The 72,089-nt window shown below is 36.8% G+C and overlaps 2 protein-coding genes and 1 long non-coding RNA gene across 8 annotated transcripts in view; 1 reads left to right on the top strand and 2 right to left on the bottom strand.

Moving 5' to 3' along the window:
* LOC135195492 (phospholipid-transporting ATPase VA-like) overlaps positions 1-13,373 on the top strand; it is a 199,123-nt gene extending 185,750 nt beyond the window's left edge. For 3 of the 4 annotated variants that reach the window (XM_064221707.1, XM_064221709.1, XM_064221708.1), the window contains exon 25: positions 8,676-13,373. In XM_064221707.1, the coding sequence (XP_064077777.1) occupies positions 8,676-8,772 (97 nt within the window). In that variant the 3' untranslated portion in view covers positions 8,773-13,373. Of the gene's footprint in view, positions 1-7,331; positions 7,550-8,675 lie in introns of all 4 variants that reach the window. The other variant, XR_010310155.1, reaches the window with a different exon arrangement.
* Positions 13,374-17,475: 4,102 nt separating this feature from the next.
* LOC135195404 (uncharacterized) lies at positions 17,476-17,933 on the bottom strand. The gene is made up of 3 exons (XR_010310107.1): positions 17,855-17,933; positions 17,637-17,729; positions 17,476-17,510 (listed from the first exon to the last, which is right to left on the bottom strand). It is a non-coding gene; the product is annotated as an uncharacterized LOC135195404 (long non-coding RNA).
* Positions 17,934-32,838: 14,905 nt separating this feature from the next.
* LOC135195490 (STAM-binding protein-like) lies at positions 32,839-59,801 on the bottom strand. 3 transcript variants are annotated; one of them, XM_064221703.1, is made up of 11 exons: positions 59,749-59,801; positions 51,981-52,085; positions 51,470-51,568; positions 49,262-49,346; positions 48,496-48,579; positions 48,093-48,289; positions 47,735-47,923; positions 39,233-39,413; positions 37,976-38,113; positions 37,370-37,585; positions 32,839-36,827 (listed from the first exon to the last, which is right to left on the bottom strand). In XM_064221703.1, exons 1-11 carry the CDS (start codon positions 59,784-59,786, stop codon positions 36,762-36,764), a joined length of 1,398 nt encoding a protein of 465 aa, XP_064077773.1. In that variant the 5' UTR covers positions 59,787-59,801; the 3' UTR covers positions 32,839-36,761. The 3 variants fall into 3 exon arrangements, with proteins under 3 accessions (XP_064077773.1, XP_064077774.1, XP_064077775.1); XM_064221704.1 differs by lacking the exon at positions 59,749-59,801 and adding an exon at positions 54,703-54,884; XM_064221705.1 differs by lacking the exon at positions 47,735-47,923.
* Positions 59,802-72,089: the final 12,288 nt, after the last annotated feature.

Here is a 72,089-nt window from a genome sequence, read left to right as displayed (position 1 = left end):
TGCTTCGATTCTCTTAAGTTTTGTTCATGAAACTTGCCTGTCAGATATGTATGTAGCTGTATTTCCGAATTCAGCTATATATATGTCTGCCAGGTAAGTATGAACAAACTTTATTGTGATATAATTTCATATTTTGCCTTGCGTTATTTTACTTCTGGTTGGTTCAAGTCATATACGCTTGCTGTAGTTACTTCTTCGGATGGCAACCGAGAGGTCTATTGTCTATTTTAAGGACATTTAATCGTTACTCCCTGCAGCCTTCCAGGAGTTTCCGATTTATCTTTTACCGTTGTATGGTAGTGTTCTGACGACACAAACGCATCTATATATTTAGCGTTTTCTGTTTCGCTTAAATATACCAGCTTGAGAGTCTTTCGGCTCAAAAAATAACGGGCCTATTTCTTCGTAGAATAGGGTAGCTGGCAACCCAGACATAAAGTTAAGAGACGACGTTCGTAAGCTGCTGGCTGCTGCTGTCACGCTGTGTCTGTCTGTCTTCCAGTCCAACCGAGCCAGTAACAGATCGGGCGCTGTCATCCGCCGTAGGTTACGTCTCTCTCTCCTGCGGGATTGACTGACTAACCGTATCTCTGTGCTGGCGGTTACGTCTCTCCTGCGGGATTGACTGACTAACTGTAACTCTGCCCTACAATCACGGACTTTAGCCTAAGATTGAGGGGATTTCTTACGTGAATGAATAAACGTTGCATTCGTTTTGCCTTACTATGTTCAACAGAGTTATCTCTTAATCCTTTCGGTGCTCGTTACCGCACGGTATAGAACTACGAGTCTACCGCAACATTGCACTTTTATATGCTCTCCTGCTTAGGCAAAGCGCAGCCTTATTAGGGAAGTAAGCATACTCGGGGAGGGAATGGATGAGCTTGCTGGGGACCATTTCCTTCCTGAAGAAGTTTGTTTCCCCGAATAGACTGCAATTCAGACCACAGTTTTTTCCTACCGGGAAACTGAAATAATTATTCAAGATCTAGGAATGATTCTGAACATCTCTCAGTGCGTTTATCACCTGAGGTGATAGAAAGAAGGTGCCGGACATCTGGATAGGGTTTCAGATGTCCTGGATCTTAATCTGAAAGAAGTAAAAGCGATTCGGTAGTCCCTCCAGTCCTCGTAACGAGTTTTGGGAACCAGTGGTCCAGATCAACTCTGATATTCCACAGCTCTCTCATATCTTAAGAAGTATCTTCTCTCGGTCCCTGTTCGAGTTTACGAGAAAGCCTATTATAACAACAGGCGTAGAATGTAACGATCCTCTAGAGGTTCGTTACCGGATTGCAAAAGTCTGTACGAATCGTCTCGATCGACGGCAGCAACTATTGACTTCCGAGTGGAATCTTTCTTTAGAAGTAAGTTGAGAGTTGTGGAGACTTTAGGGACGCCCTTTCATTCTTCTCTTCGATATGTTGAGGACGAAGAGGCGGCTTCTTCTCTGCTCCCTTATTCTCGTCGATCCGGGACGGTACCATTAAACGCCATCCTATGATATTGAACGGGGATGGATGTTTAGTCTCCTTTTCCCCTTTTTCAATCGCTTAGGAAATGTAATAAGAGGATTTTTTATGACTTCACAGGGAGCGACAATGACGCTGATCGCCCCATGTTGGCCTTCAGAATCCTGGATTCACAGAGGTCACATATTTCCTAGTTCACTTTCCAAGGACCTTTCCGAGAGAGTCGGTCTACTCTAACTCGAAAGGTACCTATAACCTCTCCGCTCTGAGTGACTACGTTCAGACTATCGAGAGGTTGACAGGAATAAGATTATGTACCGTCTTCCTTTTCCGTCTGAAGAATGGGATAAGCTGGCAGTCACAACTATTAAAGAATATGCAAATATGTTGTTGACGGCCTTTGGGCTCAGAGATTTGCGTCTGTCAAACAACAAAGCCCTTCACAATTTTTGAGTTCTTGTGGAATCTCGAAACTCGCTCACATCTACTTTTTGTCTCACCTGTTTTCTCGGAGTCAGACACTCGTGCGAGATCAGGCGACATATAGTAGCCCTGAGTTTCTTGTTGACGAAGTCAGTTGCGTTTATACACCCCCGATGATCGTGTAACATGAGACCAGGTTGGACTGTCAGGCATTTCTTCCTTCGGGACTGAATCGCCTTTTTGCTCCTCGCTCCTTTCTCCTGGCACCAGAAGCTCGAGTCAGGAGTTGATTCGCTGACGACGTTGGGTTGCGTTGATACACCCCCAAGGTTTGCTTAGATTGAATCGCCCAGGCAGTCCAGACACTCATTCTTCAGCGAAGAATAGTGCCTTATGGTCTTCAGGGTACAGCCTTGCTGTCCTTGATTCGTCTGACTGGTCAACTGGTCGGTCACCTGACTTTAGTACAGACGGACTGACTGTGCATGTCCAGATCGAAGCTTTCAATATGGAACTTAGACGTAGTCTGAAGTTCTTGATGTTAAAGCATTCGAACCTCTCCTACCTGTTAACTTTTTGCATGTGATCAGGAAGGCCTTCTTCTAACCACCCTAGATACGACAAAGAGGGTTAGTGAAATTTTAAGCCATCGTCACAAGTTTTGGCTTTAGAGAAGACAAGGCGGTGTGCTCTCTAAGCCTTCCGTTGTGGCCTAAGAATGGAAACCCGTTTTGTCCTTGGGCCAGGAGCTTGGAAGCAAGGATGGCACAAGTTAGTGGGCAGGAGCCAGAGAGAGTCCTGTGCCCTGTCGGGTCTCTCAAGTTTTATCTACATAAAACTCAAGAAAGTCGAAGTCATTCGGGCAATCTGCAGTGTTCCGAAAAAGACCAGACTTGCCCATATCGAAGAACACCCTGGCTTTAGTGTTAAGGAGTTCTTTCAAAAATGCTCCTTCATTGTGTTTGCACAAAGATTTGAAATCTTTTTATCTAAATGCTCACGAGGTGAGGGCGCGGCCTCGGAAGCATTTCAACAGAGCATGGCACTCAGTAACATCCTGAGTACCATGTTTTAGCGAAGCAACTCTGTGTTCACTTCACACTCCCTGCGAGATGTGAAGATGGCATATGAGATCTGCTGCTCGCTAGGGCCATACGTGTCTGCAGACACAATCTTGGGGGCAAGAAGTACCACTCATCCTATCCTGTAGAAAATGGTTAGGAAGAGCTCTTAATTTAGTTGATGAGTCGCCGACAACGGCGACTTCTTAACTCTTAAGTCTTGGTTAAAAAACACCTTAACTTTGGCTAGGTTGGTCAGGTGGTGATATATATATATATATATATTTATTTTACTTCTTAGCCCTCATGGTATGGTCAATATGGTCTAGTCACGTCGTGGTCTCGCCCCTGTTGACAGATCATCTGGAGTGCACCAGCTATATAGGTCTCTACCTCGCTGGCAACTCTAGTAGCACAAGCAGACTTACGTGGCAGTAACCACGAAGCCAGCTATGCTAACAGGTGGAACCAAGATGTAAATCATCTGCATGCATTTGTTTCCTAAAAATCCTTCATTTTGTCCCTTCCCACCCCCAAAAGGTGGATTCAGCTATATATATATCCGACAGGTAAGTTTCATGAACAAAATGATATTGTTATGATACAATAAAGTTTGTTCATACTTACCTGGCAGATATATATAATCAAGTACCCACCCACCTCCCCTCAGGGGACAGTGGAAATAAAAATTATGAATAGAAAATGGGAATGGTTCCTGATACCCGCCTCCCAGCGGCGGGAATGGGTACTAACCACCTGGCCGACCACTGCGTGTGTCGGAAGTTTTTAAAATTCTGTCGGACTTCAGAAAATACAGCTATATATATATCTGCCAGGTAAGTATGAACAAACTTTATTGTATCATAACAATATCATTTAGCTTTGTACTAATTGTAGTATGTAAAACTTAAAGATTTTTGTCTATGGGAATGCTGAAAAAAAAAATAGGAAAGAGTGTGATTAATTCAAATTTTCAGAGTAATATAAGAGTACGGGTATATTTCTCAGGGAACCTTTTTTTTTTTTTTTTTTAAACCAAAAATAGATTGTGCTGTACATACATCACCTAGGCCCACAGGTTAACAGCATCCACATGCCACACTTTTGCCTCAAATTAAACAGTTTTAAAAAACAGCATTGTTGTGATGGTTTAATATAAAGTTGACACTCAAATATGGCCTGAATAACAGTGGGAAGGTCCCCAGTTGTTGACTGTCCTTAGGTGAACTTCAAGTCTAGGAGAGATTAGGGTTTGAGGAAATGGAGTAAGTAGTATTTAAGATTAGAAGAAACCTTATATAAGTAAACCAAAATGTAATCTTTTAAGGATAGGGCATACTTCCCACAGAGATATAATGACCATTAATTTTGGAAAAAAAGTGATCTGGGAAACTGAAGATGAGGAAGTGTGCTGTTACCTACCTGAAGTAGGTAATATTTGTCCTGCTGCTGCCTATGGTCCTGAAAGAAATGTAACTATCTTTTGTAACATCCTTAAAGCAAGAAAGGCCGTCATTAAGTTTTATATCCGAGGCATTCTGGTGAGCTGTGAATAGCATGGTTGAATGAGGTAGGCAGTTGGTGTGAACCTTTAGGTCTGGGTAACACATGTATGGTACTACTGTCTCTTGGGCAGAAGATGGAAGAGGCTAAGGCATTCAAATATGGCAAGTGTGGACTTTATATGAGTGATTGGCCTCTGCAAGTTACACTTTTATAATAATCAAGAGTCTAGGTGTGGTGTATTTTTTATTATAGGTAAACTTGGTGAGCTTTACTTTCCATCTTCATCATCATCATCATCATCACCTTTGCCTTCATTACATGTTCCCATTACCTTCATTTTACATCTTACATCAGGTTTTTCTTTTACAGTGTTATATGTAAAATTATTTCTCTCCATTATATTTAATAGTGTGCATTTAGCTCTGTTTCAGTGTACTAATCTTGATCTTTGTTCATCCCCTTTTTCCTCGACACACTCAGCCTTCCCATGATCTTTGTCCTGTTGCTTCTGTAGCTGCTGCTTAACTGATTAATTGTTCCTCATCTCATCCCTTTACTTAATATGCCAAAGCATGCATTATCTTATTTTCAGCTTCTGACACCCATCTCTGATCAACTTACATAGTACATGATACCTTCTAACCAATGCTTTACCACCAACACTCAGTATTTCATATTTAGTCTTCAAAATCTCTTCAGTTTTTATTTTAGTATGCCTTGTTATTCTCTGAATTGAGAAGTATATGGGACTTGTATATATTACCATAATGGAAGGGAAAGGAGCCAGCCATCATGATTATATTATCCTATCATTTTCATACTTTAGGTCTTGCATACCTTTAGTCTTAGTGATGTAAACTTCATGCTTAGTCATGTCATATCCTCAGATTCACAATCCCTTCATGCAGTAGAATTTCACACTGTCATCATTGTTACAGTATCACTTTTTATTCAGTTTCCAATTTTCATATCCTATGCACATTTTACATTTTTTCTATATTTGCTCATCCAAACTTATTCTTAAACTCACTGCTATGTTGAGATTCAAATTCATTCTTCCTAAATCTTGTCCTTTTTCACTTTCTGTTGGTCCCTTTTTTTCTTCTTCTTCTTCTTCTTCTTCTTCTTCTTCTTCTTCTTCTTCTTCTTCTTCTTCTTCTTCCTGTCTTTTGGTAGTGCTTGAAGGCTTTTTGTCTTTTCTTCAGTTGCCATTGGTTCCATTATACGTTTGACTCGCTGAAACGGCATCACTATTTTAAAAATTTCATTTGGTGTTATTTTGCTCTCTCAGCCAGTTTCAACGCAGTTTTATGCTAGGGGACCTTTTTGTGCCTTCATGGAATATCAGATCCTTCATATTATCATGCCTTAGGAACAGCTGGAATTCATTCTACAATGACTCAAAAAGTTCAGACATTTAGTTTTAAATGGATTTATGGTAGTAGTGTATCTCCCCAAGTTTTTTCAACTTGCAAACTAAAAGGAGGAAGGGTGAGATGTGTTGAAAAGACTGATGAAAAAAGCTGTTCTGTTTTAGTTTTCCTGAAGCTTGTCTCGTACATTCAGTAGATAAATGGATAAGCAGACATGGGTGGGAAGACCTCAGCTCAACATGTTTTTGGAATTGGCCAAGTGAGGTTTGGGACCTCTGAGGATGGTTCCCGTCTAGGAGCAAGAGAGTAGTTGTAACAAAATTACCTGACCAATAGCTAGGTGCTGTGTATGTGAATGTAGTATAAGAAGATTTAAGAATATGAATGAAAAGAGGAATGAATCCTAATATAAAAAATAAAAATGGAGGAAGGTATGGGTGGATTGCTACAGATAAAACATTCTCATCAAGATAAGCATAAATTCTTTATTCATTCAGTCAATCCTTTCGTGAAGTGATGTTATATCTTATTTATTCAAGAGATAAAAATCATTATTGCTGTAGCAAGGCAGTGGAATGTAGTGTACACAACAGACACTCATGCTTGTACTTAAATAATGCTAAATCATGAATGGGATTTTTTAAAGTCAGGAAGGCATGGAGTTGATTTTAGGTTATACTTTGTATTGACTTTTAATGTTGTTAGCCACTTAATGCATGTTTTTGTATAGCATTTTTTTTATATCCATATATTGTATAGCATTTTAAGTCTTCCAAAGGTATGCAGTTCAGTAACTATATTAGGGGGTTTACTTTACACAGTAATGTAGTTTTGATGGCATACTGTTTATGAATGTTTTGTACCCTATTATGAGTAGTTTTGACCTTCGCAAATAGACAACTTGAGTCTGTGTTCTAAGTATAAATTTGGAATTATAAGTGTAGGATGTTTTTATGCAGATTTAAAATCTACTGAAGTAAATCTGTTAAAAATGTATTGTAATGTTAAGTATGTATATTTATTCACATTATATATAGTCTAATATAATAGATACAAATATCTTGAGAAATTTTGCATAAATTTAAATATTTTAGATTTTGTTAGCTTTATGGGAAAGGATAATGTCAAATTTTTCACTGTCAACTGAAATTGCCCTCTTGTATAATCCACTAAGTGTGAATTTTATTTGCTTTTAATTTAGTTCTGTTAAAGGTTTTCAAAAAAACTTTTCTGAATTTTTTTTCTCCAAAGAATTCTCATTGTGTGCTGTCACTTCTGTTTCCATTTTTCAGCTTGATATTTGCCTCAAAGTCATTTACTTCTAGCTTATTTTGATCTGATAACTTTTCATTTTCTGATAGTTTCACTAGAATAGTTTTGTTAATATTTTATTTAGCAAGACTTTTATTTTTTCTCTTTGCATGTACTATTAAAATGCTTCATTCATGATACCTTCTTTGCTGACAACTTGAAAAAAAAAAATCATCTTGCTGCAGGCGCCGAGAACCTGGCCCCTAACTGTTCTGTAAACTGCTTAGACACTGTAATTTTCCTCTTTTCCATAATTTTTTTAAGATATAATTTTTAATTTTCATCAGTTGTCAAATCAGTGCTTTTAAAATAAAAAGTGTAATTTTTGCGATAGTAATAACAGAATTACAGTGTCTTAAGCATACTCGCTGAGCTTTCTCCTGGCACGGATCTAAGAAAACAGGTTTGTCATTGCATGTTTTTATTTTGGGTACAGGACTTCAGCACCATATTATGTTACTGTAATTTAAGAGTAGTGTTTAGAGGACTTACAATAAAGATTTTACCAATTCTAAGATTTCATTTTTCTTTAGCATGCTGTTGTTTAGAGCTCTCATTCATTTATTGTAACATTTAAGTTATTGTTTTTTATACATATTGAAGGAAAGGTTTTTGTTAGTTGTGAAGCTTCACTGACTCTGAAAAAAATAATTAGGGATAAATGATTTTCTTTACTATAATGATTTTGTATTCTGATTTTTTAGCAGTACAGTATACCATTGTCTACCATAAGTAGATAATAATAGATATTAGCATTTGGTGCTGAAGAGACTGTTCTCAAGTACTTTAATACTGTTGATATCCATTTCTTTTTCATTGTGCATATGGTTTCTGATGAGTAATTTGTAGGATTTTAGTAATCTATTTTTTTCTCCAATTTACTTATTCCTCTCTAAAAATTACTTTGAGAATGCTGATTAGAAATTACATATTCCATATTTTTTTCTATTCTGATTATTATTATTTTAAGTGCATGTCAGAAAGTTGGGAGTCCTTTTTAATGAGAACATTTCAAACTTTTAAATTTTATTGAGCTACAGTATTTTAAGGTTTTAATGTTTGAAAAGTTGCTCATTACAGTAATTTAAATTTTGCACATATTAGATAAACCACACAGAAAATCGCGCACTTGCACATTCATTAAGTAATTCCAGTTTAGTTATACTAAACTGAGTCATCTTTCTCTGTTTTGATATGAGTTAATTTCATACCAATCCTTTGTACTATTGCTTTGTAATGTTACGCAGAATATTATTTCAGGAATAATAGATTGGAGAAGTGCGTTCTAATACTTCGAGTTATGCTCAGAGACTGTGACATGGATGTTGAATTTATATATAAATATATTTAATTTTTAATGGGTAATTGAAATTCATACTTGAATAGCAAGTAACTTTAGTATGTAGTTAGTAGTTTGGATATTAATTCTGAAATTGTAGCGTATAGTAATCTGTTTGAAATATATATAAGCATCAAATTCAAACTTTCAGTTACCCTTGAGGCAATACTAATAAAACCTTTATTTTCAGAAATAATTATGAAGCTGGTGATGAAGCTTCTGAACCATTGAGCTCTATGGTAACAACAACTACTGTTGTCACAACTACAGATGAAGCTGAAGTGTGAGTGGTTGTGCATTGTGAAAAAGGACACAAAATGGAAAAAGTGAAAGCATCTGCTCTTTGCAGTTGCTGTATTTGACAGACTTTCCCTGGTTGCTGTTAAATTCCAAATTTTCCTTGAATATTCAGCATGTTTGCAAGGGCTTACCTCAGGTATAATACTAGTATGTTTTGCCTGACAATGGAAAGAAAATTGCTGTTGTCCATTGTTAAAAATGATTGAAGCACCTCGTTAATGACAATCATCCATTCATTTTTCTTATGTACCCTAAAATATTTGGTGATATTGAGAGTTTAAGAATTTGTAACCCCAACTGTATTAACTTGGTGAAGCACCTCAGGAATTTAGCAATACTGCAGTTATTTTTCTGTTAGGTAGGTTCTAATGTATGTATGTCATTTATTGGCTAACTGCTCAGTGCTTACCATAGGTCATTCACCTATAGCATGTAAATTTGTTGAGATAGCGAATTTGCGCTCAAATAGCAAATGAACACATCGTACCGTCTTCAGTTCTTGTGCTTTCTTATTAGAATTAAGATTAACTGCTGTGAGATCTTTCATGACATTAGGATTTGGGGAAAGGAAAATTTTCACAATGTATGTGATATGCGGTAGAGTATATATTCCATTGTTTGGGTTAGCAGTGATGAAAGTTTTTCTCACTCATAATCCTGTTAGGAAACCAAAATGTTTGCCACTAATTTATATGGTAGCTGCTTATTTTGTAGCTCTGATATTGGAAGTGAATTACTGTAGAGGGCAAAGAGGATACTTCCAGAAGTCCAAAGCCAAAAATAAACTTATTAACTGTTATGAAATGCAAACCTGCATGTTTTATGTTGATTATTATAGAGATAGGCTAATATAAATGTGCCTTGACTGTTTTGTGCTTCCAGACATGTAATTAAATTGGAAAGTTGAGTAAATAAGTTATGTTTGGGCACATTTTTCTTCAGTGAAATTTAGTCTGTTTCAGTTACTGAGGTTGGTTTAATTTCATTACCATTTTAAGAATATACTTTTAATTTTTTAGAACCCTATATTTTTTATTATAAATTCTGATGGGTCTTGTTTTTAAATTGTTTCACTTGAGAAAGTTTTTAGTTTATGGAATTTGCAAATATATTTAAAATTAGGTTGATTTGCCAATTCCATTATCACACTTTTCCTTTTAACAAACAAAGAGGCAGTATTTAGTACGTTGCTGATGAGTTGACTGACAGTAGAAAAAGTTGGAAGTTATTAAAGTTTCTGTCTAAACTTGTAGATTTTTTAAAGCTGAACTGTGCTAATTAGGTTTTCAAGTAAATTGGCAATGTACTTAGGTGTCATTTTGTCACTCATGAGAAGCAGCAAGGCATTTCTAAGAGCATTGAGTGTTCTATCAAAGATATTGATATTCATGATAAACAGCCCATTAAACAGCCTTTTTATTCAGGAATTTTACAGCAGTATTTTTTTAAAATTAATTTTGAATATCTTCATTGTGGAAACCTTTGGTACATGAGCTGAGCCAGTAAAATCTTCTCTGTTGAGTGATAGGTCTTAATTTTTGTTTACTTAGCAAGAACATTACATTAATTTTTCCCCTTGTACTTCATACTCTCATTTTTTAAATAATCTTGCATGGTTTTTTTGAATATATGTACTGTACATGCAATTTTTTTAAGAGTTCTGCAATCTAACTTGTGAAGTCTTAAAGAAACATAACTTTTGATGCATCATAGAATGTTAATTGTATATCTTGAATTTATGAATTTAAACGGAAAACTAGTCCCTCAACCTTTTAATGTATTTTGCTATTCTTGTATTCCAAGTAGGCAGAATTTGTGCCATTAAATATCATGTGATTAGTACTTTAACTACATCTTCCATAAATGGCAAATGTTTGTGAAGGAAGAAAGTTTCAGTGGCCATATACTACATCTACAAGAAAAATTGTCTAAATATGCTCATATGCAGGTGCTTCATTTGCTCTTGCAATCTGTCAGGATTCACACTGCCAACAGTTGATGTTCTTGAGGGTTTCTACTGCTGGAAGATGCCCCCACCTAAATACAACAGGTTTATCAAGTACATACGTGTAAACAGTTAAATAAGGGACCAACTTCAATGAGGGAGAAAGCAGAACACTATCAAGTTGTAAGAGAAAATAATAGCAGTTTGAAAATATTTTTATGAACTGAACATACAAATAACCAAAGTTACCCTTCAACTGTTTCTTAGTTTTTACTACAGTTAAGTGCTATTAGTATTGCTAATCCTATTTTTGACGTAGCTGAAATGAGTTATTGAATAACCTCATGCATGTATTAAGTTTTATGCCATGGGGCTTGTATGATAATTGCTCCTTCCACTCCAAGAGAAAGCAGTGACATGACACCTGTTTATTACTTTTCAAGCATCTGCATACTTGAAACCCCTCTCAAAATTTTCAAAAAGCTCATAATTATCTTCTCTAGGGCATTAGAAAATTTCATTGTGCCAAAGTAGTTGGTAATACAGTATTGATAATAAGTTGATTTATATTTCTATCATATGAGATTATAGTTCTTCTGCTTTATTTGATCAGTCTTACAATCTTGTGAAGAACCTGAGTACAGAACTGGTCTAGTGGGTGAAAGTATTTTATACTGTGTGTATATTTTTGCCAAGATTTCTAGAATTCTTCAGTTTATTGAAAAACCTTATCCTTAACATTTTTTCAAACAAAATTAATTTGAAATTTGTTGCTCTTAGCGTTGTAAGGTTGTAAAACCAGATCACTGGCTAATCTACTAATATTCTCAGTGAAACAATTTTATTTCTGATGTTTTTATGGCCCATTTGCTTTAAGCCTTTAAGAACTTTTATCCTGCCATTTGGTTGTAATTATTTTTAATGTAATTTGTTGTGATCAGACACAAGGGAGTTTTAGAAGACCTATAAATTGTACATAGTATTTTCTGTAAAAAGCAAAGTATTGTTTTAATGTTTTTAATTGTTTATCATGCCATTTTTGTGTAACTTGCTGGTATTTTTATCATCTTGTGATTTTTCACTGTAAACATTTTACTTATATTAATACTACTATGCTTTTAAAATTGTACATACATTATATATAAAACATTCCTATACAAATTCACGTAATTAATTAATTAAAGTGCTTTTACCACAAGTAAATAGAGAAAACATGCCATTCAAAAGTAATGTCAGGTTCCTTGAAGCAGTGTGGTTACAGTTTCTTCATTTCCACTTCAAAACACATTCCATATTGGAGGATTGCTGACAACAGCTAGTAGTTGAGGTATCAGTACCATTTTGAAATGTTCAGATCCTGAAAGTTCATGCTATGGGTGACAATGCCTAGGGTGCTTTGTGCTGTTCATTTAAAAATAGAAGAGTTTTACAGTTCTTTGGCTGCACCTATGTTGCCATGTCTTCAACTTTGTCTTTTCCCTTAACTCACTTTGTACTTGCTTACATGTCCAGCTTTCACGGCTCATTGAAAAGTGAGTTAGTATAATTTGACTTGTCAGGTTACGCTTAACAAACTAATGATTTTGCTGGACAGTGATGTTTTTCCAAATATTACAGTTTTGTAAGTAAGTTATTGGATGAAGCTGCTACCTTGCATGTCAGGGGATAGAGCAATTTATTCTGCTGTCATAGCTTGTAACTTATCTTTCCTTGTAAATATTCCATCTTTTCAGTTTTTATTATTGAGAGCAGGTATAGGACAAGGATAACTTAGAAACATTACAAACAATGTGCACACATTTAACACAATTTTTCATGTATAATCAATGTGCACACATTTAACAATTTTTCATGTCTTAAGAGTTTGTTATACTTTGTTTGAAAGTGAATAGCACTGGTACCCCAGTGGGAATTTGACATTTTTACAATGGTGTATTTTCTCTTAACTTTTGCAAGGTAAAAGCTCTTGTAAAACTATTTAGAAATTGAAACTAAATTCTTAGATTTCGTTCTATAACTGAAGTAAACCATTCTGTAGTGCCTTTGCATTAACAAAGTTTTTTATTCTAGTCAGTTTTCAGTTGTTCTTAAGTTATCGGCAAGATATTTATTGTGATTTATAGAAATACTGGATTGCAGAACACTAGGTGTGCATACTAGTTATGCAGTGGAAAGAGTCTTGATTCCATTCTCTCGCATGATTTCTGTATGTCTTAAACTAAATCTTTTTATAACCTTCACATTCCTTTAAACAAATAACTTACAGGCTACTGGAGATTGGGGCAGTGTTAAATGATTAATGTAAAATATTCATATATATATATATATATACATATATTTTTGTGAGAATTGTATGTATTGTACTTATAATTTATTGTCATATAATTTTCCTATTTTGTTAAGTGTTGACAGTGTACAGCTTTTACCAATTAAATTACTAGGATAGTTACCTTTGTTGCTGAACTTTCTTTGGTAACATTTTCTGTAAAAAATACTATGTAATCAGTGAATGCTGTTAATAGTGTCTGGTATTCATATGAGAAAAGGGTACATATTTTGTCATAAAGTCCAAGTGGAAAACAGCTGCACAAGTTTGGGAATTATGTTTTGTTTAAACAAGCCAAAATAAATATTTTTATTGTACAGCGTGTATCATTTTTGCTTTTGATGAATATTTTTCGTGAATGCATCATACATTTTACCTGTATAAGAGTGAAGAGAGTGGATAACTTATATCAGTGAACTGTAAATAGAAAAATGACAAATTTTTTCAAGTACAGTAATTTGTATTTTTCCTAACATACAAACCTGAGGTTTTGTTTACATATGGGATTTGTTTTCAGCACAAGCTGGATTTGCCCTTTCAATTAAAAACAAGGTGGTTATTTGTAGTTGGCTACTGACTGTAGGGGAGGAAGCCCTGCCATCCACTCGGTACACATTTGCCTTTCCTCTTGACCCAGGTTGCAAAATGAGGGGTGGCTAGAGGTGGGCCATTTATTTAAAACCTCAGGTTTGTATGTTAGGAAAAATACAAATTACTTCTAAAATTTGTCATTTGTTCCTACACATTCAAACCTTTGGTCTTTACGTATGGGAGACCAACTGACTTGATTGGAGGATTCTGAGCAAATCTCTGAACTTACTGGTAGTTGGCTTCACCTGGGGCTTCTCTTCTTGGTCATGTAAGAACAAAGGGAGAAGACACATGCCTCTGAGCTGTTGAACATGTGTGATGTTCAACTGCCACACTTCTGGACCTTTAAAATTAATGGGATGTAGCATCATTGAATTGAAGAATGGCTGGGATAAACCCAAATGTTTGGAGACAAAGCTGAAGATAACCAATGCATTTGTAAACCGACAGTCCCTCGTTCCCATTGCTAGAGAGGTTATGACTTGCACCTACGTATTAATCCAAATTGAGCTACATTATAGATATGATACTTGGTCATCTTGAACACCTGCATGCATACCTGTCCAGCAGGTGACAATGCTAACTGTCCCTCTGCCCACTGGGTATAACAGGAGGCCAGTGTGTCACACACACCCTCTCTTTTGCAGCCATACTCAAGATGCCACCTGTCCCTCAAGAGGAGCTGGGTAAACTAAATGACTGCTGTGCAGCCACCACAGAACCCAAGGAAAAGAGTTCTAGGATCTATGGGCAATGTCCTGATGGTATATATATATAAAAAAAAAAAGTGAAAGTGGTCTGTCATGACCACATTCCTGTCTTCAGTACCTGTTTGACGGGTTCTTCCTAAATGCGAGGGGCAGACCAATGCACCTGACCTTGCGAATTATCGCCCAGAACAATTGTTGTGGACATGGACCAGATGGTTGATGAGGAGTGGTAGGAACTCGAAGGGCAGTTATTCCACTGAAGGGCATCTACTACTCAGGTTTCAGCCACCATGAGATGATGATGTTAAAGGCTACGTGCACTCCCCCACCAGTTGGCTGTGCATGGGGGAGGGTGGTAAGGCGTCTTGGCATTCTTATACTTACCTCTAAACCTTACTTCCTATTCCAGAAAGGGGTTTGAAGAGGAAACCTTTAATTGCTTCTGTGGTCCCAAAGGTACCGAAGAACTTCATTGACATCTCTCAAATCTCTTGAAAAACTTGGTTTTTCGCATGGCCAGCAGCTAAGACCAATTAAGACCAATCCCACGTACTGAGGGTGACATGAAAGAGACCAGGATTGGTTCCTGGCTTTGACATTTCTAACTGGAACACTTGGTTCCCTGTTTACACCCCCATAAATGGATCAGTACTGATGATTCTCGAACACTCGACACAATAATTTCCAGCAACTCCAGCTGATGTTACAACTAAGTCAATGAGGATAACAGAGAGGGGAGGCATAGTACAGGCAGTCCCCGGGTTACGACGGGGGTTCCGTTCTTGAGGCGCGTCGTAAGCCGAAAATCGTCGTAAGCCGGAACGACACTTGGAAATATGCCTTAAACTAAGAAAAAGTTAGAGACCTTACCTGTGTGACATGCAAGGTAGATTGCATGATGTGTAGTGTGGTTATTCCAATGGCAAAGGATGGTTCTTGAAGGTATAATTCTTTATTAAACTCTTGTGACACTAAAAAGCACAATGTACACTACACTTAATCCTTAGGGTATACACTAAACACTGTCACTATACGTATACACATGCATTGCACACTTTGTTAGATCCTGGAGTACACTAAAATCCGCCCAGTCTGGTAGCTCTGGAAGGTAAAAGTATAACACAATTAGTACAAATACTACACAAAGTCCTGAATACAATATGTAAATTATAGATATCAAGAGTAAAAGAGTTAATGTATGTTAATTAATTCCTTTTAGTTTATAATTCCTTACTTTGAGTTATATCAAGAGTAAAAAAGTTAATGTATGTGAATTAATTCCTTACCTTTAGTTTATATTTGACATTCATCGTAACCTGGATGGACAAAGTCTTATGTGGCCCCATAGCCTACATCATTCAGGGGTTCTGGAATGTACAAAAAATAATTAGTATGTCAGTAAGTACTCTATGCATAGTAAGTTTACATACAGTAATATGCACCATACAGTGGGGTTTTATTTATCACTATATAACATGTATAAAACTTAGTTAATGTATGTTAATTAATTCCTTACCTTTAGTTTATATTTGACATTCATCGTAACCCTGGATGGACAAAGTCTTATGTGGCCCCATAGCCTACATCATTCAGGGGGTTTCTGAATGTACAAAAGATAATTTTGTCAGTAAGTACTCTATGCATAGTAAGTTACAAACAGTAATGATGCACCATACAGTGGTTTAATATTGTAAATGATTGGTCTACACCCCTGTTCAGCAGGGAGTGTACAGTATGTATGTAATTCATGAGGGACCTTGATCACTTATCCCATGTGAGAGATCTTGGTCACTTAATGTATGTTTACTATATGTACTATGTATAATTCCTTACCTTTAGTACAGTAGTACATAGTTTACAGTTGTCGTGCTATATGTAGTAACCCTGGACAAAGTTTTATGTGGCCCATAGCCTGCATCATGGAGGGGGTCCTGGTTTTCTGGATGTCCAAAAAAGTATCAAAGTTAAGTCATGTTATGTATGTTTATGTAAGTTACATACAGTAACCATACGTACAGTGGTTTATAACATGTACTACATATGTACATAATCAAACTTGGTTGGAAATTCCTGTAAAAAAAAGTTATGTACGTATGTAATATGTACTACTGTATGTAAAAACCTTACTGTTCATACTTTGTTACACTACATGTTACATGTGATACGTATACTTTCCTGAAGGGTTTTTTTCCATCCAAAATGGTGCTTCTACTTGTAGTAGTTATCCCTTGATGACACTTGTAGTAACAACCTGGAGTTGTGTGAAAAATGTTGGTTCTGGAAGGAAAAACAAAGTAACAAAATTAGTGTACAAAATATACACTACAGAAAGTTGTGAATGCAATATGTTAATTACTGTAGATATATCAAGAGTGTACTACTAAAAGAGTTAATGTATGTTAATTAATTCCTTACCTTTAGTTTATATTTGACATTCATCGTAACCCTGGATGGACAAAGTCTTATGTGGCCCCATAGCCTACATCATTCGGGTGTTCTGGATGTACAAAAAATAATTAGTATGTTAGTAGTACTCTATGCATAGTAAGTTACATACAGTAATATGCACCATACAGTGGTTTTAATATCACATATAACATGTAGTATAAAACTTAATTTAGAAATTCCTTACATAACTTACCAACTTTTAGTGAGTCTCAAAGCTGTTTACCTAGGTTGTGGGAGATGGAGGTGGAGGTGTAGAGCATTCATGATAAGGATGCATTCCAAACCTAACTTCAGTGTGCTTTATCACAGATAACAGGCTAGGATGATGGGCAGTCTGGAATGAAGAATTAATATTAAAGACAGTATGTAACCACTTAGGTGTACAAATTTATTGTACGTATGCAAACATTAAACACAACTGAGAATTCCTTACCTCCAGCAAAATGAAGATGTTAGGCTATGTATAGGTCTGGTTTATGTAAGTCCACAGGTGCATGCCAGTCTGGAATGATAATGTAATAGTACATATGATTATAGTATGGTATGTTACATACATAACATGGTTATTACATATGTAATATTAAAACATTAATAAAAAAACTGTCCTTACCAAATTCTAGTGGTTGGCTTGCTTACTGGGATGGTCATATGGTACATGAGAGTGGGTGGCTGGCTATGGAGTGGGATGGGCAGGTGCTTGGGAGTCTGGAATGATAAAAAATATATAAAATGATAGTTACTACTACTGTAACTACTGCACATGTTATTACTGTTTGACATATGTAGTGTGTAATACGTATGTTCAATATAAAAAATGAAGAATTCTTTTACCTGAAGGAATGGGAGAGGTGATACTACTCGTATCAACTGATTTGGGCTCTGGGGAGGTGATACTTGTATCAACTGATGAGGGAACATCTACATCTGGAAAGAATGATAGGTACATATTATAAGGTGGATGTAATTGTAGCTATGTTTACACTTTTTAATAAAATTTCTATTAGCAATTTATAAAACATTTTATACAAATTTTGTTAAGGATTCCTTACCTGATGTATAGGGCGAGGCATCAAAACCATGGAAAGGCTCAGGGTCATCTGGGTCACTGTCACTATCAAAGGGGTCTGAAATGGAAAAAAAAAATAATAATAAGGTTATGCAACATCAACACATTGTACCACTATGTAAGTTAGTGTACGTATGTATGTAGGGTGTAAACAATTTCCAACATGAAAATGAGAAAATGAATTGCTTACCTGATTGTACACGTGGCAGGTGGGCGGGCTGATACAGAGGGTCCAGGTACAGGGGATCTGGAAACTGTCACAGGTAGTACAGGGAGATCTGGAACTGTCACAGGTAGTACAGGGAGATCTGGAACTGTCACAGGTAGTACAGGGGGATCTGGAACTGTCACCACTTCTGCAATAAAATTACAAATGAAATGAAAATTAATGAGTTACAATTTACTCTTACATTTAGTAGTTGTTACATTAAAAAATTAAACTTTTACATTTTAATATGTACACTATGTAAACACATAAATTATAAACAGTTCAGAATTCCTTACAGGACTAGGAGTGGGAGGTGGTGGTACTGGAGACTTGTGAAAGAAAGTGTCAAGCCTGGACTGCACACTTCTCTTCGTCTGCTTCTCCTTCAGGGTCTCCTTGTAGAAAGTCACCAAATCCATGATTCCTCTCTTGATTTTTGTCAAACCTAGAAACGTTAGGGTCTTCTGCCTCAAAAGAAGCCAAGGCTCTCTCCAGATGAGTAAAACCCTCTGACAAGCCTTTCACAGTTTAATGACCTGGGTTTTGGCTCTGGTGCCGCCTCCTCTTCCTCAATCATTTGTTGTTCAAGTTCTAGTAAGTTCCTCTGCAGACAATTCCTCTCCATGGGAAGCCAGCAGCTCTGTTACATCATCAGGTTCAAGATCTAGTTGCAGCCTCTTGCTTAGCCCTACGATCTTCCTCGTCACAGTCTCGACGTCTTCTGCCTGGTCAAAGCCTTCAAAACTGTGCACAAACTGTGGACACAGTTTCCTCCAGGCCCCATTTAAAGTGGTCGTCTTCACCTCGTCCCAAGCACTTGCAATGTTCTTCACTGCATCTGCAATGTTGTAGCCCTTCCAGAATTGCTTCAGTGTCAACTCCTTGTTAGCTTCTATGGCCCTCAAAGCAACACGTATGGTCCTTCTAAGGTAGTAAGCCTTGAAATTTGCTATTACTCCCTGGTCCATTGGCTGTATCAGCGATGTGGTATTGGGTGGGAGTACACCACCTTCACATTAGGATGCATGTCGCTCAAATTTGAAGGTGACCAGTGGGCATTGTCCAGGACTAAGAGTGGGCTTAAAAGGCAGACCCTTCGAAGTCAAATACCGCTCCACTGCTGGCACGAAATGGTCATTGAAACCATCTTCGAAGACCATTAAGGTAACCACGCCTTCTTGTTAGATTTCCAAATCACAGGGAGTTGACTCTTGAAAAATGCCCTTGAAAGCCCTGGGATTCTCGCCAAATACACCAGCAAGGGCTTCAGTTTCAATCACCACTTGCATGGGGGCCCCCAAAACAGCAAAGTCAGTCGCTCCTTTCCAGCTTTATGGCCAGGTGCTGACTTCTCCTCCTTGGAAAGGTACGTTCGATTTGCATTCTTTTCCAAAATAATCCAGTCTCCATCCACCTTAAAGACTTGGTCAGCCGTGTAAAACCACCCCCATCCTTAATTATCTCAGCCAAACCACCTGGAAAACTTTCTGCTGCTTCGCTATCAGCACTAGCAGCTTCACCTTGCAGCTTCACATTATGCAAATTTGCACGAGCCTTAAAACGGTTAAACCAACCTCTACTCGCGGAAAATTCACCCACCAGCACTGCCTTCGCCAAACTTTTTCACTACTGCCTCATGCAGCGCTCTAGCCTTCTCCTGGATCACACTTAAGCTCACCGGAACACGTCCGCTGGTTCTGGTCCTCCAGCCAGATCATGAGCAATTTCTCCATTTCAACAATGCTCTGGCTACGTTGCTTCTCGTTTATCACCGTTGACTTCATCGGTGCAGCATCCACTTACGTGCTTCAGAATACGTTCCCCCCTTATCCTTCACAATGGTTACCACCGTGGTCCTGCTCAAGCCTAAAGAACGGCCTATTTCGGTGTTAGTTTCTCCCTTCTCCGAACGCTTTATCACGTCATATTTGACCTCCATCGTGATGACCTTCCTCTTCTTGGATGAACTATCATCGGAGGAAGTACTTTGGCGTTTAGGAGCCATTGTAAATTAGCGAAAATGGCAAGGAATTTCAGCAACGTCTCAGCACACAACCTAGTGGAATGCAGGCAGGCACGCGATTGAAGTGGCGTCCTTCTTTCGTATTGTTACGCTTGGCGTCCTCCGACCGTCCGAGGTCGTTGTTCGGAATCAATTTACCATACAGTTTAATAGCGTAAATTAATTTATGCACCTCCGCTCAAAAACTAGTTCTGCATATGAGGTCTACGTTAAAAAGCATAACAAAACGTCGTAACCTTGGAATTTGTGTTGTAATCTAACCAGAAACTTAGTTTTTTTAATTATGTACTGGAAACAAGCAATGATTTCATTATATTTGCGCTTTTGACTGTTTTAAACTGCGCATATCCCAAGTTATAGTGTAGTTCAGTCGTTTCCCGCAAACTAGTTCCGCATATGCGGCGTCAGTAAAAAAATTCAAAAAATACGAAAAAAAAAAGTGTCAAAAATCATCATAACCTCAAATTTTTGTTGTAATGTAACCAAAACATATTTTTATTATGTACTGTGCTAAACTATAAAGGATTGTTATCATAGCATGCGTTTTTTAAAAGCGTCGTTAACTCGGAGCGTCGGAAGCGTCAGCGTCGTAACCTCGGAACAAGCGTCGTAACCCAGGACAGAATTTCCATTGAATATTTGAAGAAAAAGCGTCGTAACCTCGGAACGTCGTAAGCCGGAACGTCGTAGCGGGGACCGCACTGTATATATTTTCAAGACGACCCAAAGACTTTTCAGATGAAGACCACAGACAATCTGTGGAAATAAAGACTACATCCGTGCACGTCCTGGTGACTGGTTGTATTCACACTGCTGTGTAAAGTGCTGCTTCAAGGGAAGCGGTCCTCTTATACGAAGGGAACAGTCCCAATCACACGAGAGGCCACAAGTCTATCATCATCACAGAAGTGGTGGCTTCGATCTTCATACTATGAAGAGCACCTGCAGAAGACCTTGTGACAGCACACACTCAGGGAAAGAGGTCCAATTGTGGAAGTTGGTTATCAAGAAAACACCAAAAAAGACACAGCCGTGGGGCCTGTCTGAGGCATGGCCATCCATTAGGTCTCCAGAAATGCTGTCTTCATCTGCATAAGCTCTAGCTTATGGCACAAAGTAAAGGAACATCAAGTTGGGCCTTGACTTGCATGGCTTGTCAGTTTCAGTATATCCAGTCTCCACCTGCAAGCTATACTATTATCAAATACAAGAAATCCAAAGGTACTACAATATGTGTGCGCGCAAAGTGTTAAAAGAAATACAAATAACTAGATTTCTCGTAATTTGACTGACAGTGATCACAGTACATAATGCAATGGTAGTGCACCTCATGTTCACTAAACTGTATTTTATATTTATCATAGGTATGGTTGTCCATTTACAGTACAGCACATACAGTTTAGTAATACCATTAGCCAATCATATGTGCTGTACACTGTGTACAACTTGCCCTGTAATATTGAATGAAAAGCTACTACAGTACAAAAACCATTCATGTATGCAAAAGTACTCTACAATGTTCACACCTACCCCTCTCAAAACTTTCAGTACAACACCCGAAGAAAGAAAAGTGACCATTCTGGTGTGCATATTTGAAGACAGAATCCCATGTGACTGCGTAGTAGTACTCGGGAGGCATTACACCTCCAGTGCCTGCAAGTGACTTCAGTTGCTGCCCAAAGATGCTGGAAGAGTTGCAGGAATTATGCCATTAAGGTATCAGACTCCAGAATGAGAGAATTGGGTTATGGGTCCCCATTGAACAAACAATGTCGTTTATGCAGATGTCTTGATAGACTTAGATGTGGTAGGGTTAAGGTGTAAAGGTAGCACTGAAAAAATCCTTAAACTGCTAATGATGTCTGATGATGCTGATCCATGTATTATGACTAGACCCAATCAAGTTATCAACTAACCATTCTGTCACAACTATGATGGTTAGCCAATTTGATGCGGGATATAAGCTGTGTCTTGCAATGTGTTGAACTTCAGCTTGACAGTTGATGATGTCCTGAGTGGGCCCTCTGACTTTCCTTGTCCATTATTAGAATCGGTAACTTAGAACCCTAGATAACTGACAACCTCCTCTCTAGAGTATGTACAGTATTATTATTATTATTAATAGGTGTTAGTTTTCCAGACCTCTGAGTCTCGAGTAGACTCTTCTCGGGCTGGTTCTCAGGGATCAATCCTGAAAAAAAAAAAAAAAAAAAAAAAATTTAGACTTTATTTGAGAAACCCGTCTATTTAAAAAATTTATGATTTTATTAATTGAAAAATCCCTGCTTTCCGCAAGAATATTTTTCATTTCTGAACTCCGCAGATAAATAGATCTTTGCTGGGTCCAATTGGGGCACTCAACAAGCAAATGCTGTACTGTCATGGGTGTTTGACATCTGTTACATTTCACTGGGTCAGCATGTGGTGTTGACATCAAGTGACCATGTGAGAACCTCTTGTGGGTGTCCTATACGTAGCCTTGCGGATCACCCCTCTTTTGCTCTTTCCTCCTGTGAGGATGTCCTCCATGCATAGACTTCAGTTTTTATATTTTTAAGTTTGTTTGTTGTTGGCACCGAGGCCCATTCTTCTTTCCAATCCTGGTAATTAATGTTTTAACTGATTTTACCCAGTCTGACACTGGGGCATATGAAATTGTTGGAGGGATAGTGCAGGCTAATTTGGCAGCAGAGTCTGCATATTCATTTCCTTTTATTCCCACGTGTGCTGGGATCCAACATATTTCCATTGATAATTCCTGATTGGAGGAGTTGATGAATTTTATTTGAATTTCCTGTACTATTTGGTTTCCTGATTTATACTGTCCTATTGCATCTATAGCGCTACGTGAGTCACTGAAAATTACAGAGACACTTGCTTTTGCCTCATATCATATCTAGAGCCATCTGTAATGCTGTGACTTCAGCAGTAAATACTGATGATATTTGAAGGTAGGCTTTTTTTACTTAACTATTTTTCTATTTTTCGAATATGCAGATGCTCCTACTCCACAACATTATTTTTGGAGCCGTCTGTATATATCATAAATTTGTCGCCTTTTCTTCTAATGTGCTCCAAAGCATGTTGGCGGTACATTCCGTACTTGTCATTTGTTTTTTGAGTAGGTAAGACAGGGAGGTACATATCTTTACTCTATTTAAAATCCATGGTGGTGGCAATTCCATTGGTGGTGAAAAATTGGATTCATATTATGTATGTTCATTATGTATCTAGCTCTTTTTTGGGAAAGAGCTAGTACTATTAACTGCTGTTACTTGATTACAGTTTTGGAAGCAGTAAGTTGCAGGAGACGATCCCGCTTGCATTGAAAGACCTCTTTGTATTGTTATTAAATTACGGTGATGTTTTAAGGGCAAAATACCTGCCTCCACCAAAAGTGAGTTTGTTGGGGACGATCGGAAAGCTCCTGTGCACAATCGCACGCCTTCATGGTGCACTGCATCGAGAGATTTTAATGCAGATTCTGAGGCGGATGAATATATTGGACAGCAGTAATCTATTATGGATAAGACTGTTGCCTTATATATCATTAATAAAATGTCTCGCTTTGCTCCCCAATTAGTGTGTGATAACTTTTTTAATATGGCAAGGCTTTGATGCCCTTGGCTTTAATGTATTTGATGTTGCTCTTTCCAATTAAAATGTTTGATCAGGGTATTACTCCTAGATACTTGATTTTTTGTACAAAATTGTATTTCAGTGCTATAAAGATGCAGTTTGATTGTTTGGTTCTTCATCCACCTTTTGTCTTTGTAGAAGACGATTGCTTTTGTTTTATCAGTTGAAAATTTAAATCCCAACGAATTTGCCCAACTACATATATTTGAAATGGCAGTACTGAGAACTCTCTGAGCATGTCTCAGATTACTACTCGTATAGTAAATGACAAAGTCATCAACATATAAAAACTGTTTTTTTACACCACTTGGTAAATTTATAGTAATGTCATTGATTGCTAAAGCAAACAATGTACAGCTCAAGACACTACCTTGAGGGATTCCTTCTTCCAGTTTATAGGTTACTGAGTAGGAATTTTCTACTCTTACTTGAAAGTCTGTTTGTTTAAGAAGTTCTTAAATAAAATATTGGTAAGTGGCCTCTTAGTCCCTTGGAGTGGAGTTGTTTTTGCATGATGTTATGTTTCCATGTTGTATCGTATGCTTTTTCTATATCAAAAAAATATAGCTACTGTTAATTTCTTTTGTTCAAAGCCTTTTTTGATATGATCTTCTAAATGTGTTAAGGGATCTAGGGTTGATCTGCCAGCTATTGAACCAGATTGTGTTGGTGTTAAAATGGATTCTTTGTTATTACATACGTTAATCGTGCATTAACCATTTTTTCTAAGATTTTGCATAGGCAACTTGTTAGAGATATCGGTCTATAATTGGATGGATTACTTGCATCCTTTCCTGGTTTGTTTATTGGAATAATTATGGCATGTTTCCATTTATCAGGAAAGACACGTTTTAGCCAGATACTATTGTAAAAAATTTAATAAATATGATTTAGCTATAGTAGCTTAATTTTTCTATCATTTCAAATGATATTTTATCATATCCTGGTGCAGAGGGATGACAAGAGTTGATGGCATTATCTAGTTCATCCATGTTAAAAATATAGTTATATTCCAGGTCTTCAAGAGTTTTTCAAAATTGAGTATTATATTTTCTTTTGTTTTCTGATACTTTTGAAAATGTGTATCTAGGCTGGAGTAAGCACTGATGTTTTCAAAATGTTTCCCAATTATGTTTGATATTTCATAAGTATCATGGTATATTTTTCCATTTAAATGTATTGCACTTCTTGGAGGTCTTATATGTTTTCCATTGATTTTCCTTATCTTTTGCCAGACATCCCTTGTGGATGTGTTTGAAGATATGTTTGAGACATATTCCTCCATGATGCGATTTTTTCAGCTTATTACCGTTTTTCTAAATTTGGCTGTAATATTTGTTATATAGTGGTTTAATGTGGTTAATTGTTATGTTTGTTATAACTATTTTGTTTTAATATGTTTATACTATAGGGCATTTTTGTTGAGTGATTTAAGGCGAGTTTTGAGTCTGTTTAGATTGCGACTCATATATGTTTTTATTTTACTTAATGTTGTTAATGTTGGATTCCACCTATGGACAGGGGATTTTGTGGAATGTGTTTTTGTTTTTGGAATACTTTTATCTGCAGCATTTATTATGAAGTTTGAGAAGGATTCACATGTAGTATTGTGATCTTCATTATGTGGGAATGGTGGTATGTTTCGTGTGTATAAGGAAATATTTATCCCAGTTAGCTTTTTGGATATTATATCTTGTAGTGGCAATATTTGACATTACTTAAGTAGTTCAGAATGATTGGGAAATGGTCACTTGTGTATGAATCGTCTAGGACGTTCCATTCAAATTTCTCCGCTACATCATTTGAACATAATGAAATGTCAATTGAAGAAAAGGTTAGGTGTGTATTTGAAAAATATGTTGGAAGGAACTTCACTTTCATTGAGACAATACAGGTTGTGTTTCATTATAGTATTCTCTATGTTGATTCCGGATGTGTCAGTGGGGTTATTAATATCCCATAATGGATTATGTGCATTAAAATCTCCTACTATAAGTAGTGGTTCCTGTATACTTTTGCTAAAAAGTTCAGAAAAATCACTGAAATTTGCATTGAAATTTGGTTGGTTATATAAATTACAAATAGTAATTTTACTTTTATCAGGCATATACAGTTTAATTGATGTTATTTGATATGGCATAGATGGTATGTCAACAGGTTCATATGTTAATGCTATTATGGAACGTATATGGCTGTGCCTAATTTTCCCACGTCAGTTGGTGAATAACAGGCAATTTTTTATAGTGTTGGATATTTGTAGGGTTACTTTCCTATATGTTGTAGACATATGCACATTGGGTTGTGGTCTCGTATGATTCTTTGTAATTCACCCAGACGTAGTCGGGTTAAGAGACCATTTATATTCCATTGAATGATTTTATATTCCATTATTGGGAGGAATTGGTGTTAAATTCTGTAAATTGATTGACTGATTTACATTTATCCTCGTAAGTTTTATATGCATTTGAATTTCTTTGTGGTTTTTTAATCGTTGTATTTGTATGTTGGTTATTAGATTCTGCAGTTGTTTGTTTTTCATAGTTGAATATTAATAAGTCTATTTTTTATTTATAATTTCCTTTTTGTATTTTAAGGATTCAGAACATAATTCGTTCTCATGTTTGGTGTGTTAAAGGGCAACCTCCTTAATTTGGTAAAATTGTCAATACAATTTCGTACTGTGTCCTCTGTCTTGGTAAGGTTAGTTGGTTATATGTACTTACAAAGCATTCATTACAACCACAAGATGAAGCATGTTTGGTAATGTTAATTATTGGTTCAGAAGTTTTTGGTCTAGCTTTAGAAATTTCTGGTTTTGTAATTCTATTGTTCCTTTTCTGTAGTGATAAGGACTGTTGGTTTGAGGGTTATTTGTTTTTGTTGTTGTTAATGGGATATTTCGGTCTTGTGGATGGTTGGTTGGGGGTGATAGTTATATTTTGGTTTGGTTTAATGGTATGATTTTCATTAGTATTATTTTGATGGAACTTGTAAAGAGTGATCTTTACTGTCCAGATGTTGGCTGTTTGATTGAGATTGAGGGTAATTGTGTATTTCCACTTGTGATGAGGTTAGTTTAATATCTTTTTTAAAATGTTCTCCTGGTGTAGTTGGAGTCTCTCTGGATTGATTGTAATTTTCAATATTTACCTTTTTTTCCCTTAGGTGGGGTTCTTGTCTAGAATTCTTTTCTTTTTGCCAGTTTGATTATCATCATTATTTAATTCTTCCTTCTATTGGAAGTTCTTTTCCATGGATAACTGAATCATCTATGTTTAGTGGTGGTATTGGTTGTTGTAATATCACTTTTATTTTGTGTTTCAGTATTATTGGTATGAAATCCAGTTTCCCTGTTTATACTATCTTGTTTGTCATTGTGCTGGTTTGATGTCTTGATTTTTAGTCACATTTGAAAAGAAAAGGTGGGGGTTTTGGATGGATTGTTAACGCCTCTTACTTTTAGCTCAAGTCTGGCTTCCATGACTGACATTCCTGTCCTATTTATTACAACTGAAGTTCTGTGTATATTGGTAAAATGAACACTCCTTAGATTTTGCGTGATGGGCTAGTCCACAATTAATACATTTTGATTGATTACAGTTCCAATTAGTGGTATGGTCATCTGATGCACAGACTGCACATATAGCTTATTACGGCATCTTTTGTATGTGTGTCCATACCTTGAGCACTGTGTACATTGTAATGGTTTAGGAACAAAAGGACGAACTTCTCTATTTTGTCCAAGAATTTTTATTTTAAATGGTAAGTCTTGGCCTGTAAATTTTATTTTGGCAATGTTGATATTTTTACTTTTATCTTTCCTACTTGAAATAGAGTATATTTCTAAATCGTGGGATATTGTTTATAATCTCAATTTTAGGGAGTCTAGCAATGGTTTTTTTTGTTTTGAGGAAGCTCCTGCTCGCTATTGGGTAGGATGACTGTACCCTGTACATAATTCAATGTTTCGTGGCTTGTAATTATTACCTTTATTATTTATTTATTTCTGTTTATACTTAAAAAGGCAGTGGACTGCTTTTTATTGGTTACTTGGATAAGCCATTCATTGTCCTTGATGTGTCTGCATTCCATGTCTTGTGTTGGATATATGTTAAGTAATTTGTTTTCTAGCATCCGCTGCTGAGATTTTGTTGTCAACTTTTGAGACTAGAAATCTTGACCAATTATCTGGTCCAAAGAGGTCATCAAAATGTACCATGTGGGATTAAGTCGGTAATTTTTGTTTCTTTTTGGTCCTTGTTTTATGTATGTTGCTTGTCTATTATGATTTTTATATTTTTCTGTATTGCTGGGAGGATTATTTGTCTCTAATTCAGAATTATTGTTCATCATATATGGTTCCATTGTTACGATATTGGAGTTTACCAATTTATTTTGTTTGTTTCTTTTTTTTTATTTATGCACTCTATTTGGTTTTCTGGCTCTGCTGCTTTACTTGGAACAGGGTGTTCCTTTGTATCTTTTATAGTACTTTCACTACTTGTGGCAGTACCTAGGAAATTCGGGAGTGACGTGCCAATGGTCATCAACTGTGCCGTAGTTTTTCCATCATGGGGCCCAGGGTACTCAAATCATTTATTCACAGTTCATAAACAAATTTTTGAGTTTTTACAAAAAAAAAAAAAAAAAAAAAAAAAAAAAAAAAAAACAAAAAAAAAAAAAAAAAAAACAACAAAAAAAAAAAATTCTTGAAAAAGATATCATTGGCCCTTCGCGAAGTTAAATCTTCTGCCAAAGGCACAAGTGAGAAAGGACTCCCAAATGTCCGCAATCCCTACCCTACCCCAAAAGGGGATGGCATAACATGATTAGTATGGCCCAAGTTAAAGCAGAACACGGCTTGTAGACTAAGAGTATTATGTTAATACAATTAATCCCCTCCATCCTAATCACATTATGGGCAAACTGGATAGAATGCCGAGAGTTCTATTCCAAGAACCAGGGCCCCCTGGAATCCGTGGTCCAGCTCCACAGAATAGTTCCGCCTGAAAAACAGGTCCGAACATTGTCGGGTAGATGATGGATCTACCACAGTTCTCACTATTTAGCTTCGGATTTAACTCCACGTTAAGCCATGATATGTTTTTCTCATTTATTTGCTTTTAAAAATTTTGCAAAAATGGAAAAGTCCCACTAAGTTTACTCGAAATATATAATGTCATATGGGAACTCTTGGGTTCGAACCTGGGAAGAGATTCCTGAGGTTCGAGAGCCCCCTCACCACGTCAAGGTGGTCCCCAAAATGAGGGGGTATGTACAGTATACCACCCATTCTTCAAGTTAAGAGCAATAATTTAGCTCAAGCCAGTTGTCAGTCACTGACTTGAGAATGGTAGTTCTGAAGAATCTACAGAGTCTGTTACCTTCAAGTAAGCAATACAAACTCATTCTCCTTATCTCTGAACACCACCATCTATTACAGGAGCCTCCATCAGCAAAGCCTTTTCACTGCCACAATAATACCCTGGTCCACTGCTGGAAGGACAGGCATTTTAGGAAACGAAAAATATTCATCAAATTTTTACCAAGCCTTTAAAGAATGTTATCAAATAACAAGAAGCTTAGCCATTACCCCAAAAAGGCAAAGTGGTAGCTTATTTTCTACCAAAAAGTTTTAGCCTGTGGGTATTTGCACATCTGGTAAACATTACTTGCCAAGCTTTTGACTAGGCAACTTCTTCCCTGACTCATCAGGAAAGGTATTAGTATGTGCAGAACAGTAAAACAACCCAATTTTGTACAACCTAACCTGAGAATTCCCTGTGAAACTTGGCAATATCTTCCTCTAAAGCATCCAAATCTTTGCCATGAGTCTTTCAAACAGTAATTCCATAGCAAAGTTTAAAACCAAAGCGCCAGCCTTCAGAAACCTTGAACTTGGCAATGCCTTGCAGCTATAACAAAACTATTAAATTTATATCCCATAGTGCTTAAAAAAACAAAACCTAAGTGACACAAAAACCAAACAAAAAGTATACAGTATAAATAAATTAGAAACAAGTAGGCAAGCTACTTATATAGTCTAACAACCATACGGAGACACACGTCCGCGCTTTAAGACAGCCAAAGTGACCAGTGTTGGAGGAGAAAGATGGGGGTACACCCCCACCCATCCCCGTTTACCACCAGTTAACTTTTCCTGTTACCAAGTTCAACGGCTCCCACCTTACGTTGAAGGATACTCTTTATTATGCAAGGCATCTGTTTGTATGCATATTAAAAATTTAAATGATACTGCAGAAAATGCCAAATCTCCAAAAATGGGTTAACATTTCTATTGATTATAGTACAATTTGTGAAAAATTAGTGTAATATTATGAAAGCTAACAGATAACACATCAGTAACAACTTTGCAATACTGTGCTGTAGAAAAACAAAGGACTTTTAATGAACAAAACATTTTAACCACCACATAACAGCACACTATACTTAGTGATTTTTTTCCCTAAAAAAAAAAAAAAAACAACAACAACAACTATGACAACTTACTGGTTTGGTTCCAGGTTCTTGCATGTATGACCAAACCTTGTTCTTTAGGTACATGATGTCCCTCAAGGTCATCTTGACCTTATTTGTGCAATATCAAGGCAGTCATGAATCACAAACTTTGAGACCAAGAGCAACACAATTGTCATTAGCTTAGCAGGAGGCAGTGACATCGCCACAAGCACAAACATATACAGGCGGTCCCCGGGTTACGAAAGGGGTTCCGTTCTTGAGACGTGTCGTAAGCCAAAAATCGTCGTAAGTCGGAACATTGTCAAAAATCCTAAGAAAACCTTACTTTTAATGCTTTGGGTGCATTGAAAACTATGCAAACTGCATTCTTATGGCATTTTTCATCAAAAAAACCTTCAAATGTTGATTATTTTGCATTTTTGGTGTCATATTTCATCTCCCAGATGAGCGTTGTAGGCGTTGTAACCCTGGAACATGCGTCGTAACCCTGGAAATAACGTCTATTGACAAGCGTCGTAACCTCGGAACGTCGTAAGCCGACACCGTCGTAACCCGGGGACTGCCTGTATACCTGAAATAAACCCCCAGCAGAGCACAGGGAATGACAATGAACACAAAATTTTGTAGTGAAGAACTGATAACACTTCGTAGAGCACAAGTCAGTGACCAAAGCTGAGAGAACAAGTAGTTGTGACTGTGACAAACTTTATGGATAATTAATTTGATAAAATTAAAACTCATTAAACCCACCACTGTATTGTAGTATTCTTTTTACCAGACAAGAGTTACGTTAATGTACTGTAATTAGATCTCGTCTTTCAATTGTTCGCACTTGTTTGACCCATAAATATTTGTTGAATAGCTCAAGTGACCTGACCCCTGTGAAAAAAGACAGCTGATCAATATATGTATTTCATGTGAATGACCAAACTTCAATCAACAGTTAAATGTTAATTTTGGAAACATTAAATAAGGAATTTTTCCTTGTGTTAATAATTATTTATTTTTCCAATATGTAATCAAATTTAAAAAGGTACTTTTCAAAAACTAGTCTTTGTTATTCCAATGATAAATTTAAAATTAATTACAAACCCTGGATACCACCATACAGTTACACATTTTGACTCAACAGTCTGCTTAAACTACTGACCTAATAACCAGGGCTGAGGAGGTTGAAGGATTTTCAAGGTCAAGGCTTCACAGGTTTTGCTTATAAACAATGTTTCATGAAACTGATGTTTCCCAGACCTTGATTCTAGGCCTGCTTGGCACTAATGAATATAGTACTATTTGATTTCATGAGCTATTCTAGAAATGGCAAGGCTGGCTCAGTTGGTTCTCCCATTAACTTCAAGTACTTCAGGCTGTAACACTCAACATAGCAGCATCCACTTCCTATCCTTAAACAACGTCCTCTTGGTCTTATCAACCTCCACACTGTAGTGTTAATAAGGGTATGGTACGTGTATATATATAGTTTTTCACCAATATTTTTATGACATACTCCAGCCACATATTTGATGCTTTCTCTAACTTTCAAAGCTCTTCCTCAGAAATTCTAGAAACCATTTCTGTCATTGCATGGTCGACAATAACACTAAAAAAATTGTTTTCCTCTTCTTTTTTAGGCAGATACTCGATTTGTTCTTATCCAACATATGGCTTTATTCAGCAAAGTTTGTACCATTTTTTTAGTTTTTCTTTGAAAACTCCCATTTGCCACACCTTAGCCTTTGATTGACTCATTTTACTGTATAAATGCTTTTTATGGGTTATTTTTCAATGAAAAATAAAACGGTACACACAATCCAAGTAGTGAAGGAATAAGACTAAGCACAGCATAAATATTATTGAGATAACTGTTGGAGACAAGGCTGACATCAATGAGTCAGATGGTCAATCTATAAGGAGCATCAGCCAATGCAGTACAACTCCAAAATCCCTTCTGTAACAAGATTCCATCACTGCTTGGACAGACTGAGGCAAATTTTAGTTTAGCATTTGGGATTTACTTCCTTATAAATTTTCCAACAGCATATTTTCAAATCTGTTAAATTATCTTGAGCAGACTGAGCACAATGGCAACTTTGGTGGTTTTTATTTTGTGATGTTCCCAGTTATCTTCTCTCCAACTAGAAAAACTCTTTGTCGACTGCTGAAGTGGCTTTTAAATGCATCAGAATACATACACATAATCATGTACTTTCTTCACAGGATAATCTGGTTCAGGATCAGGTTGCTACACTAGATGAACTTCAATCTTGACTAGAGACAACATGTCTCTGCAACCATGACAAAGATTGGTACTTTCTGAATCTTTGTGAGCGTAGATGTCTGTAGTTATAACAAGTTTATAAATGGAACTCTCTTTGGAGACACTGGTAGCACACCAGTTTTACTCTCTTCCTTGCTATGGCTCTAAAAATCTTTGCTATGGTGACAAAGGTAAGCCACAGAAATAAGAATTTAATCTGCATCAAGTATATGGTGAGGTGAAGGATTTCCACCACAGATGGATCTAATCTCCACAAAATAGGGATGCATGTGATTCACAGGATATCTTCTCGGATCTAGCTTGCTTTTGAATTTATAAGGACTTTTACAGTAAAACTATCACTTGATGACTTGTGAATGTAAAATTCTGTTCAGAAAAAGCAAAAAATTATACATCATAAAACTAAATCAAGAGAACACAGAAGCCTACAATCAGTCAATAACATTTCAAACAGCTGACATCTGGTCCTAGAATACATTTAATCTTTAGGAGGACAAAAGAAAATTATATAATTAATTCCTAAAAAAAATACATAACATCCAAAATAATTCAGATTCTGACGAATTAAGCAAATCTGCCTAGGTAGTGTAACTAGGAAACACTAAAATGATTTAGGCAAAGCTCTTGAGTTTGCTTCATCCTTATGGAGTACATAATCATAATGGTGACACAATTGAAATCTCTTTGAGATAAAAACAAAACAAAAAATATGAATAAAATCATTTCAACAAGAAATTACTTCACAAATTGATAAGGTCATACACAAGTAATTAGACTGAAAAAAATTCTTTATTATAAGATGCATCATAAATGAAAAAAAAATTACGCCAAGAAATTGTTTGGTTCTTAGTAACAATGTAAAGGTCCTTGATTTTCTGTCATGTTATGTTCTCAGATAACTATTACTATGAAAAGCATTAAATTATTCCCAACGAGTTCCATACAGATCATAGAATTACTTATTTCCTTTAAAAATTTAATTTTTAAAATATCCCATTTCCATGTATACTACACTGAATGGCAATCCCTGCAAGAGTGCAATACATATAATAAACTCATAAATCACTCAAGCTGTTTTGCAGTTTAGTTTCATAATCCTTGCACTGAATTATAGAAGCAACATGATATAGATTTATGACATTTTAACATCATGAGTAATACAATACAACTTCATATTAACGAATGAAAAATTATAACATATCTGGAAATCCTTTCAGTATATAATACAACAAAGAAATCCAATAGAAAAATCTACCAATTATTCAGTAAATGGCTTTCTAACTGACTTCACACCTTTGACATTTTTCTCATATTTTACAGCTGTTTTCCTGTATTATTAGTTTTCAATTCAATGGGATACTATTTCAGACATGACTTAATGGAACTTGGATATAGACAGCAAGTCTTATAGAGAGCTACATAGGCCCACTGTCATAAGGATTATTTGCTTAAAAATAAACTTGCATTTCTTCTAGTTAATGTAATGCATTTTTGACACAGTAATGGTGTTCTGATGATAAACGTTTTATTGAATAATGTCTCTTAAACTATTATCATCTTTCTCATATGTAGTATAATGTGTATTTTTTTTAAACATTCTACTTTTAACTTGAACTGACAATAAACTGTATTAGATCAAAACTATTAAATGTAACTTTTGAGCATGACAGAACATTTTAACTGCCCATACTTGAAGATCAAACAATCGATAAAAATATGGCTGCAGTTATGAAACGTAGATAAACATGGCAAAAGCAGGAACACAGCTGTAAAAAATGACAAAAACCATAACAGTCTCCATACTTGATGTAAGCCTTATAGCATTCATTCTGTCTCACACACTAGAAACTTGAAAAGGCATATTTGAGCAGCATGTTACAAAAAGTACTTGACATGACAGTTTGATTTTTTCCATCTCCATAAACTCATATCTAACCAAATATTGCAGGAAAAGAAAAAAAAGCCCTTCCTTTGCAACATCAACAAAATATTTTTCATATACAGTACTGAATATTACAATCGTAATTGGAAAAAGGAAACTTTTTGCATGTAATATTACCAGAAAAAAAAAAAATGTTGCACTCATGAACGCTAAAAACTCTCAAGCAAGAATGACAATCAGTTGACTTACACTTAAAGAGATTGGTCCACTTTACAAATTGAAGTACATCGGAAAAGTTTTCTTTCTCTGAACATCCTTGTACACAAATTTTTCTTCAGTTAACATAAGTAGAACTGTAAGTCCTTCCCAGGCAACTCTACATCTTCATAATTCTTTAAAATGAAACCTCCTAAGATTGGTTTTCCATTTGCAGCTATGTTAGCTAAAACATAAAGGTACTTAAATGACTAGTACCCTTACGGATTTTGCAGTTTTCCTAAAAAGCCCATGATAATATGAGTGGAACACCCTCTACGTAACACCATGGATGAATAATCGCATAACGCATACAAGAACACAGTCAACATCCATTCAGTCTGTAATATGTGTGTATGAAGCACGAGTGAAGCATCAGAGAAATAAGCTTTGACATTCTCAGCCCATTTATCAAAAACTAGCAAACTTGAATAAAAAAATTTATATTTTCACAATATTTTTGGTTAATAATAAAAAGTTAAGATTGTATATATAATGCAAAATGATAACACAAAAAATCCACTAAGCCCTGACTTAAAAGATAAATAATCAGAAATGTAATTATCTACAAGCTGAAATAAATTTCTGAGGGGTTAAATCCCATAACTATGCAAACACTGAAATAATTAGCTATATACCAATTACCATCAAATGATCCTCTATGCTATAATGTCTTATTTGAAACTGTTACTTTTAACTGGGATATATGAGGAATGAATAACCATATATGTACACACTGTAAATGGTCATGTCAATGCCCCCTCTAACTGTTATCCACTTTATCTAAATACTGCCTGGGATGGCTGGACAGTTTTTTCACAAAAAAACATACCTTAATGGCCATCAGTCTGCCATTTTGATCCTAGTCAATGATATCTTGGAAAGAGCAGAGCCATAGTGGAATAACATAAGAAAGGGAATATACAGACCTAATACAAGTACCTTTTTCCTTGAATTAACTATTAACTTGACTCTTTTTTGTCCTTTCATTTTTATCTGTATATCCAAACATAAATAATATCCATAACATAAACACAGGTATAAATACAGGTACATATAAAAAAATTATGAAGATAGTAACAGCACTTTGTACAAGCACTGAAATACAGAATTTTATTTACCAGTAATATACTTTCAAAACTTATGGGTTACTTTACTTCACAAACTTACTGAAAAGTACAGGGAAAAACAACAAAGAAAGGAAAAAGAAAGAAACTATTACATTTATTAAAGAATATTATATAAATCACGTAAGTCATGGAAATAATATTTCTGCACATTTGTTAAAGCATTTATAGTTTATGTACCTGAAACTGCAGCTTCTTCTTTTAAAAGCACATCAAGTAAAGCTAGTCCCATATGTATCAATGTAACCTGATGGACAAAGAATTGCCAGGGTACAGTGAATGGTCCACTCCCAATTTTTCTTGAACATTTCTGAGCAATATCAAAACTTATTTCACTAACTTTACATCTAGGTAGAAATCAATTTCTTGAGCAATTCAAAAATGAAGTTTTTAAAACCAATGTTGTAGAGAAGGGATGATAGCATATAGTACATGTATAAACCGAAACTCGTACAAAGATGATGTGACATGCAGCACTGAGGTAAATTTTGTTTTCATTCATCCTTATACAACAAAATTAGTGATGTAAAGCAACTACAAGTGCTTACAAAACCCTTGATATATCTATACTGTTAACTAGAGAGGCACTGTACTGTTTACAATTTTTAAGGAAAAGAAATGCCTTCTTTTAACTACATATGAATAAAAAATGCTTACCTGTATGCCACACTTTTCTAAATTGATCTGCTAAGGTTTTATCACATTATAACAGGTATCAACATAATACCAAGGCACAAAACACCTTGTGATTCTTCACAAATCATGAAGCAAATATTGTACAATAAGTTCTCTACTCTTACGATAGTGTAAACATTTTTTCAATCTCATTGAAACAAACTACACCTAAGAAATCATCAGCAACCTTATATCCAATAGAGCATAGAATCTGAAACCATAAAACTTTGAACATAAAAATTTAACAATTCAACATGGTTGACTAACACGAATATGAATCTGTGAAATACCATATATATTTCTGTACAAGTGATAGTAGTACTCACTTAAGAGTCCCGCAGGTCAATTACATTAATGGGGAGATTGTGATCCAACGTCACGTGATCTGCTTTCTGAAAGACAAGGAAATCAAAAGTACTACATATCTGATGAGTAGGATCAGAGAATCTTTATAAGCAGAGGCTGAAAAGTACAAATGATCTTTGTTTTCATAAAAAAAATACTGTTGAAATTATTTCATAAAGAGGCTTCCTAAATACAACATGTTTGGATTTCTGAGGTGCTAAATCTTTATCACATGACATAGCACTTACTGTCTTTTCAAACCAGCAACATTAAAAAACCATTATATTTCATTTTAGAAAAAGGTAACTATTCATAGACTTACAATTAAGAGTAATTCATGTGATTCCCCAGTTTTCAGCCAAAGTTGTACATAAAATTTAAGAAACATATCCTTGAAATAACAAGGATATGTTTCAAGTTTTTCCCAGTCATTAAACTTTTATGGAACTGTAAATCGATAATAAGAAAAAGAATGATAAATCAAAAGTCTTGTAAACTTATTTGACAGACTTTAAGTTAGTACCACATCTGCATTGCTAAATGCTGCTTTATAGCCTTGGAAAGAAAATTCATACTAAATGTAACCAACCTGAAATAGAGGGGGTTCTTTTGGGTGAGGATGAAATCCACTCTGTTGACAATTGGCTATAAATGCTAATCCGTGGTTGTGGGTGAGAGTGAAGTATCCTGTTTCATCATACTTCGGTGCACAGACAATGGCCACTGCTTCTGGCATCATGAGTTGGTAAGAGCAGTGAGTATGCAAATCCACACTTGATAAAAATGCTGTTTGTGTTGGGTGAGTCTGAAGAAGAGATTTTGAAAATACTAAGCAACTGAAATATTGGTAATAGGAACATAATCCTGACATGTGTAGTATACTGATATAACAAAAATAGTACTCTATTCTTCTATGGATAAAACTTGAACAATGGAAACTCAATATCATATATAAGATAGCTCTGTGATTTCAAGGAATTTAAAATATATCTCAACATATAACAGTAACAACAATACCACTATGAAATTAATTATTCTGAGTTTGTGCAGTGATATTATCATAATTATTTGTATGCACATACAAAAAAAATTAAGACAATTGCAGCAATAGATTTAGGTTACAAAAAACAAAAGTGACATCTTTCTTTGAAACAAAACTAGGTATGGAATATGGCTATAAACAATTACAACTTACATGTATCCACCCAATTGTTATAAGATCTAATTTATCTTGATAATCAAACAACTCCTCCTCTTGCTGCGTAGTACAAGAATCTGAGGTACCACATTGTTTGGGTACCAAGAGGTGTGTCAAAACCAACTTATTTTGAGCCTGGAAAAATTGTGCATGATTCTCAAAACTTGATTTCTGATAGAAAAACACTAATATACAATGTCTTTGTTAAGACGAACTCATTCAACTCAAAACAGCCTTTCTCAATCATTCCTCAATGCTAATATGAAAAGTTTCATTTACAGATTCCTGGAGTGATCGGATCAAATGTAAAATCCAGCGAACTTCTTCCATAAACATGTTGCTGTAATACCAAACTAAGCCTCAGTAAAAAATAAATTTATTTACTTTCCTCATTTTTGGAAGTTATCCTGCTAAAGGTGCAGGCCAATATTTTATTAAAGAAAATTGAAAAATCTAACAGTTGCAAAATTTGTTCTAATGTGTAGTTAAGTTATAGCATACGGTTATAGAAAATTAAGTACATATATCAAAATTCCTTGTAATTTTGTAGTTATGGATGATATCCCACACAAAATACCATAAACTGAAGCTTTTGATTTGTATTTTATGATAGTGCAATGCAACAATCCACACTTAAAACTGCTTGAACTTTAGAAAACAATATATCTCAAAACATAATGTGCAACAAAAACACAAAGAAAAATATAATATCATACAGGACAGTGGTTAAATTTATCAAATTGATACTATGTTTGTTTGTTTTAACATCTGAAAAGATTGAATCTTGGCAGTTTTTCACTTATATTAAAAATCAAAATGAAAATAATTGGATATTTTCTGAATGTCTATAATTTAAGAGAACAACATATTGCTTGAAGTTCATTATACTAATGGGTTGGTACGGTGTTAATTTCATTCATGTAGAGCACTTAATATAATATAGTGTGTGTAAGCATTTCATTTTGTTTTTAGTTTCATTAGTGGTGACAGAAATTTAGTCAAACAATAGATTTATCAGACAAAAACTAATAAATATCTTCTCTTTTATACCTGGTGTAAGCATTGGTAATAGAAAAAATATCCCAGTAAATTCATATTTTCACCTAAAACCTGTTTCACCCCATTACAGTAATGATGAAGAATCTTTCCAGATTGAAAAAGCCACCTGCTTAACTGTTTTTTTTTTTCAATACAATTTCTCATTTCCTATGGAACTTTTCATCTGTCTTGCACAAAATACACTTCACTTCTTACCAGTCTGCCAGCTAAGACACCACAGGTTTCAATATTTCGCAACGTATTTGCTTGTGCTAAATTCATAAAGTTGGACATTAAATCGACTGGAACTACCACCTCCCGTAATCCACCACTCTTCTTGCCACCTGTGGCGCTTAATAATGATGTTGGTTTGTTACTTCGATCCACTTCTGGAATGCTGGAAAAACAAAGACTGTTTATTAGAAGGCAAAATGCACATAAAGAATGAACTTTAATATGTATACTTACCGAACAATTATAGAGCCGTGATTTCCACGAGCGGCAGGATACTAAATTCAAATTTAGCGCGTCGGCGTCGCCAACACTGGTGGTGATGACGTCATCTCCCTCCACTCGCGGGGAGAACCAGGTACAACTGCCCAGGTGAATCCAATTCTTTCTGCCCGTCCGTCCACCTAAGGGGAGGAGGGTGGGGTATAATCATAATTGTTCGGTAAGTATACAATAAAACTTCATTTTAATAATGAAAATTTCATTTTTATTGTAGTGTCTTACCGAACAATTATAGAGCTGATTACACATTTATGGGAAGGTGGGATTCAGTGGACCACTAGTATTTTTAAATGGTTACATTTATTGCAATACCAGTAAACACTCAAGGTGTCTGTTTTTGTACCTTACCTTGTAAGAGAGCTACAGCAGACTGTTACTGCCTCTGGTCGGTGCTCTTCTTACTATTGTAGAGGAATTGGAATTTGACCAAAGTTAGCCTCTACAGGAGTGGAATCCTTCGTAGTTCAAGCGAGTCAAGGCTGACTGACGGAGGATAGTAACAACAAAGATTGCCCTTGCCCTGGGCTAAGACCAGAAATTCAATCATACAAAACATTTGTCACCAACACCAGATTTAAAAACATATATACCCAACCATTAAAAAAAGTAAAATCTGACCTAACAGACTGGTGAGTATCCCAGGTACTCAGTACCCCCAGCTTCCCTTGAACTCGACAACCTATTCAAGGTGAAAAGTTAGCAATAGAGGTGACGACCCCTGTGCCGTTTCTCCCAACACCATGCCAGAAACCGCCACCGGACCTAACGTTTTACAATTCTCGAAAACCGTTTCTATCTCTTTGAGATAATGACTCGCAAAAACCGAATTCGATCTCCAGAACGTGCTCTGAAGAATCGAAGCTAAAGATAAATTCTTTCTGAATGCTAAAGAAGTTGCCACTGCTCTAACCTCGTGAGCTTTAACTCTCAGAACGGAAGATTGTCGTTCTCGTACTGCGAGTGAGCTTCCCTGATAAGCTCTCTAATAAAGAACGATATAGCATTCTTAGAAAGAGGACGAGAGGGATTTTGAACCGAGGTCCAGAGCTTAAAAGATTGTCCTCTAATACCTTAGTGGCAAACAGATACTGCTTAATAGCCCTGACTGGACATAAGAGCCTTTCCTCCTCCTCATGTCCAACCAAATCAGATAAGTTCCTTACCACAAAAACTCCTCGGCCAAGGATTAGAAGGATTCTCATTTTTGGCTAGAAAGGTCAAAGATACCGAAAATACAGCATTGCCTTGAGAGAAACCGACTCTTTTGTCTATAGCGTGCAATTCGCTCACGCTTAGCAGAAGCTAGTGCAATAAGAGATGCCTTCTTAGTCAAGTTCCTGAGTGAAGCCGACTTCAAAGGCTCAAACGGTGGCCCCATGAGGAACTTAAGCACCACATCTAAGTTCCAAGCCACTGTATCTTGCGGAGCTTAGTGGTTTCGAAAGACCTAATGAGGTCCGACAGATCTGAATTGGAGGAAATATCCAAACTCGATGTCGAAAAAACCGAAGAGAGCATGGCTCTATATCCTCTGATCGTCGAAGGAGCCAGTTTCTTAGAGTTCCTAAGAAATAGAAGAAAATCTGCTATTTCTGTTAAAGAGGTCGCAGAAGTAGAGACTTTAGCACTTCTACACCACTCTCTGAAGATTCTCCACTTCCCTTGATAGAGTTTGTTAGAAGACTCTCTCCTACAACGAGCGATAGCTTCTGCAGCTCTTCTTGAAAATCCTTTCGCTCTGACAAGATTCCGGACAGTCTGAACCCTGTCAGAGCTAGAGCGGACAAGTTTTTTGGTGGAACCTCTTGAAGTGAGGTTGTTTGAGAAGCCACTTCTCTGGAGGAAGAAGTCTGGGGAAGTCTACTAACAACTGGAGAAGGTCCGGGAACCACTCTTTCCTGGGCCAAAAGGGAGCGATTAACGTTAGCGTTACATTGCTGTGCGACATGAACTGTTCAGCACCTCTCTTATTAGACGAACGGAGGGAATGCATAAGCTTCCAGACCCACCAATCCAACAGCATTGCGTCCACCGACCAAGCTAGAGGATCTGGGACTGGCGAACAAAAGAGAGGAAGACGGACTTGTGTTCCTTGATGTCGCGAACAGGTCTATTGACGGTCGTCCCCAAATGGCGCACCAAAGTCTCTGACAAATCTTGTTGTCCAAAGTCCACTCCAGAGGTAACACTTGCTGTGACGACTTAACTCGTCCGCCAGGACGTTCATCTTTCCCGGAACAAATCTCGGGACTAGCTGAACTTTCGCTTCGTTTGACCACAGGAGGAGATCCTTGGCTACTTCGTACAGAGAGAAAGACTGAGTCCCCCCCTGTTTCCGCACGTACGAGAGAGCCGTGGAGTTGTCGGAATGCACTGCCACTACTCGACCTTCTACTAAGCTCCGAAACTGTCTGAGCCCCAAGAAAATTGCTAACAGTTCCTTTACATTTATGTGGAACTTCTTCTTCCTCTCCGACCAAGCTCCTGAAGTCCGTTGATTTCCCAGTAGGGCTCCCCAACCTGTGTTCGATGCGTCGGAAAAGAACTGTAGGTTCGGGAGGATGGGTCGTAAATCTAACCCTTCTTCCAACCTTGCTCGAGAGAGCCACCACCTTAGGTCCTCTTTTATTTGATCTGTGACAGGAAAGGAAATCGAGTCTGGTTGTGTCTTCCTGCACCAAGAGGCTCTCAGGAAACTGCAGAGGTCTCATGTGCAGTCTTCCAACGTCACAAATTTCTCCACTGACGTCAATTTGCCCAGGAGCCTCATCCACTGATTGGCAGAACTTACCTTTTTGTCCAAGAACTCCTGAACTGTCTCCAGACAGCCTTGAACCCTCTTCGGGGACAGAAAAGCCCGAAAAACTTGAGCATTCAGAATCATCCCCAAATAAAGGATGCTCTGAGATGGAACCAACTGGACTTCTGTTTGTTGACCAGAATTCCTAACTTTCTGGCAAGATCCAGAGTTGTTCCAAGGTCCTTCATGCACCGACTCTCTGATTCCGACCGGAGAAGCCAATCGTCCAGATAGAGGATTCTTACTCCTAATATGTGCAGCCAGCTTCCTATCGGGGATAGAACCCTGGTGAAAACTTGAGAGAGCGGTCGCTAGTCCGAATCAAAGCGCCCGAAACTGAAACACCTTGCCTTCGAACATGAACCTCAGGTACTTCCGAGATTCGCGATGTATCGGAATGTGAAAATAAGCGTCTTGCATGTCCAGAGAGACCATCCAATCCCCCTGTCTGATGGACTCCAGAACCGGACCGGACCGAGTGGTCTCCATATGAAATTTTGTTTTCTGACATGCAAGTTCCGGGCGCTCACATCCAAAACGGCCTCCAGCCCCCTGATGACTTGGGAACTACAAAAAAGGCGATTGTAAAAGCCTGGAGGAAAATCCCCTTCTATCTGTTCTATCGCTTCTTTGAGAACAAGCGCTTCCACTTCTGCGGCTAGCGCCAGAAATTTGTCTGAGCCCGGAGAGTATGCCTGGAATGAATTGGCACAGGTGAGAGCGAGGGAGGTGAAACGAGATGGAATACGATAGCCGAACTTGAGTACTTGCACTACCCAGGCTTCTGCTCCTCTGTTTCCCATTCCTCCCAAAACAGCGCCAGCCTGGCTCCACTGGTGCAATGAAGAACCGAGCTTTCATTTGGAAGGTTTGTTAACCTTGGCCGAGGCCTTAGACTGAGGTCGCAAATTCGACTTCGGCCGAAAGAAGCGCTTGGGTTTTCTCCCTCGAAAAGGCGCTTGGGTCAGAGGAGAAACCGAAGGAACAGTCTCCACAGGAGCTTTAGGTCTCTTAGTAGACTGTGCCAGTAAACTCCGAAGTAGATTTCTTATCTAGCGCAGACGAAATTGACAACACTACATCGTTCTGGAAAGAGGTTATCTTTCACAAAGGAGCAAAAAACAAGAGAGCAGACTTCTGTTGGGACGTAACCCTTTTAGAAGCAAAGGAGCACCAAAGTTGCCTTTTCTTAAGGGTACCAAAGGCGATGAGCGAAGCTAACTCATCACATCCATCCCTAATGGATTTGTCCGCACAGGACAGAAACACCAATCCAATCCTCCGCTAACTCCTGAGAAAGAGAAGGACAGTCTTCGATCTTGGCCGCTAAAGCGCCAATAGTCCAATCAAGGAAGCTAAAGACTTCCAAAAGTTTAAATTGATTCTTACAACGTGGTCCAACTCAGGCGCTGTAAAGAAAACTTTCGCTGCGGCGAAAGCAGATCTTCTAGAGGAGTCGATTAAACTGGAGAAGTCTCCCTGGGAGGGAGGCAGGAAACTCCCAGAGAAGGAGCTTCCCCAGTTACATAAAACCTATACCTCTTACGAAGCAACTTAGAGGGAGGGTAAGCAAAAAGAGCCTTCCCTAAGTCTCTTTTCATAGACATCCATTTCTCCGTCTCTTTCAACGAATGTCTAACCGCTTTAGATAGAACAAGTTTTGGGAGGAGGGAGGGTCTGAAGTTTTCCTCCTCATCAAAAAAGTCGAAGTTGGGGAGCGCAGGGGCCGCTTTCTCAAAATAATCTGGATAAGATACCAGAAGAAATCTAAGGAGACGTGAATAACACGAGAGGTTGATGTGATCCTCCTCCTCTACTTCTTCTTCATTCTCCGATACCGCCGAAGAAGTAGACGGAACTACAACCGGATCTGAAGGTTTCGAACCACCCTTGGATCATTCATCCAGTTGGTTAACATCTCTAACTGCTTGCGCAAAGGCGCCAGAGACGAATCAAAAACAGTTAACGTAGGCTTGGAAGAGCCTAAATGTTCAGCAGGAGGCGGAAAAAACTACTTGCGCCTCGCTCGGAGCCGCCGAAATTCGAGGCGAAACAGGCGCATCAGGCGTAACAGACGAAAAAAGCGCCTAAAGAAACACCCTTAGAACTGCTAGCTACAGCGCTAAAACCACAATCTCTACTAGTAGATGGAGCCGAAAAAGGCACAGATTGAGGCGACGAACGAGCCGCTAATGGCCGCGGCGCAACCCTACTCTCAGGCTCCTTATACCGCTTGACTGGAGGAGGCGAAGAATCGGCGCCTGAACGCCTCTTTTAAGGGACGCGAAAACGGTCGAATCTCGCCAAGAGCGCCGCGCGACCGGAGACGAATCGCTTGAATCATTCGAAAGGCGTCTGACCGCAACACCTTTCCAACGCTTAACCGAGCCCTGTTGAGGCGCAACAGGCTCAACAAGAGAGGCGCCTGTCTGTGGGCAAATACCGATCGACTCCCTTGGACTTCCGGTATGTCTTCTCCCCGGTGCGGGGGAGCTGGACAGTGACCTTTGTCTAGGAGACGTGTCAGGACAGACAGACGCACCCTCAAACTACACTCTTACCTGAAGCCGCGCTTTCTCCAAAAATGTCTTAACTGAATTACCAAGTTGCAAAACCGTATTCGCTAGTACCGAAAATTTCTGATCTAGCCTCTATTCCAGACTGGCAATGGTGTCGGAAGAAACTACACGGGAAGCCGGAGAAGCGGGATTAGTAGGAGGAATAGGAGGTGTAGTTAAAGGAGACATAACAATTTGAGGAGAAACGAAGGAAACAGAAGCATCGCAAGACGAAGTAGCTAAGTCTACTTTCCCTAAGCGCTCTTTCTAATTCTGTCTTTAGCTAATTTCTCCGAGTATGAACTAAAAAACTTCCATGAGAATCAGTCCAATCACTACACTCGTTACATGTTCGATCTGCTGAACAAACTGTCCCCTACACTTAACACATTAGTGTGAGAATCATATTCTAAACTTGGATAATCTAGTTTTACATCCTGAGATGCAAAACCTAACTCCCGACGGACTAGAATCCGACATGGCAACGCCTAAATAAAAAGCAAAATAACAACACGCCAAAAAAGAGTACTTCACCAATTCCGAAGATCAATTTCACAAGAAAAAAAAGCGAAGCAAAGTCATCCAACCGCACCGACCACCGATGTTCACCGGACGCCGGCAGGAAAAGAATTGGATTCACCCCTGGGCAGTTGTACCTGGTTCTCCCGCGAGTGGAGGGAGATGACGTCATCACCACCAGTGTTGGCGACGCCGACGCGCTAAATTTGAATTTAGTATCCTGCCGCTCGTGGAAATCACGGCTCTATAATTGTTCGGTAAGACACTACAATAAAATGCTTAATTTTAATGCTTCCTAAAAACATACCTTGTATTACTCTTACACTATACGATTCAAGAATCATGTAGTTACTGAAAATGTATTAAATAGCATAAATATAGGCCCCATAACTTTGACAACCAGTGTCCCATTTGTGAAATAGGTCTACTGGATGCGAGAAAATTTTTGTCATTTTTTATTAAAAAACTGCCTTACAGGCTAGCGAGTAAACTTCATTCTTCAATAACAATCAAATTTTAGGTTACAAAACACAGTTAGAGAACAGTAAAATAAAACCATTGTATCTTGTCGAGACTTCTTAAATTATTATAAAATCCTGTTGATTCACTATGACATTTATTAAACATTAACACTCCAAAACAACACCATTAATTCCCAGGATGGAGAGATGTCCGAGCCTTCAAGGAGCAGGATCAACCCGAAGTTGGCCCTTGCAGATCCTGAAAGCTGAGATGGAAAGACCTTTTCATTTCTGTGAAAGAAAAGGAAATCTAATGACAGCTCACCGAAATTCGGAGTGGAGAGAAAAGCTGTCGACGAACCCAACCACAGTAGGTGGCTCGCTTGCCTTGGTAAACTGCTGACGGAGATCTCCTGAGATAGCTAGGCATCTGGTCTGCTGCTTTGCAAGAAAACGTTCTCGCTTTCAGGAGATACTCGACAGTCTCCGGCCGTGAAGCAACAGAGATTTTACTGCCTGGTGGAACATTTCCACATGAGGCTGGCAAGGAAGGGCCCATGCAGGATTTCTCTCAGAACTGCTGACAGAAGATATAGTCGTTCTGGGAACCACTCTGCCTATGTGCACAGGGGAATCACCAAGGACACCCTGAAATTCCTGGGGGAGGCTTATGAATAATTATAATATGTGAGGATGGATGGAAAGACGGAAGAGAGCTGTACTGCCCATGCCCCACTCCTACTAAAATGGCGGAAAGAGACGAGACAATAATCACAACTGGCCCTGCAAGTAGAAGGGAAGATCGCAATCGTCCGCCATTAAAATTCGTCCCGAACATCCCAAAACACACACATTCTGAAAGACTAAAACATCACAAAGTTCCCAGACATGTGTGAAAAGATACATAAAAACATAAATGTTAATATAAATATTTCCAAATTATCTTAAAAAACAAATGTAAAACACTAAACCACAGTAAGGGGTCCTGTCTCTCTGAAGGGGCAACACTCCCTTAGGAGACAGGCCAGCCTATCACACATAACGCAAGCGATGCCGATGCAGAGGAAAAGTCGTAGCTACTGCAAAAGCATCTGTCCCAAGGAAGGTCAACACGGCAAACAAGGAAGGCATGTCTAAAGAACGCTGACGTCCACAGAACTTCTGGGCCGAATAAAAAAAAAATAAAGCACAGGCTACAATAAAAAAATCAGCTTGGAAAAGGAGAGTGAAGTGAAACTCCGCTCTCCAAGGTGGTAAGAGAAAGACTGGCATATCGCGGGGGTCCGAGCTTGGTAGATGACCAAACATCCGCCTCGTATATGCACGAGTTGCCAGATGCCACAGATTCCTTGTTTTACAATCTTTGATTGTTTTTAACTGGTTTCCAACTAGCGCCATTAGATTATCCTATTGTTAAGACCGAAGGTTTGTTCAACGTATGAACAAAATCTGGTTAAATTCAACATACTACAGGCAGTCCCCAGTTATCGGCGGGGGTTCCATTCTTGGCAGGGTGCTGATAAGCGAAAACCATCGTTAACTGAAACTCATTGATTTATGGCACTTATGGCGCCAAATTTCGGTTAATGGCGCCTCTGTTAGATATGTTATGGCACCATAACTCTATTATTGACACCAAGCTGCCGATAACCGAAACTTGCCCGTTATGGCGCCATAAATCACTGGTTTTGCACCATAAAACCGGATCGCCATTAACCGGGGACTGCCTGTACTCTGTATTATCAATAATGATAAATTAATAAAAAACATTAACTATCATAACAATACATTCCTTTTCTTCAGTTATATCCAAAAGATGCTTTACACTATCAACATCTACAATTTGACTTTGCACGATTTTGTTTACCCGGGATGCAGAGGTTTCAATTCCCTTGATGGTATGGAAGGTAAAGATTGAATATTGCTTGATGGACTTATGGGTGAGGTGGTGGGTGAACTGAAGTCATCCAAAGGAGCACTAGGCCTGTTTGTAGGACTTCCATCACTAATGGTCAGTGCAGAGGTTGGATAGATCAAACTACCCAGTGAATTGTAACTGTTGGGGAAATAAAAACTAAATTAAAAAACAAAATCGAAGGGAATTTGCAAATTTTGAGCATCTAGCAAGTGAATGGCAAACAGTTTTTGCAATTTGCCATTTAACTCAAAGGCAGTGCATTCACTAACGATTACCCCTTCACATGGTGCATTAACAAGCTACTTACTCAGGAGGGGTATCTGACCAGGCATTTTTTGGATGATTGTGGTGGAAGGACTGCAAATCTTTTATTCTCTTCTCTTCATCCCTTATTTCTTTTCGCCTCTGGTTCTCTTCTTCTAACTGCTGCCGCCGCCTCTCCTCCTCCTGAGCCTGACGCTGCTGTTCTAACTGTTTGGCTTTTAGTTCCTCTTCAAGTCGTTTCTGTTGATAATATATCTTGAAATGTATATTCCTTTAACTCTTGTATTTTAAGAAGACATCAGTATAACTTTTAAAATTCACTGAATGTGCATCTCCATGGAGAGGTATTGTTTGCAATGAGCCTTCTGCGAGGCCTTTATGACCTAACTCATTTACAATTCTACAAACTACAGCTTAGTTGAGAACATATCCCAGCAATAGCATACCTGCTCTTTCACAATAACATTATATTCTTGCTGATATTTTTCTCTTAACAGAGTCTTCAAATTCTCAGCTTTTGGTAAAATCTCCTGTAAATACAAGAAGAATCTATTAATACACAATATCTTCTGTGATCAGAGCAGTAAATAGTGTAAGCAACATTTTTGAAAACAAAGTGCTTTGAATAAACAGTCTCACAGAATAATTCCTTGAAAACTGCAAACAAACTTACAAAATGATGGAATATTTTAGTCCTTAATGCAAAGCTAAGTGTTTTCATGATATAAAGTTCAAAGTACACAAGCTAAAACAGTAAAAAAAAAAATGGGTACCTTTAATAGTCATAACTTTAAAATTTGCACTTCAAAAAGTGTAAAATATTAAAACAAAAAAAAAAAAAAAACTGTATTAATCTAAGCCCTCCCTTTGCCAAAATATTTACTCTGACTTGCCAACTAAATAACATATTGTATTTTTGTTTGACATTAAGAGGGCCCTACTTTTTAAACATTCAATTGCATGTATGTGATAAGTAAAAATGTTCATGGCTAAAAGTAGACTAGTAAACAACTTTAATACAAATGTTTCCATTTATTAATTATTACTGAACCCTCCTGATTCTCTACTGGCTTGCATTGCAGTTGAAGCTTGGGTGTTGCAACAAAACAATCATTTCAGAACCTACTGTGTTCAGGGATTTTATGATATCTAACAAGAAAAACTAATGTACAGTACGTACAGTACTAATTTTACTATAGTGTTAATACTCACCTTCAGTTTTTTTGTATTATTAGTTTTATCAATGGATGAGTGTCCTGAGAAATCAGGATGGCTTCGAATTTTCTCCAAAAACAGCCTGAAAATAAGAACAATATTTTTTCCATAAGCACCAAAAATATTTTAACATGAAATGTAGTAAACGAAAATAATGGTACAAATTTTCATCAAGCCTTTAGCTACTAAACACCATCATGTTCGATAATATAAAAATGACAGAATCTTTTTCACAATACTACATGTCAATATTTACAACTATTCATTATCTAATCTAAATATCAGATTTAAATTTCCATCTGGTCAAAATATTTAAACAGGATGTGGTCTTCATCCTGCCACTTACCTACAGTATATAAAACTATTCTCCTCGATACATATGAAACGCAACCCAATCTTTGAGATCTTATTTATTTTAACCTCTTGACACTACCTATCAGCAACTCCCTTCAATGTACATTCCATCTGTGAATCTCAGTATTCTGTAATTACACCTCTTCAAAAGTTCCATTTTCTATGGATGTTTCCAAATCTGCGCTGAGAAAAGCATTACTTCACTGCCAATATACAAACCTCACAGGTTATCCACATAGAATAAAGCAGTAACAGGTTTCCCTTTGAATATTCCTCAAATTCTTGGCATACGTATCTGACAGTCTTCACTCTAGATACTAATCTTATTCTACTATCGTTAACTCAATTAATCTTTCTGGTAGCCTCATTTTTCTAATGCTCAACATCCACAAATAACCTTTCCCTTTTCACAATGTATTCCTACTGTAGTTGCCTCATTTTAAAAAGCGCCTCAGGTATTGATTTCCTTGACATGACGCTAAACTCACAACTGTTAACCTTAACCTGTACATATTCACTTCCTGTCCTCTAACACATACTTCAAAACTTTTGTAAGATGTTCCAGCATTTTGATTCCTCAAAACATCTCATAATGTAATGCATTGCCTTTTCTTTCATACTGCAGATTAGTTTAGCAATATCATTCCCCTCTCTCCTGGTCTCATCTAGCTTTTTACCATATCTTCACATGCAGCACTGTAACCTGCTAATTAATGAGGGCTTCTTGCTTGTTTTTAGCAAATCACTCATTATTCAAGAAGGCCTTTGATCTTATCCTTATCATCAAGTAGTTCAACTTGAAAACTGAGTCGCATCGATATTTCTATAGGGCTTACGTTAAGGGATATCAATGAGGAGAAAAATTGGAGTAAGGTCAGGATAAAGAAGATGGACAGCTAGGTGGGGAAACATAAAAGGGACCAGTTGAAAAGTAAAACAAAATGTCCTATGGCTATGGGCTGACAGGGAAATGCAAAAAACTTCAGTGAATATCATCATCTACGAATGCTAAGATTGTGGTACTACTCCTTTATGGAGTAATGGCTCTGGAGTATTTTGTGATCTCCTGCAGGGCACTACTAATCTTTTCAGATGTCTAACTCCATTTATTTGTTTGTCATACCAACATCCTCCTAGTTTTAATCATTCTCTTCATTTAGCTTAAATTTGTGGTACTGTATGTACTATCTCCTGCACTATGTTATTTTCATTTTTTTAAAACTCTGATGTCTCTATTTTTATCATTCATACACTTTGATTATTTTGATCTTTCCTATTTTCCTTATCTACTTTTCTGTTACACTAATTTCATCTCTTTGTTCCCATAATAATTTAATTTCTTCCAACTCTTCCTCCTAGCCCTTATCAACTACCTCTAGACTCCCCTCCTCTTCACATTAATAATCTTATCCTCATCTAAAATACTCATAAACCTTTGTCTCCTGCTTCCTCTCTGTTAATACAGTAAATTCCAAACACAGCCTCAACAGAGCAGTTCAAATGTAAATCACAACAAATTTCCCTTTAAGAACTATTAAATTATAGTTTAGCATCATTAGCAATTAAAAATGTCACATAATAAAAAATAAGGTATATTAAAATCATCAGATTTACAAATTTCAACAGATCTACTGTATTCCAACATCACCACTTTGGGCATTTGTAACTGAGACACGTTACCATGTCTTGCGCTTCAAGGTGATAATACTATTATTGTGATAAAAACTTTGTCCCTTTGTAAAGGAGACTAATTTCATTTTAGACTAAAACATAATTCTCATTCACATATGACTTTTCAGAACACCTAACTGAATAAAACACAAGCAAACTGCTTACTCTCATTATACTTACGTCATGAACTTCATATACAAGATAAAAGCACTCTCAAAGCAGCCTTCATCGGCATAAACGTTTGCCATGCGAACCATTTCCAGCCCCGATCTAAAATACCTGAAAAATCAATGTTGAAAACTTTTGCAAAAAGGAAATTTCATGTATACATTAAGTAAATACATATACTATATATAGCATACAGCATATCCAATGTATGAACATTAGCATTAAAAAAACACACATCTGGATATCAAAATAAATATATCTTGAAATTTATAGACTTAAATACAGTAGCCAAGTAAAGGCAACAAGAAGAGCCAAAGAATGGTGCCCGTATGGGAACATATCACTGAACCCAATAAATTTCTTTTATAGTTTTATACATAAGGATCCATCTATTGTAAAGAGTTCATGTTACACAGTTTATTAAATCTAATCAGAATCCTTCTCAAAAACCTATGGCCAAGGTTACTGATTCCTAGGCTTCACAATCACCTCCCTTAAAGTCAACATGCCAAATTAAACCTACCTTCTAAGTGGTATGTTGGGGTCAACAACTACATCATTTCCCTGAGTGCACAATTGCTTAATTCGCGCCCCTGGCTCTAAGTGAGAAAAATCTCGGTGAGACATCCTGGAAACAAAGTTAAAATATTTAAATAAGAAGGATACTTTAATTAATACTAAATACAAATGACAAATGTTTACCACTACTAGCCATGTGGAGTACAAACTTTTTCACATTTTTTGTCACAAGCCAAAATGTTTGTCAATTATTTCTTTTCAAGTTTAAATAACTGGTAGCTGACAATTCGTGAATATCCATTGTTTTCTTTAGTACATAATTGTTTAAAAAAAAAAATGTACTTATTAAACAGGGTCACGCAAATGCTGGGCACTAGTAGTACCTACTCCTAATCACACAAAATAGAAGTTAACGAATATTAACGCAAAACGAGAGAGACGAATTGGAAAACAAGTGAACACAAGTACAGTTGTGAAGAAGATGGAGAAGGAGGTCAGGGGTCAGGTCACATCACATGACCCAGGTAGCATTAGGATTTTGTTTTCAGAGATGAGTCAAGAACAGCTGAAGCTAGGTAAGTGCGGAGTACTCCATATATGAAAGCGTAAGTCCGTATGTTAGGAAAAATAAATTTTTTTGAAAATTTGGTATATTACGACTCAATATTCAGTCTTACGATGATGCAAATATTCCAAGTACAGTTGGTAATGAATACTGAAACAGGTAGGCTAATTGGTCTGACATAAAACACAGTAAGGTATGTACACTGATTAGGTTAAGGATATGTACCCTAAGCTGAAACAAGGGCAAGAACCTTATCCTTTAATAGGGTTAAGTTTCCTAACAGGTAAAAGTACACAAGAAACGTAACTCGTAACCTGAATAAGCCAATTTAGATTGACAACATATCCTCTGATCAAAATTATTCCAAAACTTGTAACACAAAACAAAGAAATCAAATACTATCTAAAACTTGTAACACAAAACAAAGAAATCAAGTACTATCCCATTTTTATCATTTCTAAAAAAAAATAAGTTATATCATTTACTCCCTTATCGACTCATTGCTTTTTTGGAAAATCATACTGTTGGTCATAGACAGATATCCAGCGTAATAAATGGCTTTAGTGCTTGGATGATGGAAGTAGTAGTGTATAGTTTTATAATCCTTTTGAATTTTGAGTTAAAAAAAGTATGAAAAATTACAGTATGTAGTATATATGATATCAGTTACTGGGTATATTTTCAATTATTATAAGCTTTGACTTCCTTACTACAACTTGCAATATGATTTTCATCAAGTAAGAGTACCCAATACTGCATCAATATGAAATTGACCATATACTGTATGCAAAATCTTATTCATCCGCTATTGATGGCGCATGTTCTTGGTTACTAACGGCAAGAGTTCTTAGTTATTAAAGACAGGGTTATAGATAGGTTTCCCGTGGCCAAGATTGGCATTTATAACAATTATTACCTAACATTACTCTCTCTTAGCTTTTGGATGCATAGGTTTAGGTTCTAGGAAAAGAAATGACACATTACAAGTTCATTTTACATCACATGAGCGCAAAGACGGCAAATTCTTAAAAAAGGAAAAATCTGTTTTAACTTCAAATAACAACATCTATTAAAGTACATGTATATCAATAGTGACACATTCCAGTAGGCCTATATACATAGATCAACCAGGTGGTTGGACTGGAAGGACATGTGAGAGCTAGACGATCTGTTGTGAGCGGCAAGAAGTGCCAAAGCAAGAATAGCCTAGGCTGAAAATATCAAATATGTAATGCATGAATTCGATTAAGTCAGATTGGTCAAACTTTATAGAATAGTTGCGTAGCCTGATTCCAGCCACTCAACAACTGGGACAGGTTCCTCCTTCCCTATTATGCCAGGTCCTGAACTAACCAGATATTACCTACCTAACCTTATTTAGGGTTACATGCCCTCACATGGCTTGGGAGGACAACTGCAATAAAGGAGGTGACGTGTCCGAGCCAGCGAATGGCTGGAACCAGGCTGCGCAACTATTGTACAGTTGTACCGTCAGATTACGCTTTCAGGTAAAACACTAATTAGGCCTAGTAGATGATTGATTTTCCTAAAACCAAACGACGGAAAAGTAGTTAAAGTACCTTGCAATACGGTATGCAAAGCAAGGCGTGGCAATTTAATCCGCTTCGGTAAAAGCCAACTTTGGGAAAACCACCTTCATAGGCCTAGTCAGTGTCACTTTGGAAGACGGTAGAACATTGCTAGCCTAGGCCTGGGTAACCTAAGCAAGTCTGCCTACTGACCTTTTATTAGGAATAACTAGCCTGGAGAGTTTACGTTATTTAGCCTAATTAAACGAATCCCTTTGATCTGGAAACGGTCTATGAAGCCTTTAGTCCTGGTAACGGATGCTATAGGCCTAGGCTAGGTCTAGCAAACGACGGTCTAATCAAAGCCTAGGCCTATCAGGAGATACAGCAATCTAATTTACTAGTAATTGGTTTACGAGCTACTATGTCAATATATGGCAAAATTAAAGGCAAAAATTGAAAGAATTATCATAGGCCTATTAAGAAACAAAAGCCAGCGGGTATTCTATACCCAAAATACCCTTTACAAAACCGGTAGGCCTATACTAGACTAGATCCCTACTTTCTCCTTTCACTTTAAAAGACATTAGGGTAAAAGAATAAATTGGCGAAAATTCCTTCGAAGGACTGACCTGGTTTTGTCGGTTCTTCCAGCAAATCACGTCAGCAGCGCTGCCTCCCCTTCCCTTGACCTGACATCTATTTGTTGACAAACGATCAGCTGACACCTGACACAGTGAGTGAGGTCACCCTAAATATGCCGTCACAGAAAATGGCATAGACATAAAAACTTCCACAAAAGGGCATACTTCGGTATTCTGGTCGAGATTTCAAATGACTTCATCGTCAAAATTTACGTTTATTTGTTCTTTTTGCTTATTCTGAAATCTATTGTAGGAAATACAAAGCTTTTCTGGTTCATTTAGACTTACTACGATTTTATTTTTTTTGCTTGTTCTGTGACCTATTCTTGTCAGTTCAAGCTTTCACTTTTTCATTTTACTATTATTTTTCTTTAGCTACTTGGGTAATATATTCTGCCAAATTCAAGTTTTCAGTTCATGTTATTTGCGTATTTTACGATATAAATAAAATTATTTATTTGGGGTTTTATAATTTTCCGAAATAACGATGACGCTTTCCTGACGCTCAATGTTGCGCCATAATTTTTAAATTAACTTTTGTTTATTCTGTAATCAAATCTAACAAATATAAGCTTTCAAATTGTGTTATCATGATTATTTTACGATAAGAATTACAGACTTTACTGACGTCTTATTATTTTCAGAAAAACAATCCTTCCACGTCCCAAATACCAGCGACAATAGAAGGAAAAGTTGCGCCATTTCCTGACTGTTTGTTCTTTAATTTATTCAAGATTATCCACAGAACAAGGCCGTCTTCCTTCATCTATTTCATATGCAATGCTATTCATGTTATGTACGTGAAGGTACGGCGAAGTTCCAACTGCAATCATACGGTAATGGTTGCAGTTTCCAGTAACGATTATATTGCTTTGCCGATAACATAACACCAAGTCACTGCAGTTGACATTCGTCATCATGTTTGTTGGTGCGTGACTCGATCGCCCAAGGTCTTTGGTATAAACAATGTCTTGGGTACTGTTAACAATGGGAAAAAATAATGTTTTTTTTTTTTTATAAAGTTACAGACATTTCATTATATATATACTATAGACAGATTGTAAAGAGTTGTTGCTATGTTCTTAATATCCTGCAAATCTACGATACCATTTTTCAATTTTTCTTTTTAATCTTTTAGGTCTATCCCCGGTTTTATATACTGCAGGCAATAAATAAAGGTATAAGCCACGAAGGAAAAATAAACAACTCCTTCGTGGCTTATACCTTTATTTATGGATTTATCACGTTCCAAACTTTCGTGATTCAGTTATACACTGCAGGCAATAAGTTTGACATTTTTGGTGTGCTATGAGCAAGTTAATTGACACGATCTTTAATAATTTTGGTATAGAATTTTCCTTAAATTATGTGTCATTCCTACCGTAGATCTAATCATCTGCTTTATGTATTTTGCCATTGCGTTGTTAGTTCTGTTTAACTAGTGCCATTTTATCACTTGAATCGAAATAACAAAAAGCAACTTCAAATAAAAATTTCATGGCTACATTGGACCCCTTTCTTGTAACCAAGAAGTTCTAATTTTTATAATGTAGCTGACCGAAACTTAATGATATATTAATATACAATGTAATTTTACTTACGGGTGTCTTATAAAACCATGTCAAAACTACAATAAATATCGAAATACTTAAATACCCAGCAATGGCCAATTAGACCAATCGAAACATTATTTATACATATTTATACAAAAGGTTGAAAGGAAGTCCCCTCTGAAATTATAAAAAAAAAAAAAATTCTTAATAAAATATTAAACTAATGGGAAACATACAGAAAGGTGGAGGGTTCTACATTATCTAAGCAAACAGTATTTAAGATAAATAAATGCGTTAACTTCAGAGGTCACCACCTCATAATATCTCTAGGGATGCGATGTGTAAAATGCGGTGTATGAAGCTGTTTTGCCACACGGGAAAGGAAGATCCCTGTTATAGTTGAACTGGTCAAGCCGAAAGCCTTTTGTTCAATATTATACATAGAAGAAAAGCGCATCTTCATATATACGAAGTTCAAATTCAAATTCAAATTCAAAAAGTTTATTGATATACATCGAATGGAGTGTAGCAGCATGCTGTTATACCCACCTACAAAATTAAAAAAAATATACGAGGTCATCTGGTTCAGAGTTTGTTGATTAAGCCTAACTATATTAGCCGAGATCTGGTCAGAAAAGCAACAAGACCCACAGTTTCATTTAGGAAAAAGGAGCTGGAAGGAGTTGAAAATCAGCTGAACACCAACTTGATCTCGCTACGGGCATCTAAAATATGTCCATGATGACTAAAAATACGTGAATGATGACTGACACTGAGTTGCAAAGCCAATAAAGTGGAAGAGAATAAGTGACAGGCACACCAGATCGTACCCTAAGAATTAAAAAGATAGCATGATTCAAAAATGATATCCTACGTCATCAGTTACTGATCATAAGAAAATGCGAAAGCTAGCTCCGTCATTGACATATCCCAGAGAGGTGCTCATAACATTAGGCCTATAACTGCAACCAAATAGCAAACTCAGCATTTAAAATGGCTGACTAATACAAGCTTATGATCAGGTCCTCACATGATTAAGTACATACCGTTTTGCCTGTAATTAAAAGGAAAACTGGTAACAGTTCTGATAGATTTAGCTTCCAAATCTTCAAACACAGGGAGTAACAAGTTTATAAGCAATGTCATTCCGAGGAAGGAGAATTTTACTGAAACAAACCAAGGTTGTCTCCCCATTCAAGAGAAAATATCCAAGGTTGAATTTAAAAAAAAGTATTGCATAAGATGCAGCCAGATGGAAATGTATGCATTTGAAGATGATTGGGAAAGAAAGGAAGACAGGAAGATTTGTCAATAGTAAGATCTTTTGAACGATTTGGACGAGAAGAAGACAGTCACAATTTGGTATGCTTGTTATTTTGTTGTTTTGCAAATCGACTATAGATGTTGTTAAACTAGCCTAGAACAAAATGGATGATTTCGCAAAAATCAATATACCTTGTGTTATCATACATGTTATTTCAATGGCAGTGGATACCTAAAGACATGACAACCTAAACCTAATGCTGTCATCAGTTAATAACATGTGTTACGAACTTACGACCGGGTACGAACATTTATGTCGCATTATCGATCGCTAGTCGCAACCGTGGTGCTGAAATAATTCAGAGAGAGAGAGAGAGAGAGAGAGAGAGAGAGAGAGAGAGAGAGAGAACTCAAGTCTTTTGCTGACGTATTATGTGGTCGATGGAGGTGATTACAAGACGATGATGCCTTAGTTGTAACCGATCCTCGGTCGAGTTCTATTGTCACGTAACACGTGTGTTTTCACCGTCCTTGTTTACCCAGGAGGCTTATCTCCAAGAAGTGGTGGCAGATATAGGCCTATTTCTTTTCGTTCGACAGGCCTCGGCAGTAATATTGGGCTCTAACGCAAAATGTTAGTGTTTGGTGTATTGTTGTAATAAATCACACCTTCCTATGTGCCTGATATCTTATATGTTTTGTTTAAATCTTCCTGTGTTATGGTACTAATATGCAATTTAACCTAAAGGTCTATACCATATATATCTATATCTATGGTCTATACATTTCAAATCTTTCTATGCTCCATCGGTATTTCTCTCAGTAATACGTAAATTCCTTAAATAAATCCTTAAAATCCATAAAAACCTACAAACTGTTATATATAGATTTCGGACTAAGTCTAAAAAAATCTATTTAAGTCAAGTTGTATGTCTGAAGCTCTGTAGAACAGGGTGAATTCCATATCATTAACGGGCATTCCGATAGGCTGACATGTATGTATATATAACGCACGCAGCTTCCATCACATCAGTTATCCATAACTAAACAGACAAATGGCATATTTGCACAACATATCTTCAACTTGCACAAACTCTCACACTTCTTGGATGTTCAGAATCTTCTACAGATTTCCCTCCTCTTATGTCCTGGGACTTTCAAACACGCATCTTTTTCACCAGACTGTGAATCTACTTACGTACTTTCTGTCACTACATCCAAACCTCAATAATCTCTCTCATTTCCTTTCCATTCTACTTTGTACTGATGAATAATCGAGTTTTTTCCTTTCAACTTTAAACCACCAAAAGTTAAGTTGCCTCCACATATCTGCACCGACGACACAATTCTCTTTCACTGTAGTAATCTTTCTTTTTATCTCGTCATTGACATACTTGGTCTTGATGCACAATCATTCTGTGCAATTATTCAAACTAGATCGGCAGACATTCAAACGCAATTAAAAACTGTTAATTAATCTTATTCCTGTGCCTAGACCATGTTCACTTATTTCTTTCTTTCCTGCTTCACCGGATATGTCTCATTCAGACATCTAACTAATCTCTTTACTATATAGACAGCATTAATCTGTCATTACCAGTCACGCACGCTTTTGCTCCTTGTTTTGATTTAATTTAGTTTTCCCTAAGAACCTCGACATCTCACATTCTCCATCAAAACACATTGTGTTACATTTCTTATGCACATTAAAAGCCAAGAAGTAGAAGTGTAAGGTGTGTAGTACACAGATTCCCTGAACTTCATTTTATCAGTTGATAGAAGTGCACGTTTTGACATTATCACAGTCAATTAACAGTTCGTAGTTAAAATTAATATGGCCGATTTTTTTATATATATATAAAACCATCTATCTCTTCCCAGGCCTTGGAGTACAGCGCAAATCACCATGAAGGTCCGTCAATTCTTCGAAAAGGTAGGCCAATTAATTTGTCATAATATTTATTTAAATATGTTATGTGTAAATATGCTACAATACTAATAAGCACGGTTTTAAATAGAGTTTAAATAGAATTTTTGGCAAATCTAACCTCCCTGGACCATGTTACAGGCTAGCCTAGACTAGGTATACCCCAACTTTTGTAAATGGTAGGCTACTATATTTCTCAAAGGTGCCTTTATTATGAATTCTTGTTATCCAGATACATTTTTATAACTGGGTTACTGTCTAGAGAACTATCCAGATATTTCCTGTACTTACTTAAGCTGGTCAGTTTGTTGAAAGCGGCAATTTCCCATATTGTAGGCTGTACCATCATCCTGGTGTCTACTGTCTACTTATGTTGTCAGGTTAAACTAGACACTTGACAGCAGAGGCCCCATGCGCCGATTTATTTCGTAGATGCAAACATTTGGTATTGTCCATCTTGCTTTATTTACTAGTGCTTTCTTGGGTGGTTTTGGGTTGGAAATATCCCTCAAGCGTGACGTCAACACCTAGAGGTTGCCTTCATAGTGAACATGTAACCACATAACCATGGTGTAACTGACAGAGGTAGTTTGGTCTGACTGTGAATTTGTATGAAATTTTTTTCGTCTTGTGGAGAGAATTACACTTTTCATGCATTAAGTTGATCAGGGAACGTGAAAGCGATAATTCGACACCTGGCTGAGTTTGGTTGTTGGTGCTTGGGTAACCAATTGTCTTAACGTTCGAACTTCGAAGCTTATACCAACGATCAAGTTGATTAACAGCTAATCGAACGATATTTCTTGTGAAAACTAATTTGTCATTCTGCAGTTATTTTTTTTGTTTCTCGAAAACGTATAGAGGAAAAACAGTGCTTACTTTTATCGTAATATGTAAAATGGAATTAATTTTTCGTCCCATGCATGAAAAAAAAAAGAAGTTCAGTTATGCTGGGATTCTGATTTGTAAACGACGAATTATGGGACTATAGAAAAATCCGTGACACAAGTTTGAGAAAACAAAAGGAAAAGACGGAAAAACTAGAGTAACAAAATAACAACGGAATAACATTAAACCTATACAATGACGAGCAAAACTAACATCACGAACATTCAAGGAAACAGTAAATCGCGACGATATCTAATTTGCATTCGTTCCGCCATTGTCGTCTCGAAGTTTCCACGACGCTTTCCGAGAAGATCCTGTGTCTCTCAAGGTCTAGTAACGGCTGATCGAAATATTCTGTGAAGGTTTTTCTGTTACTTTTTGTTTTTTAGGTTTTTACCTCTTCTTTTTACTAAGGACATTCGTTATTTTTCTTAGTTTCTCAGTTTTATTGGTTTAAGCGTGACGTACTTCGGTATAGTTCGTATGAATATATACTCGTAAATATCAAAATTAGGTATAGCGTCAAACCCAAGTGATTCAAATTAGCACCGCATTCTATAGGCGCACTCACCCCTCACACCGACCACTGACACCATTGCCAGGTTCCTTGTCCCCTAAAGTTGAATTCCTGTCTCTCACGAATTCTGATCAATTGTTTCTTGTCACAGGGTCCATCATTTGATAAAAAATTCTGTAAAAATGGCCTTTTAACTCTTTGCCCAGTCCCGGTAACGAACTGCCTGTAGATGAATTCGTAAGACAAACTCAAAATAAATAAATTATACATAAAAAAACTTTCTCACATACGAAAAATGGGAAGGACAATCACATGAAACACAGCAAAAAAGAAAACTGCAAATGAAAATACTTTTGAAAAATAATAGACAAATGGTTCGAATGCTTCTGGCGTATAGTAGACCGATAACAAAGATTTTTAATTCCTGTTATTCCGGACAAAACCAACCATTTATTTACATAAATACTTCACACGAACCTTTTTCATATGAAATGTCCTGAAGATGTGCGTGAATGTAACACCGTGGAATTTGCATGTCAGCACTGACAAGTCGATGAATATTGAATGGATATTGATAAGAGATTATACTCTGCGTGGTAATTACGAGTGACGGAGACAACCACCGAATTCGGTGACGTTGAAGGATTGTTTCAAGTATTTGCCAGTTTTAAGGGTAACTTTATTTATGTATTGCAGTTAAAGGACGGTTATTGTTGAATAGTTGTTTCCTGCAGAAATGGTATAAATGTTCTAAGCCATATTAGTGCAGCTATGGGAGGTTGGAACTTTTACATCGTTTTCTGCAGATGATGCCAATGGTACTAAGCCATTTTATAGCGTATCTGTATGTTTTTTTCTTCTTCTTCTTCCCAGCTCAACCTTTATATCCTTATATATACTTAATCTCCTCTATTTTCTGGTTCACTTTATCTTGCTGTCCAACTCCCTCTTATCTCTTTACTGAGAGATGGTTGGACGAAAGCGCTTGCCTCGACAGCCTTAAATTCCGTGCGTTCTTCTTCTTCTTCTTCTTCTTCTTCTTCACCTCTGAAATGTTGATTTTGGCACATTGTTATATTTCCGAATGAAGTAATTTTTTTATTTAATATATGTTAGGCTTATAAATAAGTATTTCGTATTTAATATATATTAGGTTTTAAAATAAGTATTTCTTATTTAATAAGCATTTCTTATGTAATATATATTAGGCTTTATAAATAAGTATTTTTTATTTGATATATATTTGGCTTTATTAATCTTGGATTTCCGTGTTTACGTGTGAAGTTTGTTCGGTAACTTCATGGTCCTTGGTTCCAAATTCTAATAATAATAATAATAATAACACTCTGTTATAGGAAAACTCCACTGAAGGCTTTGAATATTTGAGAAAATTGGCGTTTCTTTCACTGGGATATTAATGCGACAAATCTATTAACTGATTTATACATCGAAATAAATTCATCCATTCTTGATGACCAGACAGCGTGGCGCTTTGGGACTTTCGACCTTCTATGACAGTTTTTGAGATATTCAGTGTGTTGCATTTTGAACCTTTCAGGCTTAAAGTCAGGAGAATAATCGCAGTTATTATGACAATTATATAGCCAATGACAATATAAAAGTGTAATATTAGTTTATTTATCACAATCATGTTTATATTACCATTTGAGAAAGAACAAATGAAAATAACTTTTATCTAGTTTTGAAACGTGTTGATACCTCCATGTATTTGACCAATTTATTGTTGTTAGACCGTATAGGCTTGGTGTCTGCACGGGCTCTTGCTCCTATTTTGAAAGCAAGGCGTCTCGTGGCTTTAGAAAGTTTAAACAAAAATTTATTATAGCAAATAGCTTCTGGCTTCTCCTTTCGAAAGAATGATCGATATACTAGACTAGACTGTTTCATTGTAGTGCATCTCTCTCTCTCTCTCTCTCTCTCTCTCTCTCTCTCTCTCTCTCTCTCAGGGGCTTTAGCCTACGCTAAGATCAATTCTCGGCTTTCCTTTGATTATGTACTAAGTCTCTTATGCGTCTACGTCCCAGAACTAAGGATTACTTATAGTTACTTAGTCTTTGTTCTGTCTTTGCAAGCAAGGTTTCAGTGGCAACTATTTGTATCCCGAAACGCTTCGAGAGGAGGCCCTTACGGGCGGAACAGCCAATCAGAACACGGCTTTTAATCTTGCGTGGTTGCGATTGGTTCTCTTTGACCTTGTCCAACCTGGAACTGGCGCTCGGAAAACGACCGAGTGTTCCCAACGTATTATCGAAAATCATTGAAAATCGATTCGAGCTCAATTAAATTGCGTGCAGGATACACCGAGTGGAGTATCGTCTTGAGGTTAATATATTAATTCAGTTATCGTCGCGAGGGGAATTATTTATCCCCGTGCGATAATGGTTTTTTCCCTTCATTTTCCTTCCCTCCCTTTATGGCATCGCGGCATCTTGCCATCTGCGGGGTCCTGCATTTCTTGAATATCTTTCCCAGTAAGTAGTGAGTGGTTGGGGGTTGGGACGCCCGTATTTCGCCATCACCGAAGGGGGAAAAAATATATATTTTTCTTTTTTTATTTGTTTTTGTTTACTGTCGTGCTGCGACGAAGCTCGACTCATGAGGAGGAGGAGAGTCCCTGATTAAAGGTGAGAAGGTGTATATATATAGGCAGCAGCAGCAGCCATGAGAGATGAGAGATGGAGAGAGAGGGGAAGAAGGTTCTCAGTGAGGGGAGACGAGGACAAGGCTCATCTTCCGAGAGAGAGAGAGAGAGAGAGAGACGGTGGGGAGGGGAGATAGAGAGGGAGGGAGACAGACAGATAGATCCTACAAGAGAGAGAGAGAGAGAGAGAGAGAGAGAGAGAAGAGAGATTGCTAAGCAACGCAGCATCCCAAATTCAAAACAAAACCGTCGCCAAGGATGGCCTTTTTAGTTAAGCGTTTTCTCCCGCCGGACTAGGATACTCCTATAAGGATACCTACAGACCGATCCTACCGTAGGATACTTTATAGGATACCTGTAGATCTATTCTACCGTAGGATACCCCTATAGGAAACCTGTAGACCTATCATACCATAGGTACTATTCCTATAGGACGCCTATAGACCTATCCTACCATAGGATATTCATAGGATACCTATAGATCTGTGTACCGAATGATATTCCTATAGGATACCTATAGATCTATTCTACCGTAGGATACTTTATAGGATACCTATAGACCTATCTCACTGTAGGATACTTTATAGAATACCTATAGACCTATCCTACCATAGGATACTTCTATAGGATACCTATTGACCTATCTTACCATAGGATACTCCTTAAGGATACCTATAGACCTATCCTACCATAGGATACTCCTATAGGATACTTATAGACCTATCCTACCATAGGATACTCCTATAGGATACCCATAGACCTACCCTATCATAGGATACATAGAGACTTATTCTACCGTAGGATACTTTATAGGATACCTATAGACCCATCCTACCATAGGATACTCCTATAGGGTACCTATAGACCTATCTCACCGAAATGGAACTTGGAACACGACCGCTTCGCTAACTCCCAGGGAATTATATAAGTCTAATAATTAGCTGGAGCGAAACCTTCGTTAGGCCTATGTGAAGGACTTCGTTTTGAGCCTGACAAAAATGGACTGCTTTGGATACGAGACGCAGAAGAAAATCGAAAGAGTGAGAACTTATTTTTTGTGTGTGTGGAAGTCGGGAATTATTTATTAATTTAGTTTATTTGTTCTTTCTTTCTTTATTTATTTATTTATTTTTTTATTTATTTATTTATTTATTTATTTATTTATTTATTTTATTTATTTATTTATTTATTTATTTTTGCTCTTTACAGTCTAATTTTTATAGTGAGTTTGCGTTGTGGTGTGATTTTAACGTGTGAAGTTTGTGATAAACTTTCATTCAAGATTACACACACTGACACATATATACATATATATGTATGTGTATATATGAATTATGTACAGACGGCCAACAAAGAATTGGCGTAGTTTCTTAATTCATTGTTCGTTATGGAAATATTGCCATATGCAGGTGCCAGAATATTTACTTAACAATAAATAAAATTTCCTTTCAAAGGTGCTATACTTGAAATAAATGACATTAGAACTGAGTAGACTTTATTCAACGTATGAAAGATAATTATTTTGCAAAGTAAGGAACAATATATACCGATGGGTCCACCGTCCACGATTTCTAATTTTATTTTCAACTCTAGCTTCGTAACAGCATTCCGAAGATTTTGAAGTTGGCTTTGCTGCCGCTCGAGTCTTGACTAACATATCGTACTGCACTGAAGTGTTGTCATTTGTCTCCTAGAGCCGATAAATAATACATCAAGGCGTTAACATTCTTTGAAAACGATGTTTAGTTAAAACTAATTTTGTCCTTTGATCAATAAAATAATTTGCATGACACGTTTAGTGGGCCTAAATTGGACTTCTGATTTTTTCCCACATGATAAGCCTAGGTCTATTTTCAGCAGCATACTCTCTCGGATACGTAATATTAATGAATATTTAAATCGACAATATATATATATATATATATATATATATATATATATATATTATATATATATATATATATAAATCTGCTTTATTTGACTATTCCCGTTATTCTTGTTTTATTAGCCATGTTCGCCTTTCTTCTTATCCTTTTAATAATTGCTTAACATAATTAACTCAGACCTAGCTATTCAAAGTCAAAAAGCAAGTTATAAAAAAAATCAAACGAATATAATTCTTTCTTATTTTTTAATCGAATTCCTTGCATATCATCCTGTTTCATTTGGACACCTTGGAAAGCTGTGGGAGTCAAAACTGACGAATACATTAAGAAAGGCTTACTTTCCTTAAAGCTTTCTTAGGATGATCTTTCTGTAGCTATTCATTTCTTTTAAATAGAAATTAATTCAAATTAGTTCACATGTATAACTACTAGACCTACTTACATAAGCATATTATAAGCTGCTGAAAGAATAAGAAATAGGAAAGGTGACGTTCTCGTTTAAGTCTATTTCATGTTTTTTTTGTTTTTTTCTCTCAAGAAAAACCTACTGCTTTAAATCAGGGTTTGCTCTTTGAACGGCGTACAAGGGTGTAACACGAGGGTATGCACACATTTTGTGGAATGAAGATAAAAGTTTCTTTGAACAGAAAATGTTTTACAAACATGTATTTTAAGGCGTCCGTTGTCGGTGCGGGGAATTTTAAAATAACCGTTATCATTAGTGATGCTTCACGAGGTGGAGTTCGTAGTGAGAAGTCGGATCTAGTCGCTGAGATGTAGAAGAGAGCGGAGCGGAGGGGTGGCTTATAGGAGTGATGGAAGGATTAGGCCGATGTTAGTAAAGTATCTCCCAATAAAATGTATTCTTTAGGTTTTGAAGAAAAAAAAATGCATGCATCATTGAAACCGTGTCCCTCCCTATCCGTGGTAATCACTGGCCACCGATAAAAAAAAAAGAAAAAAAGTAAGCGTAACTGAATCTCTCATCCATCAAAGATAAGTTTGCTTATTCATTAGACAACTATCAGACTTCAAGTGTAGATTTAAAAATCTCTTCCTCCATCTAAAGTATTCATCAGACACCAGTCATAAGCGTAAAGCTAGTTATGATCCCTGGTTCAGCAATGTCGTGACGAGGCACTAGAATTCAAAGTTCACAAATGAATGTTGCTCAGCAACATTTTCACTACTGTATTGTCTTGCTCTCATGTGGTGCTTCGAGGTATTCTACCTCTAGGCCCATGTTCTAAACTTTGCCGTCCTTTAAACAATTTTATTCATCTATGTATGATTCTCTCCGGTTTATTAAGCTTTCTTGATATCTCTCCAACAGAAACTGCACCGAATGCAGTGCAATAATTCTCTCGCTCATCGAAGGCTGTTTCTTAGACCGATAAATGACACATTGACATTAGATACCCGTGCACATAACATCAAAAGCAATAGAGTGAGGTCGCCTAGTTCACATTGTTAAGATATCGGTTTTTTTTCTTTTTGTTTTTAAATTTGATAGCATTTTGTGAGATTCCAATGTTTTCTGTAAAATTTAACAAATGGAATAGTTCAACTACCTTCAACTTAATATTGAAATGATAATTTAAGGACTATGTTTATGTGATACTACTAGTGATAGGTGTCTCCTATCTATTTGGTAATGCATATCTATGGTTGTGATATGACGTTTTTATCACTTCGTTTCGTTCACGTCAATTTTGCTATATGGAAATAGTTTTACACAATAACATAACATAATGTTCTAAAGATATCAGTGACTGTTTTTAATGTCATTACACATGATTTCATCCATCTTTGAAAAGAAAAATAGATAAATAAGGCATGAATCGTGCGTCAGGCAGGTGAACGAAAAATTATGAAACTCTGCCACGAGTTTTTTGGCCGACAGTACGTATACTAATATTTATTTCCATTACACCCCCTTTTTTTTTTTTTGACGGGATAATTATAAAAAATAAAAAATAAACACAAAAACGAGGACAATTTATCAAAACTGACAGTTGAAAGCCATTACACCTTTGGTATAGAATAGACCGAGTGCCAACGTCTTTTGCGTCTAACTGGAAAGTCTTAATTTTCGTCGTAGACTTTTGCGACACCCTGTGCGGAGAACACCGAAGGAGTCTTGGGAGTCGTGAGTGTCTTTCGTCTGGAACGTGGCGCCAATTAAGTAAATGACCGGTATCGATCGCAGGGTAATTTCATCAACCTGTTGAGTGTCTCATGGTGGAGGAAGGGAGGAGTTTCCCAACTCCTCCCCCACCTCTTAATTCATTCGACGCTTTGGTTAAATGGTTTGGTTAAGTTAAGGCAAGGTCTACTAGGCCTTGGCCTAAGGAGGTTGGTCTAGGACTCTAGAGTCTCTGGACCTTAGGCTAAGGAGGTTGGTCTAGAATCTGTAGACTAAGGAGGTTGGTCTAGGACTCTAGACCTTAGACTAGGTTGGTCTAGAGTCTTTAGACCTTAGACTAAGGAGGTTGATCTAGAGTCTCCGGACCTTAGGCTAAGGAGGTTGGTCTAGTCTCTGGACCTTCAGCTATAGAGGTTGGTCTAGGGTTGGTTACTAGGTCTAGGTAAAGTTTATTTTGCGACAGGTTTCATTTCGTAATAAAGTATAGTTTTCCCCTATGTAATTCATGGCTTTAAATTCATTTTTGACTTTGTGATAAATATATTTATCAAGCAACATTATCAATTGTGTGAAGTTTAATATATCCACTTCGTTTGGCCATAATGCGACGCCATACTTTGATACTAATTTAACCAGTCAGTCGATAACACAACTCACTCGGACACTTGGTAGTTTAGATATTCATACCGCTCTATACGAGCAATCTCCTTTAATATTTTATGCCTTTCTTCCCTTCGTTAAAGGTGATACGTACAGAGATAACAACAGCTTCCACTGTGCTCCATACAGCATATATATATATATATATATATATATATTATATATATATTTTATAATTGAAAATGTACGAAGAAGATAACTTGGCCTATATCTATATCATATATTATGAAAGTGCTACGAATGAGATAACTTAGGCCTATATCTATTAGCTAAGCCAGGTGAGGACGACAGAAGTTTGGACTAATTTCCATAGTTTTGCTTTTGAGAATTTCTTATAGTTTTCTATAGTATTCATCGGATGTTAATTTTATTTATTTATTTATTTATTTATTTATTTATTTATTTTATTTATTTATTTATTTATTTATTTATTTTTTAGTACTATGTCTCGTTTTCTTGGTGTAACGTCCAGTTTTCCTTGCCGAGTTGCTGGCATTACAACTTATGGTAACCAACGCATTTATTATTATTATTATTATTATTATTATTATTATTATTATTATTATTATTATTATTATTATTATTATTATTATTATTATTATTATTATTATTATTATTATTATTATTGCCTTTGTGTTTGTGATAATCTATGGAATTTGTTCCAGTGACATACAGAAATCCTGAGTAGGTTGATTGATTTTTTTCTCAAGGTAGTCGTGGAATCCCATCATTGGCAGTGTTTCTTTTGACTACAGCTACATACAAACGAGTGAATTTCTGGTTGTCGTTCTTGATTGTAAATTCACTTTTTGGGAAACATTTAGTCTATCTCTTCTTCAGCTACAGAGAGAGAGAGAGAGAGAGAGCTAACAAACAGTATACTGAGAAACTGAGAAAGTCGTCAAAGATCATTGGAAACTTGTCTGTTTTTAGGAAATGCTGCTCTCTCTCTCTCTCTCTCTCTCTCTCTCTCTCTCTCTTCTCTCTCTCTCTCCTTCTTCAGTTGCTGACTTGCACCCAATCTTGGTGCTGTGTGGCACCTTCGTTCAGTTGTAGCTATTTGTGCAAGAAGTGCCTGATGTTTCATGATACTATGATCATCTTTTGTATATATACGTATCTTCCGTGACTGTATACCATATACCACGTAGTACTAAATATAAAGATTAAATTTTGTAAAACCCATACATTTGACCGTTTATTGCAAGTTTTCTTCATTTTTTTTTCTTCTCAAAATTGTGTCAAGATCTTCCTAATCGCGTAGTTATAAATCTCCAGGACTTCAGAAGGCCACAAATTGTGCAATTTAAAAAAAAAAATAAGGATGACGTCAATCTCTTTTCAAATTTTATATGTTGTTTATCATGTTTATTTTACATCGTTATTGATCCTTAATGTTTTTCTTTGTCATTTCTCTCTTCTTTTTTTTTAAGTGTACATTTCATAGCCTGGATGTTACGGAGAACAGCGTTTCTCTATGATGAGATAATCTCTACCATTAGTTTTTTTATCTTTTAGTAAAGAAAATATACAATATTTTTACAATTTTAACATAATTACATTCAGAATTTTATCAGATGAGAGTATTATCATATTTATTGTAACAATTCATAGCCAGCTTAGATTCTACACATATTTCATTTTAAGTATATTACATACTAGTAAGAAATTACTATCTATATACATACATATACCCATACCTATACACTGTATATACACACACTCATTTAGCCCACGAATATATCTGTATATACTAGAAATCCAAGTAACTACGTGTAAAATGAGAATCAATGTTTTTAAATGACTGACACAATGCATACCTATTTCTGAATATACTTTCTCTTATTAAAACAATGAAGTGTGGATCATTTAACAAAAAACCAGATTTGTAGCTATACCAGATACCAGATATAAAATCTGCTGATCACACATTTGCAGTGTCGGACTTCGCATATTCACAAATAGCCTTTAATCCCTGTCTTGCAGTCTGATAGGACAAGACGAAGTTGGACAGTAGTTCATTCAGGTCACTGGCTAAGTTGAGAATGCGTAGGTGTGCTCTAGGTATGTTTTCTTCCATCTGTCCATCCGCCTGTGGTGTTTGCGTATGGTAACACTGCGTCCTGGGCTTTAGATAGTTACATTCAGCTTACACTCAACAATAATAATATCTTATTTCGAATATTAACGGTGTAATTCGCATACAATAAATTATTAAAAACTTTTCAGTTGCAAATGTACACCCAGATATCCTTTTATTTACATAAAACTTAGACATAGCGTAACTATTTAAACCCCGGGACGCAGTGTTACCATGCGCGACCACCACAGGCGGGTGGACAGATGGAAAAAAACAGAGTATAGGTATGTTTATTGTATAGGCCTAGTCTCCCGCGTAGACGAGAATGTTTCTTTGATTCGTAAGACTCAAGATAGATGACGAAAAAAAAAAGATGCTCTTAGAATGGTTACTATATAGGCCTTAACGAGTCTTCTCGTATGATTACTGATTCGTAAGATTTTAAAGATTGTCTACAAAAAACAGACGCTGTGGGTTTTTTTTTTTTTGTTTCATAGGCCAAAACGAGTCTGCATGTGTGGACGAAAAAAAGATGCTTTGAGAAAGTTTATTGTTAGGCCTAAACGATTCTTCTCGTGCGATTCGTAAGAATTGAGATAGTCGACAACAAAAAACAGATGCTGTAGTCTTTTTTTGTTGCATAGGCCTAAACGAGTCTGCATGTGCGATTGGTAAGAATTACGATAGTGACAAAAGCAGATGCTCTAAGAATGTTTAATGTTAAGGCCTAAACCAGTCTGCATGTGCGATTGATAAGAATTACGACATTTATAAAAAAACTCGTTTAGGCCTATATAATGAATACTCATAGAGCATTTTTTTTTTTTTTTGTCGACTATCTTCTAGCTAATTGAACGAAGGTGCCACACAACATCAAGATTGGGTGCGAGTTCTCATCCAACAATGTAAGGAGAGAGAGAGAGAGAGAGAGAGAGAGAGAGAGAGAGAGAGAGAGAGAGAGAGCAAGTCTGCTCCCAAGTCAGTTCACACAAACACATTTTGTGACATCGTAATGTTTGGTCCTAGGATAAACTATTTAGCTTGTGTGATTGTAAGATTAAAGGGAATTTACACGAGCACGCTGTCTGCCATTTATTCGTGCGTGTTAACTTTGGCAAACCATTCTGATCACGTGACGACAAAACTTTCGGCTTTTATTTGTGACAAAGCATCCATCACTCAGTTCTGTAGTACCATGTTATTTTGTGCTTTGAGTTCTCCGAGCTAATTCACATTATATATTTTTATTTATTTTTTCTAAATTATTTATTTTTTATAACCTGTTTCTTTTATTTACTTATCTTTTTTTAGGCTTTGTGATTGTTCCCTAATAATGTGTGGTATTTTTGTAAATAATATATTTTTTATATCACAGTTGCTATAGTACTAGATTCACATCAACCGTGCATCTGATGTCTAGGCCAGTCCCTTACGACGCACCTTATTGGCTGTTGATAAGCCAATCACAGGGCTGGCAACTCTCAGTCTCTCGAGAGAGTTCACGTAGGCAGGACGTATGTTCCACCTCTCCTGAGGGGTACGTCTTTCAAAAGTATAACTCAGGGGAGGTGGAACATACATCCTGCCTATGTGAACTCTCGAGAGAGACTGAGAGTTTCCAGCCCTGTGATTGGCTTATCAACAGCCAATTAGGGGCGTCGTAAGGGACTGGCCTAGACATCAGATGCACGGTTGATGTGAATCTACTATAGCCCTTCTGGTTAAAATTTTAGCGAGTCTTTTTGGGATGAGGTTGCTAGACCCATGCCCTTCTTATATTCAGTTGAATCCCA

The sequence above is a fragment of the Macrobrachium nipponense genome, chromosome 16 (genome assembly GCF_015104395.2).
Source record: "Macrobrachium nipponense isolate FS-2020 chromosome 16, ASM1510439v2, whole genome shotgun sequence".
Lineage (NCBI taxonomy): Eukaryota > Metazoa > Arthropoda > Malacostraca > Decapoda > Palaemonidae > Macrobrachium > Macrobrachium nipponense.
Note: the sequence above shows the minus strand (reverse complement) of the source record. Positions and strands in the feature narration are given on the sequence as shown.

Coding starts and splice junctions, on each gene's coding strand:
- LOC135195490 (XM_064221703.1), bottom strand. CDS start 59,786: ATGGGAAATTGCCGCTTTCAACAAACTGACCAGCTTAA. Junction 51,569..51,980: donor CCCAACATACCACTTAGAAG/GTAGGTTTAATT, acceptor TTGATTTTTCAG/GTATTTTAGATCGGGGCTGG. Junction 36,828..37,369: donor AAGAACCCCCTCTATTTCAG/GTTGGTTACATT, acceptor CTTGTCTTTCAG/AAAGCAGATCACGTGACGTT.